The 72,089-nt window shown below is 44.0% G+C and overlaps 1 protein-coding gene across 3 annotated transcripts; it reads left to right on the top strand.

Moving 5' to 3' along the window:
* Positions 1-27,642: 27,642 nt before the first annotated feature.
* MRAS (muscle RAS oncogene homolog) lies at positions 27,643-71,755 on the top strand. 3 transcript variants are annotated; one of them, XM_083574773.1, is made up of 6 exons: positions 27,643-27,800; positions 54,786-54,996; positions 60,342-60,495; positions 61,660-61,759; positions 63,020-63,099; positions 71,430-71,755. In XM_083574773.1, exons 2-6 carry the CDS (start codon positions 54,804-54,806, stop codon positions 71,527-71,529), a joined length of 627 nt encoding a protein of 208 aa, XP_083430899.1. In that variant the 5' UTR covers positions 27,643-27,800; positions 54,786-54,803; the 3' UTR covers positions 71,530-71,755. The 3 variants fall into 3 exon arrangements, with proteins under 3 accessions (XP_083430899.1, XP_083430901.1, XP_083430900.1); XM_083574774.1 differs by lacking the exon at positions 27,643-27,800 and adding an exon at positions 43,118-43,140; XM_083574775.1 differs by lacking the exon at positions 54,786-54,996 and having other exon boundaries at positions 27,683-27,800.
* The last annotated feature ends 334 nt before the right edge of the window (positions 71,756-72,089 follow it).

Below are 72,089 nucleotides of genomic sequence, written 5' to 3'. Positions count from 1 at the left end.
GGGATTAAGGTCACATTAGAAACACCAGATATTAAATATTTAGGAAAGGGGAGGGGAGAGAAAGTACATGACTTTGCATATATCATTGCAGAAACTAAATGCTGAATATTTCTAGTCTGCTGGGCCATAGCAATAAAGACTTCATTTCTTTATATTACGTAATACACTTCTTGTCAAGATTCTGCCCTGCCCAGTCCTAAACCCAGGGGTCTCTTCAGTGGAGGAGCATGGGGAGCACATATCCACCCTTCTAGTCACCCTGACAAGCCAATGGGTCCAGATAACCCTGCATCAGATCTGGAAATTTCATCAGCTGCTGCCAAGTTTCCTGGCTGGCTCTCAGACCCAGCCACCCTCATCTCCCCTTGGAACACAGGGGCAGAGAAAATGGGGAACTAAACAGGACCTTCAGAGCCATTGCTGAAATGCCTGGCTAGCTACAGGTGAGACTACTTAGGAGGAGAAGGTGTGGCCCAGCCTCAGGGAAAGTCTCAAAGGCCAGAAATTTGCCTGTGCTTGTACCACACTGGTTCTCTGTTGTGTACTGTTAACTGCCCAAGAGATCAGGTAAGCTAAGCATCACTCATTCATTCAGAAATCAGGGGGAAAAGGTTTATGGCTCCCAAAGGACCTTCTTTTCAACACCCTCAACTCAGCCCATTTACCTTCAAATTAATTTATTTTCCAATAACCCAAGTCATTTGTAAAGCACAAGACTTTTCCTACCTCTTAATTTCTGCCTAGGAGCCTGTAAAAAGCCAGTATCGGTATCTGCATTTGTCTCAGCAGTCCCTTTGTCATTTTTATAGATCCTCTCCCCTACCCCTCTCTTTTTATATAATGAATGCCAAAATAAATTGAGAGTGTCTGTGATGCATGCAGTAACAAATACAATAGAAGAGGCTCGGGCAGTTTCCATTTCACATCGCTGTACATTCAGTCTTGCATATTATGCACATTAGAAATGCTCCAAACAAGGAAGACGAATGAACACATGATAAACTCCAGGCCATATTGGAGTCTGACTAAGGACGCATTTGTGCATGTGTAACATTAAGCATATTGGTTATTAATTCAGTCTGCCACTCGTTTTAATTTGGGTTCATATGTAAAAGACATCACACAGTTGCTTGATAGTTTAATGTCCGGACTTGGGGAAGCATTCAGGCTGTGGCAATCACACTGGAGAATGGTAAGATACTCAAGGAACCATTTTATCTTGGCTAAATATATCAGTCTAAAATGACACACAACTTATTTATACAGTATTGTTTTTATGTTTATCTTGTACTGATTTTATGCTAGTTGTTTTGCTTTTGTGCTTTTTTTTAAAAAAACAATGTTTTGATGGTATTTTACATTCTGCTGATTTATACATTTTGTAAAAACTGGTCAGAGGACCCCTTTGATGGGTGGTGTAAAAACATTACAAACAAATAGATAAATGTGGTGATACCATGTGTGGCAGCAACACTGTATTTATGACATTCCACTAAATTGTAACAACCACCCACTCACTCCACTCACACCTCAGAGGTATGAATAATAAATTAAATTAAGTATCTATATACTAGCACTGAAACGTGTGACAATTTGTATTTTTAATGATCTACTGAATTAGTCAGATCCAGTTTATACCAGAAGCAATGCATGATATCAGGGGACCATCGTACACTGATTTATTTTATTTTATTTGGCTTGATACACTTTTGGACATCTAGTAGATATTGGCTTGCTAATCTTGGGTGGTTGTTCTTCAGACCAATAGTGACTCTGACCCTCTCTAGGAGGGTCGATTGCCTTGAATGAGAGCCAGTCTTCCCTAGAATTCTGCTAAGCACTGAGACTTGAAAACCAGAATCTGGCAAGTGGTACACAAATAAGGAAGCCATGAGGAAAATGCAAGTCCACCTTAGAAGTTATATCTTCTAGACAGCAGGATCCAAGGATCACCCAACCAAGACTGTCGCAGTGTGAGGCAAGATGGTGCCCCTTCATTCCTCCTCTAGAAGACAACTGGACTATCTTACTTCAGCATAGTTATGGCACCACACTTGAGATAGCATGCTATTTTCAGAGAGATCAAACAGGCCATGTGACACACACATCTCTCTCCTCCAACAGAGGGGAATGAATGGGGGCGGTCCTCAGGAGAAAGGAGTGGGGGCCTCCACCATTGTCCCCTATCACCTTCTGCCTGAGGCAGTTGCCTCACTCTGAAGCAAGCTGGAGCAAGATGGTTCTGCCAGGAACATGAACCATGAAATTATGGTCATGGAGAAAATATCAGAAAATTGTAAAGTACCTATGGTTTACCCAGAAAATCTGAAATGAATTCAGGAAGCATGCACATAGAAAACATGTGAGACTCTGAACGTGACTTTAGCCATTTTGTCTATGTTTCAGTTTAGGATTCTTCTTGCAGGCAGACTCAATTAAAAAATACCCAGTGTGGTCCACTTTGAAGCATTAGTTGACGCCTCAACTTCACGTTCCCTCAGCCTAGTTATGAAGAAGCAGGAAACTTGCTCAATCAGCTCACAAGGCAGACTTCATTCAAGCTTCAAACCCTTTACTCCCAATTAGTTCTAGTCTCACTCCACTTGAGGCAAGTAGAATCAGCAGGACTCCTTTGCAACGTTCATTAAATTGCCCGCCTGGTTTTGTGAAGTTCAGGTTCCCCATTAAATATCTACCTGTTACCTGCCTCTTTTTATTTCTCAAATAATCATTGGCACTAATAGCGGGCAGGAGATGTATTTTGAAGCTGGTAAAGGAAAATATGAACACAAGATACAAAATATGTTTCCCATTACAGCAAGGTAATATAAAATATATAGGGCACAAGGTCTTACAAGTCCTAGAACAGGACCACAGTATTGTTGCACCCCAACCCAATCACCGAGTGGTGCAAGATTCCAGGGGTTCCAGGCACTTACCCAGGGTCCTTTGGGGAAGGAGGCACAATGGAGGCTGTGGTGTCTTCGTGATACACCATTTATTTACACATTTCATATATACAACCAAAAGGGTCTTGTTTCTCCCATAGCCATAGCCTTGGATTCAAACAGACATCAAACATTGCTCTCTGACCCTCTCTCCAGTTTGCTGCTTTTTCCTTCTATGTCACATCACTGCTCTAAAACTATCTACTCTAAACTGTGAGAAGTGAGGTTACAAGGCCTTCTCGGTAGTGGCACCCGCCCTGTGGAACACCCTCCCATCAGATGTCAAGGAAATAAACAACTATCTGACTTTTAGAAGACATCTGAAGGCAGCCCTGTTTAGTATTATGTATGAAGGGATGCATTAAACAGTCTCTCCAGCATTGTAGATTTTTGAGGGAATATTTCCTGAGAACTTCCACGGATGCCATAGTGGGCCCACTGGAGCCTGCAGGCACCACACTAATATCCTCTGTGATGCAATATCTATGCACAAAAACCTTGGCCTGTGCTCAATCTGTATAGATGTCTAAACTAGCCATAGATCACAAGACTCCAGCCATCTCATCCCAACCCAAAGAAAACCAATCCTCTAAGAAATGCTGCAGCCCTGGTGTTCTCATAGCTCGGAGAACTGGGGTGCAGTCATATACTGTAACAGTATTTTAAATGTTGGGAAGTGGGGAGAGGATTCCGGCCCTCTTGGCAATTTTATCAATATACGTATGACTGCTAGCACCTCATTTTTTACCTGACTGAGATTGAAGAGGACAAAGCTTACAGCCAGGGACTGGACTTAAGTTGATGGGGCAGTGCCCATCAGTGATTGGGGCAGTGCCCATCCATCAGCTTCCAATGATTAAATCCATCAGAGCTTTGTGCAGGGCTGCACAGACTACTCCAAGCTAATGCCTCCACCAGCCGCAGCCACTGTGAAAAAGGCCTACATGCCTGTGTTTACATAGAGCTCCTCCACATGGCAGAAGATCCTACTGGCTCACGATTTCTATCCATACACACAACATGCATGAAGGGGCTCTATGCATGTACAGTGGTACCTCGGGTTACATACGCTTCAGGTTACATACACTTCAGGTTACAGACTCCGCTAACCCAGAAATAGTGCTTCAGGTTAAGAACTTTGCTTCAGGATGAGAACAGAAATTGTGCTCCAGCGGCACGGCGGCAGTGGGAGGCCCCATTAGCTAAAGTGGTGCTTCAGGTTAAGAACAGTTTCAGGTTAAGAACAAACCTGCAGAACGAATTAAGGACGTAACCAGAGGTACCACTGTATATCATGATGTGCCTCAGGCCATTTCCTGGCCATTGGACATGCAGGTGGCAGAAGGCATGGCCAACGGTCCATCAGGCAAGGCTGTATTCTCATTGCATCTTCATTTATGTGAAAGAGCATTCGTCTGGACCCCTCTCTGTGTTGGGCTGTGGTCCCTGGTCACCTGTCTCTGTGTTTCCCTCTCAATCCTCTTTACGCATACTGTTTACTGTAGCCTTGCATGGAAGGCAGCTCATATGTGCTGGAGAGCTGGGGAGGGGAGATCCTTTTCTGCCTCATGTTCCAAGGAATAATGTTGTCAAAGGCAGAATATCATTTCAGCTGCAGGCTGGAGGGATGTGAAGCAGCACAAAGGACACTTATCAAATCTCCCGGGGTTCGTTCAACATGTCAGCACAAATGCTCTTGTCAGTCCTCTGGCTTGTGATGCAGATAACCAGAACTGGCAGCCATCAGTGCAAACTGCTCACTTAAAGGGAAAGGAAGAGCTGTCACTGCTCATTTATTTATCCAGTGGCGTAGCGTGGGTTGTCAGCACCCGGGGCAAGGCAAGTAATTTGCGCCCCCTAACCCGTGGATTTGCGCCCCCTAACCTGTGGATTTGCGCCCCCTAACCCGTGGATTTGCCCTAACCCCAGATGTTGCGCCCGGTGCGGCCGGCCCCCCCTGCACCCCCCACGCTACGCCACTGTATTTATCTGCTGTGCTTTGGAGCCATAATACCATAGGATTATTATTAAATCATCGGAGGCAGCCTTAGGACGGAACGAGAGGTGCATGACCTAAACAGTCAGGGAACCCTCTCACCTCCAGCCACTTATGGCAAGAGAGTATCATGGGGGTTGTGCGATCAGAGGCCTTGTGGGAAGGTGGGTGACATAAATGCCATTCACTTTCTAGTATAATCAGTGTGAATGCTGGGTAGAGCAAAGGCACTTCCAAACTGCTGCTATTTTGGGGTGGGCAGTGGTGCAAAGTAAGTGGACTAGAGGGACTAGGCTAGTCTGTGCACAACCCAAAGAGTTGGCGCTGACCTTTAAAGCCTTAAACGGCCTCAGCCCAGTGTACCTGAAGCAGCGTCTCCACCCCCATCATTCTACCCTGACACTGAGGTCCAGCTCCGAGGGCCTTCTGGCAGTTCCCTCACTGCGAGAAGCAAAGTTACCAGGCAGAGGGCCTTCTCGGTAGTGGCACCTGCCTTGTGGAACGCCCTCCTATCAGATGTCAAGAAAATAAACAACTATCTGACTTTTAGAAGGCATTTGAAGGCAGCCCTGTTTAGGGAAGTTTTTAATGTTTGATGGTTTCTTGTGTTTTTAATATCCTGTTGGAAGCTGCCCGGAGTGGCTGGGAGGCCCAGGTGGGCGGGGGATAAGTAATAAATTATTATTATTACTGTTGTTGTTGTTGGCTCCTAAATGTTCCCCCGGCACCTACTTCCCAAAGCCTGAGAAGCTTCTGCCCAGCTTAGGGAGGCATGAGGCTCTGATTGGTCCAAGATCCGTTCTGCTATCCGGCTTTTGGAAGGAGGCAGAAGGGCTCCAGCATCCTGTCAGAGCCTTGGTGTCTCCTTCACAAAGCCCAGGACATGTCTGTCTGGCTTAGGGATGTATGATGCTCACACGTGCAATGTCAGGGTATGAGGACAGCGTGCACACAATGTCCCGTCCTGCCCCCCAGTTGCTTTCTGGCCCTAACTGTTCCCTACAACAACAACAACAACAACAACAACAACAACAACAACAACAACAACAACAAAAGTCCTGCACACCATTGGGAGTGGGGTTCAGTTACATACTGGCAAATTCAAGCTTCACAATTAAAGTCAATTTGGGGCTCCTGTTCAACAAACTAAAATCCACCATCACCACCTCCCGCCCAAAATTGCACTTTCTGCAATAAGAAAAGTGATGGGGGAAATGTGCTGGAAAAGGTGGGATAGTATAAGCTCCCCCCACAAACACATTTGTATTTGCTTTTATTTGCTTTTGTTTTATTATGTGTTTTGTATTCTCATTTTGTATTTTTATGTTATGAATTGCCCTGTGATCAGCGGATCAAGGGCAGTATGAAAATGTAATAAATAAATGAAGAGAATAATAATAATATGGATGCTCAATAAATAAATCCTCAATAAATAGGTCATCTGGAAGCACTTGTTCTTTCATAGTTTTCTTTCCTGGTAAAGGTATACAAAATGACAGAACTGGGACAAGGTAGTTATGTACATATTCTGATGGTTTCACACATATTTAAGTAAACAATTTGATTATGAAATGGAAACTTTGCCCTTCTCTTAAATGTATGCTGAGTATCTTATAAAATAAAACAAATATTGTATCTAAATTGAGAATTAAAAAGGATATAAACAAGGTGCATTTGATGGGCTGATACTCTTCTTCAAATGCAGAAGCATCATGTTTTAAGCGGAAACAAACTGTTTCTGAGCACATTGTGTTTTTAATGTTTAAATAATAATAATTAGCCATTACAGTTCACTGTTAAAGAAAGGGCACATTCACACAGTGAAGAAGAAGGGCAGACTAACTTTCGCTAGATGACTCTTACATAATTTTATTTCACAAAATTTATACACCAGTTGATTACAAAAAACCCAAAAACAAAACCTTAAAGCGGTTTACAAAAAGATAAAACAATAACATTTTGAAGAATTCACAACCCTACTTTAAAACATACAAAGGTTAAAATACTAAAACGGATTAAAATTACCCAAAATAACTTCTGGGTAAAAGGTAAAGGTAAAGGGACCCCTGACCATTAGGTCCAGTTGTGACCGACTCTGGGGTTGCGGAGCTCATCTCGCTTTTTTGGCTGAGGGAGCCGGTGTACAGCTTCCGGGTCATGTGGCCAGCATGACTAAGCCACTTCTGGTGAACCAGAGCAGCACACAGAAACGCCGTTTACCTTCCCGCTGGAGCAGTACCTATTTATCTACTTGCACTTTGACATGCTTTTGAACTGCTAGGTTGGCAGGAGCAGGCACTGAGCAACAGGAGCTCACCCCGTCGCGGGGATTCAAACCTCTGACCTTCTGATCTGCAAGTCCTAGGCTCTGTGGTTTAACCCACAGTGCCACCCACATCCCAACAACTTCTGGGTAAGTTTGTCTAAACAAGAATGTTTTTAGCAGGTGCTGAAAAGAGTGAAGTGAAGGCATCTGATTGATCTCAGTAGGCAGGGAGTTCCAAAGTGATCTTATCAGTTTGGAATGGGTATTATATGGCACCTGTAGTAGCACCAGTTCTGCCGATTGAAGCAGTCAAGTGTGCATATATGGGTTGAGGCGATCTCTCAGGCAAGCTGGTCCCAAGTTGTTAAGGCCTTTATATGCTAATAGTAACACCTTGAACTTGTCACGGTAGCAAATCAGCAACCAGTGCAGATCTCTGACCGCAGGTGTTATATTCTCACAAAGCTGTCAGAATCAGTCCGTGCAGTGATTTGCAGATGCTGATGAATGAGATGACGCCTTTGCTTCTGTTTCAAACCACAGGCTGCTATGGAAGTCTTTCCCAATCGTTGGCATGTAATTCCTAAGATCTTCCACTTGGTGTCCTCATTTACTCTCTTTAGAAATGGGGGAATGGGGAATTCTTTTTTTATATCAATTTAGTTTAAGGAAAGCTGCGTTCGAGCAGCTGGATGCCACAAGTTTGCTTAGGGTGGCCAGACGCAACAGTGTTTTCTGCCCAGTTTGTGAATCTAGAACACGATCCAAGAAAGTTAAGCACTTCCAGGTCTGATTGATTTCAATGGGAAAGCTTAAAATATGCTTGCAGCTCCCTTGCTGAAATCACTGGGACTTCAAAGCTAGAATCCTATACACACTTGCCTGGGGGTAGGGATGGGTGGATTTTGGTTTCACTCAGTTTCTGATTTTTCCAGCATTCATTTCTTCACAGTTCCACATCATTTTGCAATTACTTTAAAAAATATCCTCGTAAAAATTTAAAAGCAAATAAACAAACCAGTTTTAACAAGGAGGAATAACAGAGTACAACACAGAAGCTAACACCAAAAATCTAACACAGCACAGCCTTTCCAAACTCCCCTCCCCTTGTTTTAAAATGCCACTTCCCTCCTTCAGAATCACCCCCTCCTCGTTCTACTCCAACCTGTTTAAAACAGCCAAGTTTCCCCCTCTTACTGTTTCCCCATCCCTCCTTTACTTTGCCCTTGTTTAAAGCCACACATTTCCTCTGTTAGGATATGGTTCTGTTTCCACCTTAAAAGGGTACAGGCATGACTGTTGTGTGTCACATGCCTGTTACTTCCAGCACAGGCTTGCTGGGAACTTCCGTTTGTATATAGCTTTTGTGCTATTGCTTTTTGCTTGGACACGAAGGGAAGCAGACATGTTTTTCCTTTGTTCCTCAACTATGCTGAATAAATGCTGTAAATATGCTTACACGTGACTCTGTCCGCCACTTCTGTTGTGAGAAGATTTATTCACTCTGCTGATAGAGCGTGCTGAGTCTCTAAACGTATCTGAGGCTCGTGTCGCTGTTTGATGCTGTTCCAAGGGAGAACGGTGATCGCCCGACTGCCGGCCGGTGGCTGGAGCCAGCTGGTGGCCTGCCTGATGCCCCCCGTCTCCCCAGCAGTATCCCAACATCCTCAATGTACCTCCACTCAGCTTTACTTAAACTTCTGCTGTTGTTTGAAACAGCCACTTTTTTCCTTTCAGTGTCTCTAGCTTCTTGCCGTGCTCAAACATCTCACGCTTCCATTCTTCATGGGAAAACCTCAAATTTTCCATAGTACCTTCGCACAATGGATTTCACTCTTGGTACCACGTGTTGTCCTCAACATAAAACTTCAAATTCAATGTAGTTATTTAGAACTGATACCTTATTAACAAGCTAACACCCAAGCGTGCACAACAGCCAGCAACTGGACTTAACCTTCTCTGACGGAACAAGCTAACAAGCTTACGAGCCTATCCATCTTAAAAAAATACAGTGACATGGAATTAGGGACAGCATGAAAATCAGGGTAGTCTATGGGTAAGGGGGCACTGAGAAAAGTAAAGAGGAGGGAAATTGGGGGAGAAAATGAAGGTGAACACAGGAGTCAAAGGATGGTTGCACAAAAGGAGGGAGTACAGTGCTACCTCTGGTTGTGAACGGGATCCATTCCGGAGGCCCGTTGACAACATGAAAAGAGCGCAACCCGCAGCGGTGTGTCTGCGCATGCGCAGGTTGCAATTTGCCGCTTCTGCACATGCGTGAGCGGCGAAACCCGGAAGTAACCCTTTTCGGTACTTCCGGGTCACCGCTGGACATAACCTGAAAGAACGTAACATGAAGCGGACGTAATATGAGGTATGACTGTAGTAAGTAAAGGTAAAGGTACCCCTGCCCGTACGGGCCAGTCTTGCCAGACTCTGGGGTTGTGCGCTCATCTCACTCTATAGGACGGGAGCCAGCGTTGTCCGCAGACACTTCCGGGTCACGTGGCCAGTGTGACAAGCTGCATCTGGCGAGCCAGCGCAGCACACGGAACGCCGTTTACCTTCCCGCTGGTAAGCGGTCCCTATTTATCTACTTGCACCCGGGGGTGCTTTCGAACTGCTAGGTTGGCAGGCACTGGGACCGAACGATGGGAGCTCACCCCGCCGCGGGGATTCGAACCGCCGACCATGCGATCGGCAAGTCCTAGGCGCTGAGGTTTTACCCACAGCGCCACCCACGTCCCAATGACTGTAGTAAGAATGGGCAAAAGGGATGAAGATGAGAGCAGGGGCATGGAAGGGTGACTTCATAGCCGGGCAAAAGGTTATAAGGATACTTGGTAGTTGCAATGTGAAGGAGGAGGAAGATGCAAGAGGTTACCATGGGGTGGTTTGTGTTCTTGAGAGGGGGTCCACAAAATAAGGGGGAAGACATGGTCATCAGGGGGGAGGTGAAAATGGGCGCAAAGTGGGGCTGCAGAACAGATGAGAGGCTTCGGAAATGGAGTTGGGAAGGTGAAAAATGAGGCCAGTAGTTGCATGGGGTTGGAAGGAGATGCTCTAGGGAGTTATTATAGGGGAAATGGCAGCAGAGTTGGCGAAAGGAGTCAGCAGCGGTGCAGCCCCTTGTTGTTGTTTAGTCGTTTAGTTGCGTCCGACTCTTCGTGACCCCACAGACCAGAGCACGCCAGGCACTCCTGTCTTCCACTGCCTCCCGCAGTTTGGTCAAACGCATGCTGGTAGCCCCTAGTCTAATATAAAAACAGAAGAGCTTTCCCTAAAGATCAGCGTTAAAAAAAATTAAGTTTAACCTATGTATTCAGAAGTAGGAGCTTACTCCCTGGAAACGGCGCATAAGATTGCAGTCATGCTGATCCTAATCAAGTGGGGATTGTACAGTATTTTGCTGCTTTTTGGGTTTGGGTATTTTAAGGACTGAAAAGATGCTTGGCTTTTTAAAGACTCGCTAGGCTATGGAGACTGTCATGGCGAGATCCTGAGTTTCATAACTTGCCACTTGATTCCTGTCTTCTTTTTCACAGCCATCCTAACTAGGGAGTATTGCCCTAACTGAACACAGTGGGTCTGAGAAAACAGCCATAGGTTTCTGCCGCATAGCCCTTAGCTTGGACCGGGCTGTTCCTTTGTAGTAGGGCATGCAAGATAAGCACAAAGTTTTTGAAACTATTTTTCAGCGGCTTATAATTCAGCTCATTTACATAAAAGCAGTTTTGTAGCATCAGCTTATTTTTAAAATGTGGTTTACTTTTTATTGAGGAGCTTCTTGCCTCTTTCCGATACATGCTTTCCATAGCTAAAGTTAAGATCCAATTGCCATTTGATTTTCCATGTGCACATTTTTGAAGCATCCAGCCTCAGAATGAAGCATTCATGACAAAATAGGTTGTGTGTCCGTGCTTGTTGCCTTGCCATGTGTTTGCATCAAGACAATATAAGTTCTTCAGCAAGCTCACTGGAGCTAATTGGATTAGAGTTCCGTTACGTTGATCCCATGAAGACATTTGTCCCTGGAGGCCCTTTATGTTAAAAACAAATTATCAGTGGGGCCTTTTTGTAATTAAATTAATGCTTCAACTCACTTCCTCCGTCTTGACACTGAAAGACGGCAGACATGGCTAGATAAACACAGCCGCCTGTCAACACAGCATATACTATTTGCTTTAGGAGCAGAAATCTGGAAGCCGAGGCCTACATAACTCAGTGTCTCTCATTCTTGATTTAGACAAAAGGATGTGCTTGCTGCTTTCTGTTCCTGATCTGTGGGACCAATGCAACAATTAAGAGTTTGCTAATACAGAGGATGCTGTTTACCCATGGTGACGCTTCTGCCATTTCAGAGTGACCGTGGGCCTGTGCAATAGAACCTTTAGTTAGATTGCAGCCAAGTTTCATGAGCTCATGTGTATGACATTACACTATGTTAGCTAGTGTGATTTGTCCAATATATGTAATCCTTCCTTGCCAAAAAGTGGGGAGCATTGTGTGTGTCTGGCGAGCTGGTATGGGGTGCATATTTGCATCGTGCCAGGATCACACACTCCCAAGGCTAGTCCCATTCCCTATTGTGTGGGGGCAGGATCACAAGGGCTGAGGCCCTGCTGAACTTAATTGATACTGTGTGGGATTTCCCCCAATCCCCCACTGTCAGGGACTGGACTGAAGAGGAGGGCTGGGAATTGCCCCCTCCTCTCCCCCTCTGCTTCCTTCAGAGGGGGAGGGGAGGGGAAGACTCCCACCCCCACCCCCCAGTAGCTGCAAGAGGAGGAAGAGACAGGATTGAATTACAACAGGATGCTGAACTGCCAAGTTATGAGGGAGGAGGAGGAGGAGGAGAACTGAGAGCAGACACATCCTTGGAGAGTCTGGGAACTCCCTCTCCACAGACTCACCAGTCACTTTGAATTCAAGAGCAAAGAGCACAACAACATTTGACTCCTGAGATCTCCTGTAGGGACACAGGGTGTTGCTGGGGAATGAAAGGGAGGGGATCAGAGTGAGCAAGGTCACCATGGCGTCCAGAACTAGATTTGTTGCCTTGCTCCACAATTGCTGAATAAAACCATAAATATGAACTTCCTTGTTTCTTCTTTGATCCTGGAGGCTACCGGGGGAGGAGAGAATCCCTCAAGTCAGACACCCACATTCAAACTGCAACACCATTGATTCAACATGTGCATGCTGCAACATGCCTGCAACCTGTATGATTTCTGCACGTGTTTGTCAGGTATTGGGTCTGGCTTTCATGTTCCCTTCCTCTCCCCTTCTAACAAAGCATTATATTACTATAGCAACACTGAGTATATATAGATGTTACAGTCAGTGTTAAGATGGTGTCAATGTGCCACTTCACTTTACTGCTTACTGTGTTGTGTGCACAGACAATCTGTCAGTGCAAAAGCAGTCACATCTTCAAAGCGTAACTTCTTCCAGAAGAATGGGGTTGGAGATATGTAAACGTGGCACAGCGCTGGGCTTTGTATTTAATCTGGAAATCAAGAAAGAGTCATACATCTAAATAATGTATGGCTAATATAATTATTTTGAAAGCTCTGCAAGAGGGGATGTCAGACTCCTGATGGGTTCACATCAGGGTTTCCTTTCATTATTCGGCTCTCGTTCAATATTGCCCCTTCACTATGGATTGCATTGATTTTGTAATCAAGAAAAGTAGTCATGTGGTGATTTTTCTTCCTGGAAAAGAGGGGGAACTAACAAGGGTGCCACTCTAGGAGAAACTGTTTGGAGAAATTATCTGTAATCAGATGCTTGAGGATGGAAATTAACCTTAAGCTAATTTGTTTCCCGCTAGAAGGATCAAAATATTATATTTCCTTCTGCACAATGATCCAAATAGAAACGTTGAGAATTTGGGCACAGTACATAGGAAAAAACCAAGTTTACAGTGGTACCTCAGGTTACATACACTTCAGGTTACAGACTCCGCTAACCCAGAAATAGTGCCTCAGGTTAAGAACTTTGCTTCAGGATGAGAACAAAAATCGTGCTTCAGCGGCACGGCAGCAGCAGGAGGCCCCATTAGCTAAAGTGGTGCTTCAGGTTAAGAACAGTTTCAGGTTAAGAACGGACCTCCAGAACGAATTAAGTACTTAACCCGAGGTACTACTGTATACTGAAATTTCTCAGAAAAAGCAACACAAACCACTACTTATTAGGGGTCGTTCACTCTTCCCCTTGTTCCATGCCTGAAAAGCATGGGTCCAAGCAGTTTGGCCTCTGCCCTGCCATTTCCCCCCTGAAAACATATTTTCCTAAAAACGTTCCATAAAGAAGACCCCACCATTCAATAAGTATCTTGCATAACTCTAGCTTTAAAACCTGCTGGTCTTTATTGTGGGAGTTTATAGAAATAGTGGACATTCGCAGGGAGTCACTGAGGGAGTGGGGGGGGGCACAGTTTTGGAGGAGTAAGGCAAATGCCACTAGAAAAACGACAAGTTAACTTGGCTGCTCTGGGACTGCAATCTTTTTTTGGTCTTCTGATCTGGACATTTACCTGCAAAGTTTGGGAAACTGTAACCTTAGCAGAGTTTGCAAGTTCTTGGTTGCTGGACAATGCACAAACTTCTTCCTGACAGGAAGCATTCCAGACAGGGATGTACCATGGGGCAGCTGCTGCGGCAATGGCCCTGGGTGTTTCTGGGGGGTGCTGAGAGGGTGGTATGAGGAGGATGCAACAGACAGGTGCCCTTCAAATCAGCCTATGAAGACACACACACACACACACACACCCGGTTCCAGATGACTTGTTTATTGAGCATCCATCCCAATTTGTTTGCACAAACTTTGTGGGAAGGTTAGATGATGCCACACCAAGCAATTGTTATGCCATACTTTCCAGAACATTTCCTCATCACTTTCCTTATTGTAAAAAGCGTGATTTTGCCGTTCAAACTGAAACAGGTTTGTTGCATAAGAGCATCATATCACCTTTAACTAAGCATCCTGAATTTGCCTGCATGTTACTGAATATCACCTGAAAATAGCAACAGTTTGGAAGCACTCATAAAGTGGTCAGTCATATGGGAGAGGTGAAGCACTGTGGGGAGCTATCTGCTCTTGCACTAGTCATGGAAATGGTCACATGACATAGCTGTCAACGTTTCCCTTTTTTAAAGGGAAATTCCCTTATTCCGAATAGGATTCCTTGCAAGAAAAGGGAAAAGTTGACAGCCATGTCACATGATCCTTCAGTAATCCAGGCATACCAGTCTCCAATTAAACTTCTAAAACCAACAATTTGAGAATCCTAAAAGCAATTCCCTACTCTCAAACTAATAATTTCAAGGTTGCCAAGCCAGAACGTTCAGCCACTGGATGCCTGGGAAAACAGGAATGTTTTTAATTCTCTCCTGATGTCAATAGGCAGGGAGTTCCATAGTGTAGCTGCTGCTACGCCAAAATATTGATTTATTACATCATTCCAGTTATACAGGGTCACACACATTAGCTGCTGTTGAAAGCAGGGGAACACTGGCTACTTTGCTTTTAGCACCCAGTCCTGTGACTCCTATTTGTAGACTTCATACCTGGTTGTTGCAGCATGCAGAATCTCCTTGCAACAAGTTTCTCCCAGCAACTTCTTCCTCCTACCAGCTTCATTGCCTCTTGATACTGTACTATGCTCCTTCCGTTCCTTCACCTGACTCAGTCAGTGTCTGCATCTTGTGATCAGCCACCTTGGCATCAGCAAAGAAACATTTTCCTTCCATCCATCTAACTAGCTTGTGTAAAGGAGCTGCCTCACCATGCAAAGCAGAACTTGCGAGCCTCCTGTCTTAACTTTGCACTTGATAGTCCACTGCCCCCCCTCCAAAAAAACCCAACACCTGATTTCTGGGCGCTTTCACTCCAGCGGGCAAGCATTCTGCAACAAAAGGCAAACACGATGACAATTTATTTAGCCAACGTGGCTTTTGACTCCCAGCACTCTCCATATTCCAGAGAAGATGAGCCAAGCTAATGTGACAAGGTCAGTGCTTTCACTTGAACTGTGAGGATCAAAACATTAGTCTTTTGGAAAGCTGCAGAAAATGTCAGAAAGGAGAAGAAAATCACTGCACCCTTTTCCTGACATTTCCATGCCAGATACAAACTCCATTTGTTTCTTCTACTTGCTAGTGAATATAATGGCTGGGGACTATAATCATTGGAATGAATTATTATATGCCTATGTTGTGTGTGCATCATCACTATGTATGTTTTGTGGCATGTATTTATTTATTTATTTGTTACATTTAGGGAAGTTTTTAATGTCTGATGCTGTATTGTTTTTAATATTCAGTTGGAAGCCGCCCAGAGTGGCTGGGGAAACCCAGCCAGATGGGCAGGGTATAAATAATTAATTATTATTAATTATTATTATATTATATCTCACCTTTCCTCTAAGGAACTCAAGGGGGTATCCATGGTCCTCCCTCTCCCTATTTTATCCTCACAACAACCCTGTGAGGTAGGATATGCTGAGGAACAGCAACTGACCCAAGGTTACCCAGTGAGCTTCATGGCTGAGTAGAGACTAGAACCCTGGTCTCCTAGGTCTTAATCCAACACTACACTACTGTGTGTGATGGATGGGAGATACTCAGGATGTAGAGAATCCTGGGAGAATTCAGTAGGCTTATGTCTGTCCACCCCATTCAGTCCTCCATCTTGCCTCAAGTTGAAGTAGCTGTTGAAACCATCCAGAATGTGTAGGGCAACCTTCTCAGACCTGATGCATCAACCTCGTGTTTTGGATTTCACCTCCCATTATCCATGGCTATTGGTCATGGTTAGGGTTCCAGCCATTACTGGAAGGCACCAGGCTGGAGAGGATTTGAGCAGAAACTCTACTACATCAAACCAGTTGGGGGATGGGGATAAGTAGTGTCAAGTTATGTCTGCCTTCGCTTTTGACTGAGTTGTAAATTTTGAGCAGGTGTTGCTCATTTTTAACTAAACCAGCTATTCTCACTTGACTGTACCTTTGCATATTGGTATTAGAAAGCTAATTTCGGTCACTGGAGCATAAACTGGGGAGATGGCTTGCCAAGAGTAACCCACAGATGCATCTTGACAGGTCCTTTGCCTGCTGGGGAGGAAATGGACAGGCCTCTCCTCCCTGCACTTGCCTGCACTCAGCCAATGGGCATTTTCAGCCTGTGGATCTTCCAAGTTCTGTCTTGTGTCACAACTTGCCAGAAGCTAGAATGGGGGAGGTCATCTGGTCTGCCTTCTCTCCTGCGATTCTACAACTCACTCAGCCTCATTCAATCTGGCAGAGCTTCATAATGGCCTTGTTCCAGCTACAGAGAAGCTGTCAAGCGGCCTCCCCACTCTCTTGAGCAGATATGGGAGATTCAGGCCCATTGCATTCCAACTCTTCAACCATCCACAACAGTCAAGGAGAGATTCATATGCTGTTAAGGCCAAAAGCGGGGGCCGCCGAGGTCGGTTATCTTGGTTACTCTTATTCCACATGCTGTGAAATGAAAGTCAGTCTCTTCCACTGTATGCTAGTGGAACTACTAATATCGGAATAATTGTTTCAAAGATGGGTGGGTCCTACCATAGACAACCCGATCACAACTGGGCTAGCCATTTGCATACAGAAAACTAAAATTCAAAAGCAAGTGGTTAGAAGTGGCCCAATCTGTACTATGAAATTCTAAAACAGGTTGTCATTTCCAATAATCGACCTCTCCTTTCCTTTCTTACTAGGTGGGTGATGGAGAGGGAAAGCCTCATAAGGGCAGCATTTGCTCCAGTATTCAAGATCACTGAACAATGGGGATCATAACCAAGTCCCAATACACAGAGCCAAAACCTACAAACCAACATAGCTTTAGTCAGGTGGCTAGTCGAAGTATCTAATGAAAAAGAAACAGCATGATCCATGGGCGAAGACCTTCGGAACACACTCAGCTTCACAATATGTTTTATAGGCATCAGAGGGCCTATTTATTCATTTAGTTAACAAAACTTGTATACTGCTTAATTGTAAATTAAGTCTCTAAGCCAGGGGTAGGCAACCTAAGGCCTGGGGGCCGGATGTGGCCCAATCACCTTCTCAATCCGGCCCGCGGATGGTCCAGGAATCAGCGTGTCTTTACATGAGTAGAATGTGTCCTTTTATTTAAAATGCATCTCTGGGTTATTTGTGGGACATAGGAATTCGTTCACTTTTTCCCCAAAAAAATATAATCCAGCCCACCACACGGTCTGAGGGACGGTGGACCGGCCCCCTGTTGAAAAAGGTTGCTGACCCCTGCTCTAAGCAGTTTACAAATAATACAAAACGTACATTAGAATATGGGCCCAAGACCCCTTCCCACCCACCACCAAATCTTCAGTCTACATACCAGGGCGGCATGTGAATCGGCTTGCAATCTGGAATCCCATGAAAACTGGTTATTCTGAGAATGAACAAATCACAGAGGTATTATATTTACAATACAGTCATACCTCGGGTTGAATGTGCTTCAGGTTGAGTCCTTTCGGGTTGCGCTCTGCGGCAACCCGTAAGTAATGGAGCACGTTACTTCCAGGTTTCGCCACTCGCACAGATGCTCAAAATGACGTCACGCACATGCGCGGAAGCAGCAAAACGCGACCCGCGCACGCGCAGACACACCATCACGTCTTACGTTCCATTCAGGATGCGAACGGGGCTCCGGAACGGATCCCGTTTGCATCCCGAGGTACCACTGTATAAACAATACATTATGTTACCATGAAAGATGTTTTCCCCACAGGATTCTCTTCTCTTCCCTGTGCTATGTAGCATCTACACGAAGCCGCTGGCAGAGATCATATGGGGCATTCTGTCTGAGATGTCATCAGTATTTGGGTGGCACCCACCTTTTTCTCTTATTTCATCAGATACAGGGGAAGCTGCTGTTGTCCGGAATCAGTGTTTGTGCACAGTGATAGATGGGGGTGAACAAACTGAGATTCAATCTAGACAAGACGGTGGTTCATCCACCCAAATGAATGGTGTTCCACTCCTTCTGGATGGGCTTGTGCTACTGGATCAAGTTCACAGTCTGAAGGTGCTTATTCAGCCAGGCGTTGTTGTCATAGAATTGCAGAGTTGGAAGGGACCACGGGGGATCATTTAGTCCAATCCCATGCAGTGCAGGGATCTTTTGCTCCACGTGGGGCTGGAACCCACAACCCTGAGACTAAGAGTCTCATGCTCTACAAACTGAGCCATCTGCAGAGCTGCCGCTCAAGTGGCCTCCATGACTTGAAGCACCTTTTTAATCAGCTTTGGCTGATATGCCAGCTGCAGCAGTACGTAGATGGAGATTAGTGGTGTCATGAAAATCGCTTGGCACGCCCATGAAATCATTTACCCCCTCTGAAAAATATGGAGGGAAATTGTTGTTGCTTTGGGGGAATGTGACAAAAAGAAATCCCCAAAGTTTTCCAGAGGTTGTGGCTTACTTTATTTCTAAATTATGTGCCTGAAGGGGAAAGTTTTTGTCAACGCTGTTGTTTTTACTTTGTAAAAAGTGTTGCAGCAAACTTGCCTTTCCAGTGCCAGATATAGAGACCTTCTGTTTTTACTGTATTTGTACATCCACATTATTAACTGTTTTATTTATTCCTCTGCTGGAAAAAGCCACAAATGTTTGCATTGCTTTCTGCTGCAATTTATATTATATTTTAATATTGAAATCTATTCTTTCTTCTACTTCTTTGTGATCAGCCCAGAGAACATATGTCATTGGGCAGTGTGGCAGATATAGTTAGCAATTTTTTTTTAAAAAAAATATTTATTAAAGTTTTAAAGGTTACAAAAAGAAAAAATAGAAAACACCATATTAAACAAAAACAAGACAACACTTCACAATAAGGAAAAAGAGGGGGGGAGAAAAAAAACAGAAAAAAACAATTAAAAAAACACAACGAACCTTCCCATAACTTATCTTTCATTTGCTTGTTTCCTTGACCTCCTCACACCTCCCTTTTTTGTATTCTAGTTCGGTTAGCTATTTCAGCAAGTCCTTTCCATCTTTTCCAGTTTTTGTCCTATAATTTATCTTAATACAATGTAACTTTACTTTCCCTCCTTTCACCAATTAACAGTCTATTTTTTCTTAATCCTTTATAACATTTCTGCTAAAACCACATAACTCATTCCAACATCCTTCTAACATTCCTTAATTTTACAATGTTTCTGTAAATAAACTTTAAATTTCTTCCACCGACTCTTCTCCCTGGTCTCGGATTCTGCCAGTCATTTCCGCCAGTTCCATGTAGTCCATCACCTTCATCTGCCATTCTTCCCGGGTGGGTAGATCTTGTGTCTTCCAGTATTTTGCAATAAGTATTCTTGCTGCTGTTGTGGCATACATAAAGAAAGTTCTATCCTTCTTTGGCACCAATTGGCTGACCATACCCAGGAGAAAGGCCTCTGGTTTCTTCAGAAAGGTATATTTAAGTACCTTTTTCATTTCATTATAGATATAGTTAGCAAATAAGCAAACACCTAAAACCCTATTCAGATTCACCAGTAAGATTTCGCTTAGTCAAAAAGGGAACTCAGAGGCTGCCTTCTACCAAGTCAGACTATTGGCCTATTGGCCTCAGTATTGTCTCCACTGACTGGCAGCATAGGGGTTCAAATACTTTCCCCCCAGCCCTCCTTGAACATGCTGGGGATTGTACCTTGGGCTTTCTGTATGCAAAGCAATTGCACCACCACTGAACTACAACCCTTGTCCATAAATTATCCCCCAAATCATGGATCCAACTGAGGCTGTGCTTTTGCTCCCATGCTGTGTTTGTCAATTCCTAAAACTAGAAGCTAATGGTTTGCAAAAAAAACAACAGAAAAACCCTTAACTTTAGAGGCAGCCAATTTCTATAGCTAGCAAAAACAAATTAAACATGGTTTTTGTATGGCATTATTCACTGAGATATTGTTCAAATGTGTCTTGCATCATCTTACAAGATTCTTTCTCAGCCCATGGGGTTTGCTGAACAGAGTGCAAGCAAACTGCATGGAAATTTCATCAGTGGGCTACATTAGATATTATCGCTTTTGTTCTCTCTGGATGATTAATTCCCACATCTCCTTTGTCTTGCTACTCACATCGCAGACTAATATGATTCCCCCACCACGATATAGCACGTGTCAATCTAACTAGGGCTTTCAGAGCTTAATGGCAGAAGACTGAAGCAAATCAAATGTATTATCGCTATTAAGAACCTCTTGGGATGCATCTCATATGTTTTTAAACCATCACATATTTGGCTGGCTAGAAGCTGAAGCCACCCACCCACCAGGTACATGTAAGGTCAAAAACAGAACGGGTTTATATATTGCTATCTGACAATCTTCACCTCTTCCACAGTAGCCCAGTGCAGAACAAGCTGAACACCAGTCTAGGGAATCACCCACTAACAGTGCCTCAGTCTCCTGGATTGAGCTTCAGTTTATTGGTTCTCTGCCAGTCCACTGCCAAGACCAGACACTGGTCTGGCACATCCACTGCCACAGATGCAAAGGAGAAATGGAGCTGTATTTTACCTTTATATTGTTGTACTCCAAATCCCCAGATAACCCATCTCAGTGGTTTCATGTAGATGTTAAACAGCATGGGGGACAAAACTGATTTATATGGCACCCCACCTTGGGGGATCTACAGGACCAAACAGCATCACCCAAGCAACACCCCCCTCCTCAGAGATGGCCATACAAGTAGGACAGCTGCTCCAGAAGATTACTATGCTCAATGGTATTTTAAGTTTGTTTTGCATGCATTCAAGTTCTAATGGAATGGTCACGTTCTGTTATTTGTGTGTTTCATTGTCATTTAACTCCGGCCTCTATACTTGTTGTCCCTTACACCCGTGCATTCTGAGAAATGCATCTTCATGCACTGACTCTAGACCTCGAAGGCTTTTGCCACAATAAATTTGTCCGTGTTTATGCTGCCACAAGACAGCTGGTTCTCCTCTTCTACAAGGAGCCTATCTAGGTGACCGACAGACTCTGTATGGACCTAAGAAGAACCTGCTGGATCAGGCCAGTGGCCCATCTAGTCCAGAATACTGTTCTCACAGCAGCCAACCAGATGCCTGTGGGAAACCAGCAAGCAGGATCCGAGCACAAGAGCACTCTCTCCTCTTGTGGTCCACAGCAGCTGGTGTTGAGAAGCATTACTGCTTCTAACAATGGAGGCAGAACACAGCCATCATGTCTAGTATGCAAGAAACTCATGCTCAGGTGCCTAACAGAGTGCTGCATCTTTCGAAGATGAAATCTGTGTCTTCCCAATGGCCCCTTCATCATCAATGTGTTTCAGGTAGAAGAAAATGAGCCTGTTTGTCTATCATCCACCATTTCACTTGAAAACACATTTCTGTGCTTCGAACTCCCCTATTTCCACACCAAGGGCTGCTGATGCTCCTGCCCATCCCATAATCTACATTATAGGCATGTGCTGCCCACAATGTTCCAACGTTGCTTGAACTCTATTTTATTCTTCATACCGCTGCTCCTTGTACGAGGCATTTTCTGTTACATCTGACGGCCACTAGGTGTCGCTGACTTCTTCTCTGCCGGCTTTCACGACTCTCGATGGCAACACAAAAGGAGCGTTCGTGCTCGCCTTAATATTTCTATTCCACGTATGACACTGCGTAGGCCACGGTCAAATGCCACATCTGGTTGTTCAGCAACGTGCCAGGCTCAATCGCAAAGGCAAAAAGCAGGTTCGCTGTTCGTTTCCCCCTGGGACTGTTTGCGGAGGCATTTTTTCTAAAATGAATCACGACATCCCCTTTTCACATGGGCATCGCTCTGTGTGTGTGACTGCTAACGTGATGCAGAGAAAAGAAAAACAGAAGTATTTGTGCAAAGCCATCCAAAGACAAGCACTGTGTAAAAATCGTGACTGTAACGCAGAGCTAAAGGTAAAGGGACCCCTGACCATTAGGTCCAGTCGCGGACGATTCTGGGGTTGCAGCGCTCATCTCGCTTTATTGGCCGAGGGAGCCGGCGTACAGCTTCCGGGTCATGTGGCCAGCATGACTAAGCCGTTTCTGGCGAACCAGAGCAGCGCACGGAAACGCCGTTTACCTTCCCGCCAGAGCGGTACCTATTTATCTACTTGCACTTTGACGTGCTTTCGAACTGCTAGGTTGGCAGGAGCAGGGACCAAGCAATGGGACCAACCCTGTCGCGGGGATTCAAACTGCCAACCTTCTGATCGGCAAGCCCTAGGCTCTGTGGTTTAACCCACAGCTCCACCCGCGTCCCCTAATGCAGAGTTACATCGGCGTTAATAATCCTAAGCCAACCACCAGATCTGGGCAGACCTGATCCCTCCCCATGCAAGTACAGAGGGGCATGTGTAGAAGAAGTGATGCGGGGGTCAGCAGAAGCTCCCATTCCTCCCCCAGCACAATCATGGGCTGAAATACTGCACACATCAAAGTGAATAGGAAGAACAGGACACCAAGTGAACCCTGTGTTGACTCATCCAGAAATGCTCCCAGACGGATTATACGCAAAGCTGAAAGAAATCCAATCAATGGGGCAGGACATTTAGAAAAGTCTGAATATGAAGCAAGAAACTGGAAGAAGTCAGCTTCCACTTCTGTTAACGGCCAGTGTGACGTAACGGTTAGAGGGTCAGACTTGGAGTAGGAAACCCCGGGTTCAAATTCCCACTTAGCTGTTAAGTTCACTTGGGCCAGTCACAATCTGTTAGCCTAACCTACCTCCTCACAGGGTTATTGCAAGGACAAACATGGGATGTTGCATTATTCCACCAGTAACAAAGAATTCCCACTTCTGACATGGCTAGACTAAATTTTTCCAAAATAGGGATTGTCACAGACATGGGCAAATCCACTTCCAAGCTAGGGAGGAGGTGGGGTTGCGCGCTTCACGCCCCTCCCCACACTCGCGGGGGCTGGCTCCAGCCCCACGCAATAGCAGGGAATCCTCGGCTGGTCGCTGTCAAGGGGCCTGGTAGGAATTTTTCCAACTGGCAAATTGGCCCCAGCCATTTGGTTTTCGCCTACCTTGTAGCAAACCGTCACAACTCCACGGTATGGGCGGTAGGCATTGGTGGGGGTACAGTGTATTGTTATGCAGATGAAGGGGGAGAGGGAGCGCCATCACCTTCTCCCAAATAAAGGGTAGTCCAGTAAGGGATTCCGGGGGGCGTGGCCTTGTCCTAAGCCTATGGAGGTGTGGGCCCACGGCACGCCCCCACGCGGTGACCTAGGGGGAGGTCCTAGTTGACGTGCCTCAGTAGGACTCCTCCCACTGGTGGTTAACCCTCACCGGCCAGGCCGGTTAGTTGTAGGTCCAATGCCTAAGCCAATACCGCTCAATTCTTGTAATCAATAAAGTTGTGGCCTAATTTGACCCATTAACTCGAATTCTTGTGTCCTGTGTCTTTATTTCTATGGGGGGAGGCGAGAACTTGCCACACAGCCAGCTGCCTGTCGCACATCATGATAAATGAGATATTATTTTGCACCAAAGTTCGGATACGTTTTCTTGATCCTAGTCCTTCTATTCTTCTTACCATTTTTAATGTACCATATTTTTCGCTCTATAAGACGCACCAGACCACAAGGCGCACCTAGTTTTTGGAGGAGGAAAACAAGAAAAAAAATATTCTGAATCTCAGAAGCCAGAACAACAAAAGGGATCGCTGCGCAGTGAAAGCAACAATCCCTCTTGCTGTTCTGGCTTCTGTGATAGCTGTGCAGCCTGCATTCGCTCCATAAAAGTAGTCTGTTTGCACTACTGCCGTCTGGCAGGAGATATAGAAACATCAAGTCAAGGACAAATAGACTGAAAAACAGTTTCTACCCGAGAGCTGTGGCCCTTTTGAATGCTGTAACTCGATAGTGTGACTTGGGAGATTGATGGGTGTGGGTGTGGGTGTGGCTGGAATGTGGTTTGTGGGTTGTTGTTGTTGTTTTGCTTTTGTTGTTTTTAAGGGATGGCATCCAATTTCGTTGCACTTGTGCAATGTTGCACGTGTGTAATGACAATAAAGAATCTATCTATCTATCTATAAGACACACACACATTTCCCCTTACTTTTTAGGAGGGAAAAAGTGATTCTTATAGAGCAAAAAATACGGTAATCAATTATGAACTGAATGAGTGAGTGAATGTTTAAATGGATGTTAGCCATCAATAGCTTTCAGCAGTTTAGCTATCTCAAATAAACAGGACTTTGCCTCTGAGAAGATGAGCTACTTTCCTTGCAAGTTACGAATCAGCAAGGCATGGATTGGCGTCAATCAAGGCAGTAGTCTTACAAAAGCATCCTGATAGGGCCAGAGAGCCCTGTAATCATGATGCCAACTTGTCTCGTCAGAGTAAGCAGAGAAAGAGGCTCGGAGCAAATGTGTGGGGGTTTTTTGCTATCCCTGCCAAACGTGTGCATGGATGAGAACTCTTGAACAGATAGAACTAATAAATGATTGAAAACTGGTACCATTGCCTGGGTCCCCTTCCAAACCCAGGCTACATTCATGACATGCTGAGAAGGACAGTGTTTTTGGTTTTTGTATGTGAAAGCACCTTTGCTATGGCTGCAAGTTGGTGTATAAGTCAACAATGGATACACGCATTGGAGCCCTGAAGGCATATTTACACTGCAAATGCACATCATATTGTACCATCGTAACTGCCATGGTTTCCCTCAAACAATTCCAAGATTGTGTTCCTTAATGATGGTGTTGAGAATTCTCTGTCACCATCCCTCCTGCACACCCGCAGAGAACTACAAGTTCCCAGATATTCCCTGCTGTGCAGATATGCCAAGTGGCAGGAAAGTGAGTTGGCGCAACGTCTAGTCATCCTGATGCCAAAGGCACAAGTTACGCAGCCAAGGAAAAGCATCCCATTGGGAGGTTCCCATGTTGTGGTCCACAACATGTTTTGGAAAGTTAATTTTGGATAGAACAAGCACAGGATTTTTGCATTTAAATGAGTACAGCTCTGTTAGCACATGACATCTCACGTTCCAAAGACTAACTTGACCCAACAATCTCTCCCTCCCCCCTCCATGCAAACAAGTCTCACTGCAGCCAACTAAAGACAACCAACCATGCTCTGCCCCCCCCGCCAAGGAAATATAATGAATGAATAGAAAGAGAATCTACCTAAGTGACACTGACACAAAACCTCACACATACACTATGTAAAAGAATGCAAGTTTGCCACCCAACTCTCTTCTCTCCCAACCTTATACTGTATACAACATAAATGCCTCACATAGGACATAACTGATTTGTAGGAAAGATACTATGACTTGAAAATAGACAATGCATGTGCTTTTGAAACCCCCAAAAACTTAAATAAAAATTTTATGTGTGAGTGTGTGACTGCATTAACACTCCAACAGATCTCACCTCTCCATTAAGTTCCTGGGGTGCCCCACAAACCATAGCTTTGGTTTCAGCCCACAAAGAAAGTCAGCTTTGAGCTCCCAGCATCAGCAAAACTCAGCCACATACGCTAACCCTCCTGGCTATGGCTCTCCTTCCTAGGGTGGTAAGGCATCCATCCAGGTGAGGTAGGAAAAGGCCCACCCCACTCCTCCTGGGAGCATCTCCTGTTAATCTCTATAACAACAAGGCCATACCTCCAGTTACAGAGATAAGGATATTTAACTGGCCATCAATTTGACAAAGAAACTAGCTTAACCAGTTCAGCAGTTCCTCGATCCTATGACAATATTTTCTCATTTAAAGCTGGATTTACTTTTTCCATGGAAAATCTGGTGTTTTTCTAAAAAAAACTAAAAAAAAACCAGTAACTAGACATCGTAAATCCAGATGAAGGATGCAATCCTAACCCTGGTTTCAACTAGCCAACAAGGAGGACATGAGCACAACTGGCTTCTCCATCTTGTGACCCCCCCCCCCAACAACTGATAATGGTTCTGGAGATACTACATAGCCATCATAAGTAGAAGCCACTCATGAGCTGGCCTCTGTAATAGATCTAGTAGTATTAATGCTTTGCGGGGGGGTCGCTGAGGCTGAGAATTCCTGGCCTAGTTAGGCCACCTAATGATAATGTGGCAGAAACGGTTTTTTAAACCAGGTACCTTCTCAGTTTATTGTTTCAGCTGCTGTCAGCCAGGGCCGGATTTAGGTTTGGAGAGGTAATAAGGTAATGGGGCCCTTTGGATGTCCAGCTGTCCTTTGTCAACAACAAATTGTCACTTTTTTGTGTTGAATATATGCTATATGGTAATTTACGGACTTAATAGGTATCTAAAGCTATTTGCACATAACAAAATATGTACATCATAGGAGCCTACACAACACAAAACACTGTTGCCGTATATAAGTTTTATTTGTTTTTTATCTTATATTTTGGAAATGTACATCCAGGTGTTTTTTTCCTCTAATTTTTTTGGGGGGAGCCCCAAGATAGTGGGGCCCTAAGCTATAGCTTGTTTAGCTTATACATAAATCCAGCACTGCTTTCAGCACATAGCAGTATCTATGGCTTTCTTGTTTTTTAGTGCAAGGGCTATGTCCCCTCTCCACTCTCAGAGGCAGAGGCAGAATACTTCTGAATACCAGGTGCTGGGCCCTGCCAAGTGTCTTGGGCTTTCCAGCGGCATCTGGCCGGCCAGGTGTGAGAACAGGATGCTGCACTGACTAGGTGGGACCCGACACGGCTCTTCTGGAGTCCTGACGCGCAATGCTAGCCCGCAACAACGATGCACTAAAGGCTAGAAGCGTAAGTGGGCGGAATGGATCTTTTTCTCCCATTAAGGAAAAAAAAAAGATGGAGCGAAGGGTGGCCAGGATCAAATAGCAGCGCGTACACAGGGCAGGGATCTGGAATGCGCAGAGTTGGGAGCGGCGCGTGCCGTTCTTTGGCACCGATGACGGCTAGGGAAGCGCTAGCTTGGCTTTATTTGCGGAATAAAACCGCCGCCCCTCCCTTCTCAACCGTTGCTGGACGATCCCTCCAGCAAGCCCACGTGCAAACGGCCAGGGATCCCAAAGGATTGAAGGAGCAGCGCGTCTAATGCCCCCTTAAGGTGCCGCCGCTGCCCCCCAAACGCCTGCACCTTGTAAGTCCACCTTAAAAGCCAATTCATGGAGGGAACTGGGGAAGGACCGAACCATTTTCCTGAAGGAGGTGGGTCCGCTCTTGCTGACCCCGATGCCAAAAAGACTGTCTCCGTCTCTGTCAGTCTTAAACAAACCCGTTCAGGAAAATAAAGCCTGCCAATCGCTTTCATCCCTCCCCGCCGCCTTCCCGCGCGCGTTTGAGCCGATTCTATTTGTAATCGTCCCGGTCGGCCTTTAAAGAACCCCACAGGGAGGTCGCTGTAGCTTTAAGAGGGTAGAGCTGGGCTGATTGGTCGCAAACGGGGAGGGGGCAGGAGAAGGCGTGACTGACGGGGAGGGGGCGGTTTCATGACCATCTTCTCCTCGGAGTGCTTTTCCAAAGGGATGGATTTACTTTGAAGAGAAAGAAGCGCCAACTGGAGCCAGAGAGCGGCTTGTCCTGGGACGGGCGAGGCTTGGGCCAAGCCGGGTGCTGACGGTGAGTGACTTCTGGGCTGCATAAAGCGCAATCTTTTTTGTTTTGTTTTCGCCCACCGAGAGGCGATGCATGTGAATCTTGAGCAGAGTTCTGCTATCAAAGCTTGCGATTGTCAAACGCTGCAGATCTCTGTAACTTGCAGATCTCTCATTTCCAGAAATGTAGATCTCTCTTCGTATTAACTAGCCTGGCCAGAGTTATAATTCTACCCCTTCGAAGAGGTGCCAGTGAAGAACTTTGCCTGTGTAGTTCGCCTCTTTCCTGCAAACTATTTTCTGCTCTTTAAATGACTAAATATAGTTCTGTTCGGATGACCTAATTTGTTGGGCGATATAGGGAGAAGCCTCTTTTTTGGTAACTGTTTAGCAGTACAGTACAGTTATTTGTGAGCAATAATAATTTATGCAGCATACTTAGGAATGCCCGCCCCCCCCCCCCCGCGTCGGTTCTGTGTTTACTCAGAAGCATGTCCCATTGTACTAAGTGCGGTTTGTTTCCAAGCTAAATTTATACAGAACTGCAGCCTCAGTTGATCATAGTATATTTCACATGCCTGACCTTTATGCTTGGACTCTTCTCTGGCTGCTTTTGGAGATTCCTTTCAAGAATATACTTTTTTTTAAAAGGAAAAATGCATACACCTCTCTTTTCTAAAAGATCATTGGCTCAAAAAACCTAAAGCCTCAGAACTGAAGCTGTTGGCCTGAAAGGTACATAATAAAGAGCTGGAAACAAAAACAAAAAGCTGCTTCACAGCAGGGGAAGATGAAGGAAATGAATGAATAGCAAGCTTATACCACAGTAGCATGCACATTTACTCAGAAATAAGTCTCACTTTGTTCAATGGGACTTGCTCCCAAGTAAGTGGTTCTAGGGTTGCAGCCTCAACGAAGCTTTTTTTGTGTACACAAAGAACAACTAGCATACAGAATCTAATGTCCTGACTGAAAATCTGGTCTCTAGCTAGGTATGAAACAGATTTCATGCAGAAAAACCCAGTCAGTAGTTAAGCCAATTCATATAAGTAACAGATTGATTCTGTGTTGTGTAGTGTTGGGTTTGTCCAGAATCTGGCACTGTGGACTTGGCTAAGTGAAATATGAATAGTTGGAAAGTGGATTACCCCATCTCTGCCCAATTTCTTGTAGGAGTTTACAGCCGAAGCCTCTGTTCTTCTGCTCTTAAAGCAAGCCCCTGTCAGTCTTATTCTCAGGAAAGTATGCATAGGATTGCAGCCTTAAGAAAGAAACTGATACTGGTCATTATTAATAGTTCAGAGGGTGTATCTGTGCTTGACAATGTCAAAACAAGAAAAGAATAGTTTTTCAGTGCATCAGATGGAATGGACTCTCATCCTCAGAAGCTTTTGTCACAGTAAACTTTTCAGCCTTTTTAAGGAGCTACTTTTTTTGTGTCATGCACAAAGTAATAGACTAATATGGTTATCCCTCTGAGGGTCAAAATGTGAAATGGATGAGGTAAAATAACCTTGTGATGAACTGCTTCTCTCAAAAAGTTGCATGTGACTTGACTCTTTGGCATGTAGCCATGTGACAGCATTGCCACACATCCAGCTTGCAACATTTAGAGCTTCTTTACACGTGATTTTCCTGCACAAATATGACTTGTACGTGGGGGGCGGGGGGGAATTAGCACAATGTGTTATGCCTATTCTATGCATTTGCGTCTCCTGCAGTGGCGTGCATGGAAACCATCACCCCTTTGTCACGACAACGCTTCAGCCACATTGCAAGTGGAGCTGCAAACTTGAGCCTGTAAGAGGGGAAACTGTATGACTACATACGCCACATCATGGGCATAGCCAGGATTTTTTTTGGGGGGGGCAGAACCGAGTTATCTGCGAGAGAATTTTTTATTTATTTACATGATTTAGGGGGGCAGCTGCCCTCCCTGCACCCCCATGGACCACATGCCATGTTTCTGCACGGATTCACTGCTTCCATATTCTCAGTTGGATCAGTTCAGAATGCAAATTATTGCTAGCCTATTTTGTCACAGGACTAAAAGGCACTTTTGAAACTCGTATTTGTGCCTTGCGTGAATGTCTCTGATGCATGGTGGAATATAGAAGAGATATAGAAGGTTTGCAAGCATGTTTCCTTTTGTGCAGACAGGGGAGGAGGGCTGGTGAAAAGACGAGAGAGGAGATGGATGGGAGGAACTATAGCCACCTCATTAAACTAGCAGACAGTTCTTGGACCAGTCACTATCCTTAGTTCCACAGTAGCCACTGGTACCCTCCAGGTGTGAGCTCCACTCCCATCAGCTAGCATGGCCAATAGTTGGGAATGATAGAAGTTGCTATCAGCAACATCTGGAGGGCACCATGTTGCTTACCCTTGTTTTAGATTAATCTTTCTCACGCGACTGTTGTAAAGTGAAGGAATGGATTTGGAAGAATGGCATAGTATAAGTAAATGAACTTTTAAACCAAGGCTTATTCATAATTTTAAATGCATTGCCTGTTTGTGGCTGGGTTTTTGTGTTGTTGTTTTTTGTCTAGGAGTCTACATCACTTTCACAAGAAAGTAAAAGTATTATTTTGTGGTGGGGAGAGTTTTCTCTGCAGTGATGTGGAATGCCCTTCACTAAGTGGAGCAACTTGAGCCAACACTGATTTAGTCCAAGGTTTTAAGACATATTTGTTTGCTCTGAGTATTCAGTCCGGATTCTTTAACCTACTCTGCGATTGGCAGATTTTAGCTGCCTTAATTTGCTGTAGCTACATTTAGTCACTCTGTTGTATGGTTGCCTTATTTGTTAACTTAGTATCCATTGAGAGGAATGTGGGTATAAGTATTTTCAATAAATAAAACACAAAGACTTTAACACACTGGAGGATCAGAAGATACATATATCAAGTTGTTTGTATGCCACGTTTCCACAGTTTATCCATGTTCAGGGTGGCTTACAACATGAGAATAATAATAATAACTGCAACATAACAAAAGCAGTCATAATCAGTAAACCAAACATCAAAAATACGCAGCCAAACTGAATAATTTCCACATAACTCACAACAAGATCTAAAATAAAGATACAAAAAACCAACAAGAGTGCAACAGCCTCTGTTTTTGTCATTGGAGTCACTCAGGGCTCTGCCATCCCAGGCCAGGTGGGAAAAGGCCTGCAAGGCAAGGAGCAGGTCTTCCAGGACTCACAGCCAAGATGCCTCACACATGCACACAGAATATCAAGTCTTGGTGAAGAGTCGATTGATACAACTAAATAGATGGTTCATTTTCCCCAAAGACAAGAGATGTATGAAGGAATCCATTGTGAATGCAGTGTGTGACAATCAAGTCAAGCGTGCTGTAGTGAATAGAGTGCTTGACTGCGTTCAACTGCTGATTCAGCCACTAAGCCATACAGTATTTCACTAACCTGGGTCCTCCCAATGTTTTGGACTACAACTCCCATCATCCTTAATCATTGGCCATGCTTCCTGGGACTGATGGGAGTTGTAGTCCAAAATACCTGGTGGTCGCGAAAGGCTGCACTAAACTCCTTGGACAGCCTTGGCCCATTTACTGTGTCCTAGCCTAACAACTCACTGGGTTGCTGGATGAATGAGGATAACCTTCCATGGGCTGCCCTGATCTCCCTAAAAGTTAAATAGGACCATATGCCTCACTTGAGTCTTTCTGTTCCAAGCTTCCTGTGTTCCTATTACTCCCGCCCCCCACACACACCCCTTTATCATTGGAACATTCTTGCATGATAGGTTATTCTTAAGCAAGACCTCCTAGTGAGATTCATGACTTATATAGCTATTAGCTTTCTTGTTTTCACAGGCATTTATGCCTTCGTAGTATTGTATGGTGTGTGCTTTTATGTTTTCCTTTTTGGCAGCTTGCATTCTGCATGTTGCCACCTTTTATTGTTCATTGTGCTATGCCAAAAGCTGTAATCAAGTTTGTAATCTTCTAAGATCTATTGCACTGCCCCACCAAACCAGTTGGACAAAATGTTTCAGATTAAGATATGAGCCCACTTGCCAAATGAGGTCTCCTGATCTCCTCCCGCAGGGGTGGGGACCCTGTGAACCTCCAGATCTTGTTGGATGCTTACAAACTATGGATCTTCTTCCCTGAAGTTAGGACAACTCTTTGCTCTAAATATTTCCATCCTGCCTTTCTGTGAATTCTTCCCATCTGTTTGGAGGTGGTGTAAGACCCTCCTCATCCATTTAGCTCTGGATTTTTTAATTTTTTAAAAAACTGTTTTCTATAGTTCTTTAAGAAATTATGTAGTGATGTTGTATTTTCAGTTTTAATTCAGTTTTTTAAAGACCTCTGAATTGCTGTGAAAGTGGTATAGAAGTATTTTAATTTTTAAAAATGCATTAATGAAACATATTTCCCTATTAGGAATCAGTCCCTTGATAATAATAATTAAAAAAAATGGATGTGTAGTGTTAGGGGGACTCTGCCAGCATCAAAAAGAAGCATTTATACCCTAAATATATTCAATACAACATGAAAGGTCCTGACCCTGAAACTGAATCTTCCCATAACATTTGCTGGAAATCGATGGACATTTTAAATGGCTGCAAAAATCCATTTGTGTGGGGCTGGGTTTTAGGATGGATGCAATTAAGAGAAATTAGCAAGGGAAAAGTTAACTGGCAAAGAAGTCCAATTTGCCCACGGCAGTGAAATACTTCTGGCTGCCAGAACTCTCAGTATGGAATAAGGTGTGCTCTACAACTGCAGCTTCTGCTTGGGACTAATGAGTCAGGCAACTAATGAATAGTTACCATGGGTACACGCACAAAAAGTTGCCACCCCCTATTATAGGGGGTCATATTCATCAGCCCGGAGTTGAGACCGGGGAGGTGCCAGACCATTGTAATGGAGTGGATGAGGACCTATAAGCTGAAGCTGAATCTCAACAAGATGGAGATGCTGTGGCTAGGTGCTTCTCTGGTCTGGGAATTAGGTAGCCCAGCTCTAAACATGGTTGCGCGCGCGCACACACACACCCCACACACACACCCATATGTAGTTCAGGAGCACTTTAGATTCTGCTTTGACCCTGGGTGCCCAGTGGTTTGCCAGCTATGGCCATTCTTGGACAGAGCCTGGCTATAGTAATCCACACTCTGCCTGCTGAAGGGGTGGCCTGCCAACTATTCTTAAATTTTGGAAAATACAGATAGGAGCTTATGAAATATATACTTTGTGGGTGTTCTAAATACTGAAGGTAGAATTCAACTTCACACTGTTCCAATCGTTCATGCCTGCAGAAGCATTCCAGCTTGCCAGACGGAACAATGCCCCCCCTCCTCCAATGTGCTCTTCTGGGCTTCTCCCAACCGCTGCCCCCAGGGCCAATTGCAGGGGGGAGGAAAGCCCCATGATGCAAGTAGAGGTCATTGCACAGGGCTTTTGCTGATGGGGCTGGTTAGGTGAATCTTGCCCTCATATTCTTTAGATATTACTAATTTGCCTGTCTCCTAGCTTTGGGTATTTTATTTTTCAATTCTGCTAAAGCACACAAGAGTTGTCGGTTTTGCTATGTCTAGACAAAGAGGGTTGTGTCTTCAGCTTTGGATTGGTGTGACTTTTGCTGGTGGAGCTGCATTTATTATAACCATAAAAATGGAGAGGAACAGAAGGAAGTTCACTCCCTCAGATCTGGGTTCCGACCTACTGACTCATACTCTTAACAGCAAGGTCAGAGGTTATCATGCAGCCTATAGAAAGAAGATGGGAGTCTTGTATTACTAGGTTCACAAAGCAACCCTATGCTTGCTTAGTTGGAACAAAGCTCTATAGCTATGGACTGGGTTTCTTGACTATGTGATTTGATCACCCCTGCCTGATCAAGGTAGGCCCTACCCCATCAAGACAAGCTTCGTCCCTCAATTCTGCTTACGCTCCAAGTCCTCCTCTGCCTGCTAGCCTATGTCCCTTTCCCCAAAGAGGGATAACTCTGCACAGTTTTCCTCTCATTGCAAGTAGCAGGCATAAGGGAGGGCTGTATTTGGGATTACAGGACAGGGAGAGGGGGGCAAAGGGTTAAAGCCCCCTACCCCAGTGCCATGCATCCCAATCTGCTCTGTGTGCAGGCTATAAACTATAAAAAGGCAAGCTACATGTAGTTTGACCTTAAGTAATAATGACTCTGATTGAACTTCCGTGTAATCTGTTTCAGAGTGAGATCTTGTCATTCTTATCATATCAAGAATAGCTTTGGTGACCACACACACACTCACGACTTTATTTGTCCAGGAAGGATGTGAAACCCAATTTCTGTTTACTAGCAGACTTGCGGGCTGATTTCACTTACTCACAGTTTTACAGAGGAAGTGAACATTGCATAAAATAAAACGCCTTTCCCCTTTTTTCCTTACGAGAGAGAGACAGAGAGAGATTCTTAAACTGGGTGGAACATCCCAAGAAAGTGAAAGGGGATGGATGAACAACTGATCCGCAATCTGAAACAGCAAAGGGGTTTTGCTTTTTGCTTTTTCTGCCTTTATCGGCCTGAGAAATGTTAACAGTGTGAGGGTGGGGCTGCCAAAGAGACACCAGAGAGACATGAAAAAAATCAAACCTGATGGGTTCCGTCTGCCCAAGCAGCTGGATTCCAGCCCCGGCCATACGCAGGCTTGTGCTTTTAATTGGCAGCGGTGCATCGTGATGTAAGTGGAGAGCATGGAGATGATGAATCACGCTCGTAACTGGCACAGAGCCTCGCGTGTGCTTCCTAGCAGAAGATGCAGCAACAGGAGGCTAGGACTGCATGGAGCAAGAACTGCGCTGTGTGTGCCTCGGAAACTTCGTGCTATTCCGTGTGGAACAAATAAGTCATTATTGGGTGTGTTGATGGCTGAATGGGGGGGGGGTAGGTGGGGAATGAGGTGCTCAGCCATGTGATCACCCCCTACCTGAGTTCTTGCAAATAGAATTGAGGCAGGCAAGTATGTGTGTGTGTGCATAATTATTTTCCATCTATATATGTTATGCAAGAAGAAGAATTCAGTTAAAAGCATCCATCACGCACCATATATCAAAGGGGATATCTATTAATAATACGATCAACTCATTATTCTGAGTTCTCTGGTGTTGTAGTTAAAATATGGAACTCACTTCCACAGGAGGCAGTGATGACCTCCAGTTTGGATGGTTTTATAAAAAAAAAAAAAAAGACGAGACAAAATCATGGAGGATAAGTCTGTCAATGGCTGCTAGCCATTCTGGAGACTGTGCTCTGCTTCCACGGCTGGAGGTGAAATCCTTCTGAACACCAGTTGCTGGAAATCATGCTATTGTTCTCAGGTGCTGCTTGCTGTTTTCCATTTGGGGCATCTGTGAAAACAGGAAGGGACTACTGCATCTTTAGGGACGCGGATGGCACTGTGGGTTAAACCACAGAGCCTAGGGCTTGCCGATCAGAAGGTCGGTGGTTTGAATCCCCACGACAGGGTGAGTTCCCATTACTCGGTCCCTGCTCCTGCCAACCTAGCAGTTTGAAAGCACATTAAAGTGCAAGTAGATAAATAGGTTCTGCTCTGGCGGGAAGGTAAATGGTGTTTCCGTGTGCAGCTCTGGTTCGCCAGAAGTGGCTTAGTCATGCTGGCCACATGACCCGGAAGCTCTACGCCGGATTCCTCGGCCAATAAAGCGAGATGAGCGCCGCAACCCCAGAGTCGGTCACGACTGGACCTAATGGTCAGGGGTCCCTTTACCTTTACCTTACTGCATCTTAAAATACCATACCATAGTACCAAATACAATAAAGCCCTTCTCCTTATTTATAATTGTTTCATTTTTCAAAATTCAAATTCTGTCTGTACTTGAGGAGTTCACTGCTGGATCAGACCCAAATCCCAAACTGATCCAGCACCATCCTGTTTGTCTTTCACTTATATGGCAACATATAGAAAGCAGTTTCTTAGACTCTAGAGTCTTCCTCTGAGTTGGTCATAGGCTGGATGGACCATAGGTATATTGCAAGGCTAGAAGGAACCCAAGATGTCATCTGGCCAACTCTCCATCCCAAGGCAGGAGTTTCCACATACCAGCCAGACACATACTTCCCACAGTCCAGTATAACAAATCCAGCTTTCCAACATTTCAGACACAAGTATTTCCCATCCCTGTTATCTGAGATCCCTGCAGCAACACTGATAGTAATATGTCATGCCAGCAAAGTGCAGGATCTGCTCCACAATGGTGTTCAGTGGGGCTTACACAGGTTTGCAGACTGGAGGCGCTTGAGAAGGGTAGATGATTCTGTGTAAAAATGGCAAGCTGCCTCCGCGTGAATGCCCTTTCAGTTACTTAAAACAGTCATTTGTGACATTTCGGTGTGACACAACTCTGTGGAAATCTAAATGTGAAAAAAGGAAAAGAAAAAAAAGAACAGCTGAGTTTTCCTTGTGCAGAGTTTTGGAATCCAATGTATTTGTACTTGATTTCTGAAGATTGGTATGAGCTGTGGAAATAATAAGAGAAGAAGGGTAAGTGAAAGTGTTTTTCTAATCTGTGTTATAATAACACGTGTGTGTGTGTGTGTGTGTGTGTGTGTGTGTGTAAGGCAAATCTGATAAGTAATTCACTTTCAAGGCTACAAGGGGATCATATTATCCACAAGCTTGAGAAGGAACTTGAAAGGTTAAGGAAACATCACTCAGAACTATTGCTTTAAAGATCAAAGAGGCCAGACTCCTGTGAAATGCTGAGAAAGTAAAGAACACGAGGGACTGAGTCCCAATTTGAAACAGAACTTGTGCAAAAGCAGGAGATAAGAGAGCGGGCAAAAGCGGGATGGGTTTTGGGACAGCATTTGTTGCGGCAGTTTAGACTTGGTGTGGAAATCTGGCAGGCAATGGGAGAGGAGGGGGGAAAGATCAATCATGCAAAATATGTTCTGTGTTTTTCTTCCGAAGTATCTGCAACGGACTCTTGCAGAAAGACCATCATATCCAGGACCATATTTCAAGAGGTAAAAATGCGGACACAAAAAGTTGTTGAGCTTTTTTAGGGCAATCACTGCCAGAGCCCGGGTTGCCAGAGCCTGAACCCAAACCACCCATGCACACACAAACAAAAAAAATGGAAAACCCAAAGTCCAGGGCATTTGCTTTAAAATGTAAAATTTCCTCCAAATATGCATGTAGGACCCCCAAAAGAGGACATGTCCAGGAATTCCCAGATGTATGGCAACCCTACTTGGAGTCTTACCTATTTGTGACCCATCTATGCTGCCTGTTTTGTGGAAGGCAGCATAACAGTTGAGGCCTTCTAAGCTGGACACATTGCGTTCCTAAATATGACTGGCAGAGTTGCTACCTCTGATATTACCAGCAGCTACTGGCCATGATAGCTATGTTTTACCTGCACTGTCAGAGGTATAATGTCTCTGAATACCAGTTGCTGGGAATCTCAGGTGGGCAACGTGCTGTTGTGCAGATTGCAGGCTTCTCACAGACATCTCATCAGCCACTGTGAGAACAGGATGCTGGACTTGATGGACCACTTGCCTGTTCCAGCAAGCTCTGCTTTTCCCTATTCAGCTCCTTAGAATCATTGAGTTGGAAGGGACCTCGGTGGTCATCTAGTCCAAATCTGCCCCTCACACAGTGCAGGATCTGCATTGCAGGATGGAATCAGAGCTTCCCTAGCAGATGGTTGTCTGCCTTTGCTTTAGTACTCCAGTAACGTGGAGCCTGCCACTCACTGAGCAGTCTGCCCCACTCTCTAACAGTTTTTACCATTAGAAATTTTCTCCTGATGTTTAGATGAAGTCTGTTTTCCTATTATTATTATTATTATTATTATTATTATTATTATTATTATTATATTGAATTTATATTCCGCTTATACCCAGAGGTCTCAGGACAGTTCACAGAAAAGATCAACAATAAAACCTACAATATATATAATCAAAATAAAAACAACAACCCAATAACATCCCCCCCAAAAAACCCACATTTTAAAAAGGAATAGGATGTCAACCAGATCAACCAAAGGCCTGGTTAAAAAGGAATGTTTTTGCCTGGCGCCTGAAGGTGCCACATGAACTTCTCTGGAGACAGCATTCCACAGACAGGGAGCCACTACAGAGAAGGCCCGTTCTTGTGTTGCCACCCTCCGGACCTCTCAAGGAGGAGGCACGTGAATGAGGGCCTCAGAAGATGATCTCAGGGTCCAAGTAAGTTCATATGGAAAGAGGCGGTCCTTGAGGTACTGTGGTCCTGAGCCATTTAAGACTTTATAGGTCAAAACCAGTACTTGAATTCGGCCCAGAAACTAATTGGTAGCCAGTGCAGTCCTGCTTTCTACAACATGGGTAGGCAAAATAAGGCCCGGGGCCTGGATCCGGCCCAATCGCCTTCTAAATCCGGCCCGCAGACGGTCGGGGAATCAGTGTGTTTTTACATGAGTAGAATATGTCCTTTTATTTAAAATCCATCTCTGGGTTATTTGTGGGGCATAGGAATTTGTTCATTATTATTTTTTCAAAATATAGTCCTGCCCCCCACAAGGTCTGAGGGACAGACCTTGCTGAAAAAGGTTGCTGACCCCTGCTCTACAACATCTTAAGTCTGTTCCATCTTCTCCATTACAGCAGATCAGATATTTGAAGACTGTTGTCACATCTCCTGGCTAAGCACACCCAACTCTTTCAACCATTCCTCATTCAACTGTTTCCAGAACACTGGCCTGGCCTTCCTCTGGACATGCTCCCGTGTCCGTAAGGATGTGGCTCCCAAATTTGAGCAAGGTGCTCTGTATGCAGCAACATGCAGCATGAATCTGCAACCTCCTTTCCTTTTCCTGCCTTGGGATGCCCACAGAGTTCAGCTGCAGCTGAACTATTCAACATTCCCTGATATCCAGGCTTGAAACCCTGAGAGGTCTGGGTTTGTTTTTTTTAAAAAAAAAATCCTAATAGTTGCGGTGTAACTCAATACAACATTGTAATACAATTTCTCCCTGCCCTCCCCATCAAACTGTGGCAGGATGGGGGTGGGATTTGCTGCAAATTCTTCACAGATGGCATACTTATGTGGGAGTCTGCATTTCAAATATGTTCATGTTCCAGGCTGTTTTAAAAAAAGACATAGAGAAAAGTGGAGATTTTTTTTTCTCTGTGGAAAATAGATCTGACTTTAAAATGCCTCTTCTCTTCCCCTCACCCCCACCCCCATTCCAATTAAAACAACCATCCCCTTTCATTTCTTGCAATACTTAGCTCTAATCTATACTATAGCTATTCCGAAAGGCTGTGTTATAATGTCACTGCCAGATTCAGCTCAGAAATGGTACCTGGTGGAAGACCAGTTCAAAAACCTTTTCGTGCTTCTTTCAAGAGGTCCAAGTGCACCCATGGATGCTAGAATGGGGAGGGGCGCTGAAAGTGCTGCTAAGTTAGTCACTAGATGGACTCGGAAGTTTCTTCTTGCTGTTCTTGTTTAGGAGATACAATAATGTTCTTGTCTGTCTTCCCAAGTCGAGCATCCTCTAAGCCTTACATGACAGGAGGAAGGAACTTTGACTTGGTGTGCATTGTCTCCTCCCAGTAATGAAAATGCATTATTATTATTATTATTCATTAAATTTGTGTACTGCCCTTCATCCGCGGATCTCAGGGCGGTTCACAACATAAAACTGCAATATAAAACCCACAAAATACATAGGAAAAATAAAAGCAACAGCAAATCAATAATTCCCCTCCCTCACAACATATTTAAACGGGCATTGGATGCCAATCATCCAAAGGTCTGGTTGAAGAGCAACATTTTTTCCTTGTGCCTAAAGGTCTATAATCTATAGGTGAACCTCCCTGAGGAGACCGTTCCACAAATGGAGAGCCACTGCCACCCTCTGGACTTCATGTGGAGGAGGCACACAAAGAAGGGCCTCCGAGGATGATCTCAGGGCCTGAGTAGGTTCATATGGGGAGAGGTGGTCCTTGAGGTATTGCGGTCCTGAGCCATTTAAGCTCAGGTCAAAACCAGCACTTTGAATTGGGCCCGGAAACTAACTGGCAGCCATTGCAATTGGGCCAGGATTGATGTAATATGCTCAAACTGTCTTGACCCAGTGAGCAACCTGGCTGCCGAATTCTGTCCTAGTTGAAGTTTCTGAACCATCTTCAGAGGCAGCCCTACATATAACACATTTCAGTAATCTACCCTAGAATATTAGAAGAGCCCTACTGGATCAAGCCAGCATCCTGTTCTCACAGTGTCCAGCCAGTTGTCTTCCCAAACTCATCCTTCCAAACTCAGTGCTTTCTTTTTGTTGATGTTCATCACCTTGCGTGTGAGTGTGTCTTTGCTGCCTGTGGTAGCTGTTTAGTTCTAGCATTCATGTCACTTTTATCAAGCTAGGAGTACCAGCACCTTCTCTTTTTTTCAGCCAACCTTCCAACTCATACCTTTCACCAGAACTTCCCAGAGTAGGCTACAGAATAAGAAAACAATGCAGTAGAACACAACTCATAAACAGTCAAAAGCAGTTTCTGGAAAGGAGGAGAGTGCTATTGCCCTCATTTCCCATCTGTGGTCTTCCCAGAGACATCTGGGCTGCATAGACCTTTCCCTCTGATCCCCCAGGAAACCACTTATGTGCTATTGGCCACACAACTCTTCTGTGAAATGTGCACTCTTGAGAGACTGTTCCATGAATGTCTATATAGTATATAATTTTAGGTGCTGTTGTCTACTGTCAATAAGCCAAACTTATTAATGAGCAGCATATTGCATAGAAGGCAGCATGGCAGACCCCAGACATTGGCCGTTTTCCAAGCTACCTGAAAGAATGGTGCAAATAGGCAACAAAGCAGCAGTAATCCTGTTCAAATTTATATTCTCCACAGGAAAAATAGGGTGGGGGCTGGTGGAGAAGCAATTTACATTAATCATCATCCTAGAATTATTCTACTGAAGGTCTTTACAGCTTATGCTATTCTGGCTGTGAATTTAACTTGGCACTGTGTTGTCTGAAGTATAAACTAAGGTTGCAGAAAGGTGCCACAAGAATACCAAGTGAGGAGTATTTTATTACACTCTTATTTTCCCTGAGAGGCCCCCCACATTCCCTCTCCCCAAATCATGCTCTGTGTTGTGTTGTAAAAAGAGGGAGGCAACTCTTTTATGCCAGTCAGCGGAGCCCATGAAGGAAGATGTGGTTTCTTACTCACTTTTTTCCCCATCTAGCAAAACTGTTTTTAATTAAGCATTTGGGATTTGAATTATTAAATAACAGAGCAGTTTCTGTCTGCTTTTGTTCCCTAGCTAATGCGCCTGCCAGACCATTATTGACCTATTTTTTAAGAGATTGGATAATGAAAGCAAAATGGGGATGTTTTACAAACATGTGGCAGAGCAACCCTATCCCATTCCATATTTTAAAAAACTGCATGTGCCGGTTGTTTTGGTCAGACCTCCCCACTCCATCTCAATTTCAGCAGGGATATAAATTGCACACTACTCAAGGGACAGCTCTGGTTGCTAAAATATTTTGCCGTGACTATCAACAAGCTATTGTCCCAAATTTCCGAGGAATATTTAAACCCCCATTTTCTTTAGGAATTCGCTAGGATGTTACTTTAGAACGTTCAGATGTTCACTTCTTATGTGGGTTAAGGTCCCCATGAGATATTACTGCATCACAAAACTTAATGTGGGAATAATGCCTTTAAATGGTTGAGATGGAGTTGAACGCTAGAACCTGTGTGATAGCTGCAACCATCAGCATTCAATTTTTTGGGCTTTCCTCCAGATCAAAAGCAAGCTAAATCTTCTATAGTGCATGGCTTTGAGAAAAATTTGCCTCTGTTTTTCCAAGTTCTTATGGCTTTGCCAAACACTTGCCACTCACAGTGTGGTTGTGTTCACTTGGGTTCTCTTTGTTTTGTGGGTCATTTCCCTCATATTGATGAGTCCATATTTGTAAGATGTATACACAGTGCATACCGCTTCCTAGTTCCTGTGTGCCAAATGTGTCTTTTACATGCCAGCAAAATAACAGCTTAACTTCCAATCCAATAAAGATGAAAGGAATTAAATGAACTAATAAGATTGAATTAAATAAAACTGAGCTGTTTTTAATTGGGTTACTACACTTAGAGCCCAACATTCCTCCAAGGAGCTTAGGGTGATATATATACCATCATCATCCATGGTTCTTCCTCCAGCACCCATCCATTTAATCCATACAACAACCTGTGAGGTAGGATAAACTGGGATAGCATCTGGCCCAGTGTCACCTTATGACAGAGTGGGGACCTGAACCCTGGTGTCCCAAGTCTCTTTGCTGTAATCGCTACACTGCCCTGTCATTACACCTCTTGTAACTATCATGTTACAAGAAGGGTTGAAAAGTACTTGCACAAGCAATTCCCCTTTTCACACTTTTGTCTTCAAAATATATACGTAAATGGTGTATCTTCTATTACAGGGAAATGCAGTTTCCTCCTTAGTCACTAAAGGTCCATGTTGTGTTATGGAATGCCTTTTACTGTACCTTGGGTTTAAGTTAGGGATGGGCATAGATGTCAATTTCCATTTCTCCCGGTTTTTCCAACCTTAAGTTCAGTTCTCCATGTTTCCAAATCAGTTTGTGATTTTTCAAAAGTCCTTATGAAAATTCATCAGCATTTTGTTGAGAATTCGTTCCTGACATACACATTTTTGTATGCAGTTTTGCCTAATGTACGCAATTTTACAAAACAATTCCCACTAATACAATGCATTTCCGTATATTCTTTCCACCAATATATGTGTGTTTATGCATGCTCTACCCTTCTACACACAGTTTTGTACACATTACTTGCCTGGAGAAGTGCATTTCAAACTTTGGAGAAGGGATGTCCGTTTCAGTTTGCTTATTGTGTTGGAAAATTCAACTTTTTGAATTTCTCCTCCACCCCTAGTAACTTTGGATCCTTTTCTTTTCCTTCACTTGTTTACTATATAATTTTCACAATCAGCCTGCAGGGACTGGAGTCCTTCCACAAATATAAAATTGTGTTTTTATTTCCATTGGTTAAAATAAATGTGTAGATAATGTTGTTCACTTGGTTTGACAGTGAATACTTGGAGGTACAAAAACTGCTGAATGTGACTAGTGGCTAAATGAAAACATGTTGTGGTAGGCCAAGAGCAATTCCTTTCTTAATCATCCCCCAAGGAGGTTTTGTATAATTTCATGTGTTTGTTTTAAAGGAACTCTGTTTTAAAAGCAGTGGCACGCGTCTCTGTTTCCTTTTGTGCTTTTTTTTTCAGCAGAGAGGATTTTCTATCCAGGAGCTTGTCAAGAAAATGTCAAGAGTGGGCCTTCTTGGGTTGGTGGTCAAGGTAAAATACATTATACTGTCGAGATCCATTAAGGCCGGGAGAAAATAAACCTCTGGAGGCAGATCTTAGCTGTGTTCTTGAAGTTTAGAAGTCTGTTGAAGCACAAAAAATTGAATATATGCAGTTTTAGAGTGGGAGGAGAAGTGGATGTCCTTTATACACCTTCATGTGTGCACAATTGTTGAAACAGTTCCACATGCTGGTCCTAAAGGAACCAAAGATTAGGACCTTTTGATGTGAAGAGTATTGTTTTGGTTGGCCCAAAACATTTGGCTGCCCCATTCCAAGTTTAGAAGCTGACTGGACTAGGAGTTGAGTTTGTTTTCCACACTGGTAGGATTAGCAAGTAGCACACCTGAGGATAGTAGGTTTGCTTAGGAGTTGGGTATGCTGCTTTAGACCAAATCAGACCACTGGTCCATCTAACTCAGTACCGTCCATACTGACTGGCAACAACTCCCCAGCATTTCAGATAGGGGACATTCCCAGCCCAGATGTAGGGGACTGAACCTGGGATTTTTCTGTGTACAAGGCAGGTGCTCTGGCTGTCAGCCTGGCTGTCAAGGTGGTGACCTGGCTGTCATCCTTCCCCATCCAGCTTTGGAGAGATGTAGGGCAGTCTGTGTGACAAGCAAAGAATCAACGCCTTGCTGCTGCCCCTCGTCTCTCTGCCAAATGGTGGCCCAGTCCTCTTTTAGCCCCAGAAGCTGCTGATGCTTGTCTGCTCAGGAACACACACACACACATTTTTGCAGCCCCAGATCGACAGCAAAACAGAAAGCAAAGGTTTATTGAGCTCTTGTGGGTCACAAGTTGCAGAGGCCTGCCTTTAGTACAGCAGCCTCTGCTTTCCCTTTAAATGATGGTTCTTAAGGTTCTGAGGGCATGTAAGCGGCTTGAAGCCACTTTTCTTTTGTGAACCAACCCCTCTTGCCAATTGGCAGAGGGACCTTGCATTCATAACAATAACAACTTACTGTTACAAAGTATATCCACTGGCAGTGTGCATGAACTTGTGATGCAAATAAGTTTTTCCTCTATAAGGAATCTTCCGTGCTCATCCTCAACATGCTGCTTTGAGTCTAGATCCTTTCTACCACTGTGGTGGCTGCGGATACATGACACTTATCTGAAAACCCACTACATACCGAATTTTTCCGTGTATAAGATTTTTTTACCAAAAAAAATAGGTTTAAAATTTTGGAGTCCCCAAAAATAGGGGGCGTCTTATACATGGGGGCGTCTTATACACGGGAAAATATGGTAATTAGGTTATCCATGCCTTTTTTGTCCCTGCACATCCCCCAGGTGAACGAAGAAGGAGGAAAGTAATTGTGATCTTGAGGCAGGATTCAGCTCATGAGTCCCATCAGTGGAAGCCCTCCATGGTGCAATTTCACCTTTCGCCCTCCATGCCCATCTGAAATGGACTATGTGGGGGTCAGTAAAACTACCAGAGTTGGGGATCTGGCGAGCTAGCATGCATGCCCAGACAGAACAATCAACAGCATGATGTTGAATTTCTCCCTTGGTATTTGCACCCACCCACAACATGGGTGTGGGGGTGCACCCCCCGTTGCTGGAAGCACATCCACCCCTTCGGACACAATGGATTGTAATGTAGAATCAACCTGCATTGATATTTTATTTCTGGACTGAAACTAATTTGTGAAAAAGCTCTTTTTGGGGTACGTAAAGTATGCAGTAGGCCTAGATTGTATGTGTGCACGAAGCAACAAAATCAAGATGGCAGTGTACACTGAATGTTGAATATAATGTTGTGTGTGTGTAGCCCTGTGCTCCAACACCTACTGATAGAACAACAAGCAATCTGTAGTTCTGTTATCTTGTGTTTACAGGTGGCTTTTGTTTTACGAAATGCAGCTGCTTAGATTGCAATTTCACGGGAAGGTGGCAATGGTGGCGGTGAAACACGTTCACCCCCAGCCATTTTCCTGCCCTCAAATTGTCAGCTCCAGCTGCTTTTCTTCCACCTCCATTTTCTTGGAGATGGAGAACTCTTGCCTTTCACCCGTGTGGCACTAGAGCATGTACCAACAAGCTTCCAACAGGATTTGTGATCCTAGACTGGCCTTTTCTGCGTAGTTCCAAAACTATATTATGTGCAGACAAGTCCATATAGGCCTTTCTGACAACTTGGTGATTTGCTGTTTTTGTTTGCTTGTAGTCGACTAAAGCTAAAATGGATTGAAACTTCCTTTGCAACAAGTGTGAGATGCCCTTAAGAGTCTGAGAACAGATGGAAACAGGGAGTCTTGAGCTTAAATAAGAATTACTGCTCTCAGAGCTGAAGGCACCTTTCTCAGCTACAGTTTATGTAAGTGATCAAGCCTGGAGCTGTTGCTAGGCTTTGAAACCTTCCAAGCAGAGTACAGAATTTCAGAGCTTTAGGTGTATGTGCATAAGGAGCTTTGTGGTGTTGGAAATGATTGCGCCTTGTCCCAAAGTAGTGTCTAAACGTGCTCACCTACTATGTTAAAATCCATAATGCAGATCCCCTGCCAAACCACAAAGGGCTAATGAAAGTGTTAATAGATGCATATTTGAGAGCCTGAGTTCAGCTACCAGTCTAGCCATGGGATCCTGGAGCCATTCCTGTAGAATGAAAGGGTAGCTTGGAGGAGGTGGGGAGGGAGTTTACATTTCTGAATCACCTTCCCTGCTTCACATCAAAAACTTCCTGCAATGCAGTAAAGCTAGCACACCAGGGAAAGGCCTGTACTCAGCAATAATAAATAAAATAAAATAAATTCAAAAATACATTTTCCCTTCGCGGGTACAGCCTGGGGTGGGGGGATGAGTTCAGCAAAGTGGAATAGACGTTGTCTGTGCATGGCACTAATTGGCTGGTGTCTGTGACGTCATTAAGAAATTTCCCCATCCTGGAAGAAGTTTGCATGGGGAAGGGAAGTTGTGTTATTCGGGGAATACATGACAAGTTAATTGATAATCCTTTGTGTGGCATTAAAAATATATATGAAATAACAGATGCCTGAATTATATGGGAGAAGCGCTTAGCCGCTGCTCAGTTTGCTGCTTTGCATGCCTGTCATTTTGGTTGTGACACCAGGTCTTGCTGCACGAGCTCTTTTTAAAATATTGCAGCTTTACGCCCTCCTTCCATAAAGTTCAATAGACATACTACACATATCAAGTCTTCTTTTTTGTGCAACATCCAAAAGAAATATCCAAAATAGTGACAGTTGTAACAGTGATCAAAGGCAATTAAGACGTTTCCCCTTGATTTCCTGGTGTTTTGAGGAAGTTTGATCTGGAACAGCCAAGGGTGGTGAACAGGAGGGATTACTAATTCATTTACTAGAAAGCTGTGATTTCCAAGAGGGAACTTGCCCATTTCCAGGGATTGTGCTAAAAGGAAGGGCAGGGGTATTTTGGAATTCCAAGCAATTTCCTCCTTGTGTGAATTAGCTTTCTTTCTGTTATGTCTACATAGGCAGGCATATGGACTTCTCGAGTATCTGATTTCTTTCTCCTGCCTAGTTAATTCAAATCCACTGTGTCGGTGATTACTACTGAAATGAGAATCGCTTCCTTTGCATTAAGTACTTTCATTGAAGGCGGTATTTTTTATTGTTTAAAAAAGGAACAATAATAATGTTCTCCAGGAGCAAAATGGAGAATAATATTTTTTTTAAAAAAAATAATAATAATAAAGGAAGAAAGAATAGGGCACAGTGCAGCCAAAGTTAAGCCCTTTTGTGTGTCATTTGTTTCTGCTGGGGGAGGTCTAAGTGCAAATTTCACCCTCTCATTGTGAAGTAAGGAGATTTAAAAAGTGCTTAATGAGAAAAGCAATGTGCTGCAATGCCCTGGGTTCTGGACCTGCATGCAGGGAACAGTGGGGCCCTCAGGGAAGGAGTTTGGGGCAGAGGTTTAGGGCCACACTCAACAGGTGGGCCCTGAAATAAGGCAGGGCTGGCTTTTAAAAGTTTCCATTTAAAAGCGGGGGCAGTGTGAAGAGAATATAAACACCTATTGGCAATTACCCATTTATTCATGTGTACATGCGACTGCGGGACGCAGGTGGCACTGTGGTCTAAACCACTGAGGCTAGGGCTTGCCAGTCAGAAGGTCGGCGGTTCGAATCCCCGCAACGGGGTGAGCTCCTGTTGCTCGGTCCCAGCTCCTGCCAACCTAGCTGTTCGAAAGCATGTTAAAGTGCAAGTAGATAAATAGGTACCGCTCAGGCGGGAAGGTAAACGATGTTTCCGTGCACTGCTCTGGTTTCGCCAAAAGCGGCTTAGTCTGCTGACAAACATCGGCTCCCTCAGCCAGTAAAGCGAGATGAGTGCCGCAACCCCAGAGTCGTTTGCGACTGGACTTAACTGTCAGGGGTCCTTTACCTTTACCTTTTTACATGCGACTGCACACATCACCACAAAACTGGAAGTGGCATGAAAAAGAGCAAAGAAGAGCATGAAAATGGCGTCTAGCCATCCCACAAGCTTTTGCAAGTGCCTCACACTGTCCTCACACTGCAGGTCTCCTGGGAAATCTACAGACACACTTTAGTTTTGCTAATTAACCTATAAGCAGGAGGGGTGTGTGAAATTGCACTCTCCACTCAGCCCTTTAGCTGCCTGTCTTCTTGGAAAGTTTGCAGCGCCGTGACACTCTGATTCTGCCTACCACAGTAATTTACGGTGACGTGGGTTTTATCGCTGAAGCTATAATTTTGTGTTTCCCGAAATAACTGTTAAATGTTCATCAAGGAGCAAAGGCCTTTGGCTGTTCCTTTGTGCAATTCCAGGACTGTGTTTCTTCTTAAACGCACTCCACATAGATGGCGAAGCAAGCAAGTGCTGCTCTTTCAGCAGAGATGGAAAGGGCATCAGGTGAGGAGCTCTGGTTCCCTTATGTGAGATTTGGGGGGTAGCAGGGAGAGAACAGCTGGCAGCCGTAAAATGAGGTTAAGAATTGCCAGCATCATATGAATCAGCCTTGAAGGGTCATTCACTCTGCACAGGAAAATGTACAGAAGTGTTCTCATTTCAGCCACCAAGTTGACTTGTGAGAATTTTAGAAATGGCGGCAGTGAGAGAGTTAGGGCAGGAGTCATTGCCCTTGTTTCGAAAGTGGAAGGATAAACACATGCTCATTAGAGTTCTCCCCCCACACCCTTTCCCTCATATGCACCCATGGCTTTGGGGAAAACAAAAGAACAGATTTAGGGAGAGGAGGGGGGGGAGTTTGGGCGCACAAGTGTAAATTCTTGCACTAATGGAATGGAGGACTTGGCACTGCTTTGGATATAAGCCATAGGTTTTTTTAAAAAATAAACCAGCCAAATTTGAATAGTCATTCAAGCCATAGTTAGGGACGAACAGACCATGTCAGTTTTACACATGTTCACATGTCCATTCTGTCCCCATTTTTGCAGTAATTTGTGATTACTTTTTTTAAAAAGTGAAAACTTACAGTTAAATATATATTCCTCACAATCTTAAAAACATATTTTTTTCTCTCAATGTACACAATTTGAAATAGATGTAATCCTAAAATATGTGTTTTAATGCACTTTGCCACCGCTTTGAGCCAAGATCTGCATCTCAAAATTCAGAGGAATCCAAAGGATTGTTGTGTTCCACCAATGTATTAGTCTAAGACATTTGAATTTGGTTGGTTCATTTAAATGCAGTCCTGAACAAAGTTTTCCACTGTACTTAGCAATGGTTTTCAAACCTTTTGTCCTCCAGGTACATTTTCCACATAGATCTGTCCACCGTGGGTACCTTTATGTACTTACCTTGAAACCGCTATGGATTACACAGCAAGTTCTGGGGTGCATCTAGCCATAGATTCTAGGACACATACTTAGTTAACAAATGGGTGTCATTGTCCATTCTTATTCTGAAAGGCAACTCTAAAGTGCCCGTTTTCTTATTTCCCATTTATCACTGATACCATCCCTGTAGTTCCACTGATTGCTTGATCCTAGACATGTGTTGAGCTGCTGGCAATAACTATAGAAGTAGATAGAGACTGTACCTTTAGGTCTAATGACCAGCTTTCTCATTCACTCCAGCATTCATCCCTGGTTCTGAAACCCTTCATTAATAAGGCTGAAACACCCAGGGAAGCAAAAACCAATATTGATAGTCCATCACTTGGCCTCCCCTTTGCCCACCAGTCTGCTGCAGATGCACATTGCAAGGGCAGATTGACAGTGAGAGACAGAGCAAGCTCCGTCTTTCGAGGAAGCTTGCCCCTCTCCATTATTTATTGTTATTTATTTGTTAAATGTATAGTTTAGCCTGACTTTTGTTTTATGATCCCAGGGAGAGTTTCAATGCAATTTTAAAAAAAAATCCATTCTAAACAATTAAGAATTTTTTTAAAAAAAATAAATCCACTAACATTCATTCATAAAAACTAGTGGTGTGCCAAAAAATTGTCCTTTTTAAATAATAATAATAATAACAAAACAATTTCCTATCTATTAATGAGAAAAGAGATTTAATCTGAAAATTCTCAAAGGGTGGAGAGAAAATGCCAGTGACATTCTCATGGATGGGATGCAGAGCTGTGTTGAGCTGACCCTACTTTCAAGGGAGGTCTGTGAGCGTTGTTTTGTTCTGCAAATTATCTCTCCAGGGGTCTGTACTCTGCAGCATTCTTAAGTGCTCACCTTCCCTGAAGACCTCAGCTGGATGGTACACCTGACAGCTTTTTGTTGGTTGCTTTAAAATGAAGTTGTTGGGTTTTTTACTTTTAAAGAAATGCACGTAGAACATTTTTGGGGGTACGTAAAATGCAAAAGGAAAGACTTCCGTTAAACAGTATTAGTGAGTGCACCAATCTTAGGCGTTTGGTAGCCATCCTCCTTGGCTTTCCACACTTCCATTAAAGCTCAGGAGAAGATGCCACAAAGTAACTCCTCCCATGGTGATTTTTGAGATCCAGAAGGCTGCTGAAGTACAAAAAAAAAAAATCTCAAGTGGAGAGCAAGTGCACCCTAATCTTTGGCCACCGTGCAACAAGACATAATAAAAAAAACTCATACCCAGTGAATTCTATAGTGCCATTAGAACAAGACCAAAAAACAGAAGCCACTTTTGAACTGAAATAAATCTTTTGATAAACTGGAGGGCAGGTTTCAGCCCAGCAACTAATAAAAATCCTCCTTACAGCTCCCAGGTGCAGCTAATGTCCCATAAATGCCCAGGCAAACAGGCAGGTCTTTTCTTGGTGCCAATATGCTGTAAGCTCTGGCACCAGAACTGCTTCCAGCAGAACAATCCACAATGGGGCACCACCACAGAGAAGACCCTACCCTGTGTCACCACCAAGCGAATCTCCCTCAATGGTGCAATAACAAGAAAGGCCTCCCTCTGCCATACCAGCTATAAGGGGTAGGCTGTTATGGGGAGAGACACCTGTTCAGCCATCTGGGCTTCAAGTCATGACTGACCCCCACCAGTTTTACTTCCATCTCTGAGTTCTCATGATCTCCTCTGGAGCTTCCTGCTCCTGTATAAGCCCCCAACCTGAGCTGGAGCAACAAGATTTCCTAGGGCTCCAAGCAAAGTTGCCTTGAGCTAGGGAAACAGGCAATGGTTGGTATGCGAGAACCAACCAGAATACGCTGGAGACTACAGAATTGCGGACTAGACGAATGTAGGTCTGATTTAGGAAGGAGTCCAGCCCCAGGGACCCTGGCAATTCCGAAACAGGGGCAGGAAGATGATGGCTTCTCCTGATTGGTTTATTTTTTTTTTTTATTAAATATTTATTGGCATTTTCAAGAAACACACAACAAACAAAAACAAGAAATACACAAAACAAAACAGAAGAAAAAAAACACAAAAATACATAATATTCAAAACTAAACAAAGAAAAAAAATAGAAAAACCACATAAAGTTTCTGATACTTATTATTCTTAACCTTATTTCTCAGACCTCCTCACACCTCCCCTTCTTGTATTCCAATTTAAATTGTCAGTTCAGCAAGTCCTTAACTTATTTCTTTACCTTAACTTCAACATTTGTTCTAACATACTATTGTTTTACTTTACTTCTTTTTTCCATTTCCTCAATTTATTTCTAACAGCCTTATTTTCAATTAATTTAAAAAGAAAAAACCAATTTTACCTTATTAAAATCACTCATCAATACTTATACCTCATTAATTATTCTTAAGCCTTTTTCCTAAAGTCCACCAAAATTTCCCTTCCACGATTTACCCAATTTCCTTACCACTAGCAAAATATAAAAAGCAAATTATCCTTATGTACCCTTTGGATTCCCAACCTCCACCCACCCTTCTCCCGGTTCCAGTCCCCAACCAATATCCATCAGTCTTTATGTTATTTATTTAGCCTGGAGATCTCACGTCCGAGGCCCTTATATCTCTCTCAGTTCCTTTCTGCCGGTCTCTTTGATAGTCTTTTATATTAAGCCCCAAGTCTCGAAGGGGCTCCGGCCCAACAGAATCCATGTTACTTCCAGCCGGTCCTCCATCCTTAAAAGCAAAGCCTATGGGGTGCTCCAACTTTTGTTTCAAATTTCTTTCAGATCCAGATGTCCCCAAAGCTCCAGCTTTCACCTTCAACAAATTTGTAATCCTCAGGTCTTCAGATCTCCTCCAAAGGGGATCTCTCCATTTTCCAAAGTCCCATTCAGACCAGGCTTTCCACATCCAATTTTTATTGTCCTTTTTTGTCATCATGTCAGGCCTCATATTGTAACTCTCCTTTGACTCCTGCAAATCTCCTGCTCCTCCTTCATTTTCTTCAAAAACAACATATTGCTCCATCATATCTACGCTTTCAGTTTCATTTATTTGTTCAGTTGAATAGGCTTCCTGTTTCAAGTCCTTATCAGGCTCAAAACTGTTGTTTACTGTCCAGTGTAGTAATGATACCTCTGTAGACAAAGCATTGTATTCATCTTGCAAGTTTCCCAAGAGAACGAGTGCTCTGTCCAATTCTGCTTGGATTTTACATACTCCAGCCATTTTTGTGGTGTAGTGTCCCTATTACCCCTCTAGGGGGATTTTAGTTCCTTAATGTTCCTTTCGGCTCAAAACCAAAAGTCCAGTTATTTTGTATCAGCCCTCCTTATTTTCAACAAGATGTACCAAATAAACCAGCAAAAACAGCAGAAACAATGTTCTCTTTTTCCAGCTGACAGCTCACTTGACAGCTGTCAAAATCCTCAATACAACAGGCTTTCTCATAGGACGTTCCCGGGTCTCGGGGGGGTGAAATTTCAGCTCCCAAAGTTCTTTTTATCCTCCAGTAAATCTTCTTATAGTGTCAAAACCGTGAAGTCAGGGTCTTTCATTAAAAAGAAACAAGAAACAGATTCTCTCGACCTTAGCTGCCCAGTCCTTTGCTTTAAATTGTTTACAAAGAGGGGGGGGTGGACTTCCTTTTTAGCCCCTTCCCGCTCGTTCCAAATCCAAAGTTAAAAATTTTTAAGATTCCAATCTCCGTATTACTCACGGGTTTATATTTTAGAGTCCAATCGGTCTTGGAAGAAGTTGGCGCTCTCTGTCAATGGCTTGCGGCTTCACTCCGTAGGCGAGGGAGTACTCTCAGCACCACGCCCCACCCTGCCTCCGTTCCGAAGCCTTTAAAAAGGCTCCGTCGCGGATTGGGGGGGCGCAAATGGTGCCCGCCGAGTCTCTGTGTTCACAGGCATCCGCGCCTGTGATTTTAAGGGTCTCCGCTTCGCCGCAGAGGCCAGACCCAGACGCTACGGAGCCGATTCCCTCCGGAGCTCGGAGGGAATCCGCCATTAAACAATGGCGCCAACCCGGAAGTCCGTCTTCTCCTGATTGGTTTAACCCCAATGTTCAGAGGCTTAGTACGTCTGGGGACATGTGTCATGAACAAACAAGGTTGCTCCAAATGGCTCACTGGTGATCATTTATCATTTCCATCTCCTGTGCAGTTGGGCTGGGACAGAGAGCAGGTTGGGAGATACAGGTTCGCAATGATTGGGTGCACTGGGTGATCCCTAAGGAAAGCCATGCGCAGGCCCACCACTGTTGCATTGTTCAGGGATTTGGTGCCTAGTCTGTAACACTGGACGTTTCTCTCTCTTTTTATTATCAGCTTCATGGCCACAATTAAACAGCAATAGCGTCCTGTAGCTGTTGCTAAATCTGAAAGCTACAGATTTTGAGAGAACCATCTGGAAGAGAGAAGGAGGAACACCGAGCCGAGGCAGCTCCAGCTGCTGTTGTTGTATCTAAGTGCCCCCCCCCCTTTGCAGGTTTCATAACAGGATTAGGCAATTTCAACGTCACACAGGTTACCATGGATACTGTAAATCATTGTCATGAGCAGTTTCTCAGCCGAGGAGTTTATACATACTCAGAACGGCTTCCCCCGCCCCCCAGATAACTTTTTATTTCTTTTTTTTTGGCAAGATGAGATGTTTTGGTTCTGAGCTTCATGCTCTCTTCTAAAAGGCATGGACTATGTATTGACTTTGACCAGAAGGGAAGAGAAGAATTGAGGTCTCCCGCCATCTTTTGTCTCCTGTCTCCCCCACTTACAGACCTTGAATCAGGCTTGTCTTGCAAATGAAGCCAAGCTAATCCAAACCTGGGTTAGACGCTAAAAATTTAGGGGTAGTGCTAAATCCTGGATGTGGTAATGGGTGGAGGCAAGTAAGCTGAGATCCAAGTCAGAGAAGACAGAGATCTTTGTGGGAGGTTCATCCTGCCCCGAGTGAGTGGGGTTCCAGCTGTTCTGAAGGAGATTGTGGGGTTATACTTCCCTTATAAGGATCAGGTTTGTAGTTTGCAGATGACAATGAGACACATGTGGTCTCTTTAGAATGGAGAACTCTCTTAGCAGCTTAGGATGGGGTACCAACTATGACCTTTCCTGGCTTCAGTTGTGTGTCCAAGTGTTGGTACCTCCAAGTTGGATTACAACAGTACATGATGCTGCATTGAAAAGGATCTGGAAACATCAGTTAGCCTAGAATGGAAGTGGCTAACCTGGTGTCTTCCAGATGTCCTTGGACTACAACTCCAATCAGGTGAAGTCAACATGTCCAGTGGCCAGGGATTATGGGAGTTGTGGTCAAAGAACTTCTGGAGAGAACCACATGGGCTACTCCTGGCCTAGAATGAGGCTGTGAGATCACTAACTGGGACTGGATGATACAATACAACCCTATTAACACAAGTGCTTTATCAGGCAGGTTACTACGACATGTACCTACTCAGACCTGAAGATCATCTTGCCAGAGTCTTAAGACATAACAGGGGAGGAGGCAGCAGAGATGTAAATGAGGCTTTGTAGGATGATAGTTGGGAGTGAGTTGCACCATTGGCTTTTGGGAAGGAGAAACATGTCGTGGCCATTTTCTCATCTCTGACTTTTACGCCATCCTTAGGGAGACATATGGCTTCCTTGATTCCTTCATAGTACCTGCAGAGTCTCATCTGCATGACTGCTACCTCCTTCTGTGTTTCATATTAGGCTCTTATGAGAGCCAGGTCCATAGCTTTACTACCAGCTACCTTTTTTCAATACTCACCCCCAAATACTCACTTACCATCATCTTGACAAAGAGTTTTGGAGAACTCGAAAGCTTGCATGCTATTTTGTTGTGACACAAGAATTCTCTCTCTTTTCCAGTTCTAACCTATCGGTACCATGGCTACAAGTGCTGTTCCAAGTGAAAACCTTCCCACGTACAAGTTGGTGGTGGTCGGAGATGGGGGTGTGGGGAAGAGTGCCCTCACCATTCAGTTTTTCCAGAAGATCTTTGTGCCAGACTACGATCCAACTATTGAAGACTCTTACCTGAAGCATACGGAGATAGATGGGCAGTGGGCCATTCTAGATGGTGAGCCACCTATTTTGAATTGATGGGCTTTCATCTGATGCTGCTCAACTTTTGTGTGTGCATAAATTCCATATATCTTATTGATTGCATATGTTGTACAGTATCTCAGTACAGATAAATGAGATGCAAGAATCAAGTGGAGCTATTCCGATTTGCCCTTGGTATTTCTTCTCCAAATGAAAGTTATTTTAATGATAATGATTTAAATCACTGAAATTTTGGTTTGGGGGATCATGGCCAGAACACACAGGCGTTTGGGGCTTTAATGGAGTGTTTTGCCCAGGTATTCAAAAATATGTTTATCTTGCTAGGCAGCATTGCTGTTGTCATTGCTGTTTTTGCTTCAGATGACATGTGCACTTGAAAAGCACTCTTACAGGTCTGAAAAGAAATCCGACCCCCTCTTGAACTTTTACTTTTACTAGAGAACAATGTAAGAAAATAAAGGTAACCAAGGCAGGCGCTATTCATAAACTTGTGAATTATTATGCAAGGGATGTTTTTTGATAACCACTACCACTTTCTTTGCACGTAGCTATTTTCATCATTTCTCTCCTGGGGCTGCTTGTCCAGTTGCTCACGAACTCAGTGCATTTGTATACATGCAATGTTTATGCACACACGGCTGGAATCCAAGAATTAATCTTGCTACACTAAATTAATTCCACCTTTGTTTTGAGCAGTTTGGATCAAACAACTTGTTTTAGTCTCCTGTTTTCTCCCACCGCTGCTGCAACCACCCAACATCTTCTGTCTATTTGCTGCTAAATCTGATGCTTACAGAGTATTATTATTATTATTATTATTATTATTATTATTATTATTAATAATAATAATTTATTTTGCTAGAGGCCAGTCTGGTGCTGGTGCTCCAAATCTGAAGCCAAAGAAAAATGCTTTAACAAGGCAGGCGAACAGAAGTCTCCTGAGCATATTGACTCATAAGAACCTGAGCGCCAGCCCCCTGCAGGCAACCTGTTCATTGAGCCTCCATCCTTATTTGCTTGCACAAAGCTTAAACGGAAGTTAGGCTCCGGCCAGTCTTTATTGAGCATTCATTGTGATTTGTGTGCAAGGATGTTAGATGACAATGAGCATTCATCCTGACTTGCTTGCAAGGTGTTTTATATGTCTTCCCATTAATCCTTCATTTGTTCCACACTTTTCACTTTCCTAACTGCAAAAAGTTTTGGGGGTGTTTTTTTGTTTGTTTTAAAAGGGGGCTGCAGGGTAGGATTTGTTGCACCAGGGTGACAAATCCATTTTATCAACTTCAACTGTGCAAATCTAAAGTTGCAGCCTGTACTTGCATCCCTCCTTCAAACTACCGACCAAGTGTCAGCACCTTGGTACTGGTAGGTAAAAAAATGGGAAGGAAGAGGTGTGGTTTTTATTTTGTTTTAAAGGATGCTTGGGAGGTACCTTCGCAGTCTTTTGATTTCTGGCTGGCATTGTAAGCCTACTTGATTGGAAGCAAATTCCATCAAAATCCCTGAAACTTGAGCAAATCTGGTTAAGACAAGGCGCTATGCCCACAACACCATAGTCATCCGCGATATTTAGAATTGCAATCTTATGCATTTATGCTCTGGTACTAACTGCACAAGTATGTATGCTTCTGTTGGCTCAGAAGTGAATTCCACTTGGGTCAATTTAGCCTTCCCCTAAACAAGTACGTGTAAGCTGGTTGCCTAAATTCTTCCCATAAGTTCTGTCAGCGTTTCTTGCTGTGTTTGGCTTGGCCCACCTCCAGATGTGCTCTTGCTTCACACCAAGATCACGCTGGTTCGTCTGCCTCGCTTCTGCAAAGATCATAAAAACAGCTTGGGAATAATCTAACCAGAAGGTTAAAGGGCCAGCGATCATTCTAAAAGCATTCATGCTTGCATAGTCGCTGTCACTGAGGAGCTGGTGCCTGGGTTTCTTGTTTTGTTTTAAAATCTGACTTCTAAACAAGCTAAATGGTTAAGGTTTTTGCCTCTATTCTGCTGGCCCTTTTTGCACTAGGGTCAGTGAACAGGTTCCTAGTTGTTCCATCTCTTCTTAGCACTCCAAATCCATGCTTCATTAGAAGTGAAATTATTTCTTCCCTTACAGAGGAGAGGGATAGTTTTGAATCCTGATGTTTGCTTTTTTTGTATTAGAATCAATCCCTCCCCTCTCCCCAAAATTAGATCCCTTCTCTCTGTCTTTGAAGGGGAAAAAGCATTGGCTGTTTCACACCACCCTCACTGGTTGTAAATCTTCTAACGATTTCTCGTATCATGTGGTATGCCATCACATCATGGCAAATGCAGAATCAGAGCAACAGATCACAAATTAGCATAGCAGCGATTCAGAAGTGTTGTATGCTACTCTGATATTTTATGATACAGAAATTGCAAAGCCTTCCAAATTGGTTTTTTCTGTGTGAGTGTATTCCATAACATGTCTTAGACACAACAATAGTGCATTAGTGATGGATTTACACTGGACCATCCACACATCATTTTGCTCTATTATTTGTTCTAAGATGCTTCCCCAATGCTGTGTCGTTATTGCTGTCTTGAGGGACGAAAAGTAAACCAAGACATTTGTGGTACACAAAAAATTGTGGGATTTCAGTAGGATATTATGGGATATACACTAATTAGAAATGGAACAGTATTTCTACTTTGAAATTTTCTAGCCACAGAAAGTATTGAAAGCAAGAACATATATAACCACCCCAATACCATCACGAGCACAAATCATCATGAATGCACAATAAAAATCATATCTGAGGGGCTCTAAATAGATAGTGTAAGCATATAACTTACATATTGCTTTTTTAATTTTTAATGGTGGGGGGGGCTAATATCTAGGGGCCTGAATCTGCCTTTACGTTTCACCATGCAATGAATACAGTGGACCAGATTCAACTAAGTAGTTGTCCTGGCAGAAGCAAGCACAATGAGTTCTGCTAGTGCATCAGGACTTTTCCTGCTCTTCCCCTCATCCTCCCCAAATCCTATTGGGAGAATTGGGAAAACTCCCAGAACAGTATACAGTGGGAGGAGAAGGGAGGTCATTCTGTCTGGCAAGCACCTTAGCGCAACTTGTTGAACTGTATATCTAGTCAGCAGAGGGCTTAACTTTGAAAAACAGAGATGTAAACTTGCCTGGAGGCCACAGTCTTTGACCTGGAGCCTCTGTGCTCCCTAATCCCAAATATACAGAGGCTGGCTGTGGCTCTATAGTTTGTAGTGGGGGAAAATGTATTCTGTACATGCTCTGAGACATAAGAACCTCTTTAAGGTTACCAGATCTTTTTCAATGAATCTGGGGACACTTTTCAACTTCAATGGATTTTGTATGGGGAGTGGTTTGTAAATCCGGGGTCGGTCCCCAGGAAACAGGGATGTCTGGTAACCTTACTTTAGATATTAAGGAGAAAATGTGGTACACCCTTAAGTGTTGAGATTCCTCCATTGCAGGGGTTGGACTAGATGACCCTGACAGTCCCTTCCAGCTCTGCAGTAATATGATTCTAACTGTTCCATTTGAAGCTTCAGGGGGCGGGTCAAGTGCTTCCATGTCAAAATCTCCCTGCATATGAAAAGCATTTCAGGATAAAAGCTAAGCTTGGTGCCTTCTCTGGTGTGCTAGCTTTCCAAGTAACCCGCTAGCTTGACACGAGGCAGTTTCAAACAACTCCATTTGTATGCATTCAGAGATTGTCATTGTTCCATGCGAAGACTGTACCACGTGCCATCCCTCGGCACTTAAATCCACTCACAAGGTCTGCTGGAGAAACAAGGGCACGATATTAAAAGAAAGCAATTATAGCATAATTCCTTCTCTTTTTTTTCTTCCTGGGCTTTTGCTTTGCTTTTGCTTAATGGCTTTAGAACAGTCATTCAGGAGTAGCCTTTAGGTCATGCCTTTCTCCGTCTGGCAACAAAGAGTTATGGAAAATAACTTTTATAAGAAGGAAAGAATGTTCTCAGCCATCCCCCCCCCCAAAGGGTGCCTCAGAATTGGACCCACGCAGACTGCAAATATATGGAGCAGGGTTCGCCTTCCCTCCTCCTAGCCAAGGAGAGAAGCTAATGTTTCAGAAGGGGCAGGTTAAAGAATACAAAGACGTTATAATCGTAACAGCAACATTTATTTCACCAAGCGTACACCAAACATACAGTGGGACTGATGTTTTAAAAAGCAACAACAACCACAGGCCTGTTGGGTTCTCTAGACCAGTATCCTGTTTCTAACAGTGAGTAAGTAGCTAAATACTATAAGAACATGAAAGAGCCAAACCTCTGTTGGTTCCCAGGATGGAGGTAGGTAGAAGTGGCCTCTGCTCTGCTCTTCACTACAGGTGTTTGAGCATAGTTTATTTTTCAGAAATATACTAGTGCATCTGCCAAAAGTGTACCATGTGAAGCTGCCCTAGGCTTGGACTCTATGGATTATTCCATGGTCCAGGGACTCCTTTGCTGCCTATGTGTTTAACAAAATGCAGTTACACAACATACGATGTGACAGAATGCCCTGTCTAGCTTGGTCCTCAAATGCTGAGGTTTGAGTTTTAATATATACAGTCGTATTTTGGTGGTCGAACGCCCTGGAATTCAGACGTTTTGGCTTCCGAACGCGCAAACCCGGAAGTGATTATTCCAGTTTGCAAACGTTCTTTGGGAATCCGAATGTATGACGGGGCTTCTGCAGCTTCTGATTGGCTGCAGGAGCTTCATGCAGCCAATCAGAAGCTGCGATTTGGTTTTCGAATGTTTTGGAAGTAGAACGGACTTCCGGAACGGATTCCGTTCAACTTCCAAGGTACGGCTGTACATCCGTAATGCAAAGGGAGAAGAAGATTGTCAGAGGGGAATCTTAACTGTTGCAAGGCTCAAGCCCCCTTTCAGTCTAGTTCTTGGGTTACAATGGGGTGTTCATCATTGCTAAAACTAATAATCTGGGAGGCTTCAGCTGCCATCCTAAGCACATCTGCCACCCCTCTTTGCGTGTGACTTCACACATGCACTGAACACATGTAGAGGAGAGCTGGACCCTGCTGCCCTGGCTGCACCCTCCCAACATCCAAATGTTGAGCTGGTCATAGCCATAAGGAGCACCTACATGCATGCACCCTTAAACTCTTTTTACCTTTCTTGGTCAGTGTGCAGATGTAGGGAGGGCTGGAGATGGGGCAGGGTTAGCCATGCACAGCCCCACCTTCCTCCAACATAGACCTGGAACCGTGTAAAAAGGAGGCTTAGCTCTCAAGCAGATGTGTTTAGGGCAGGAGAGTCAGGATGGACATACAATTTGGGTGCAGGCCAACTGAGCATCTTCTACTTTCTCTTTTCCCTTGCCGTCCCTAGTTCTGGACACGGCAGGCCAAGAAGAATTCAGCGCAATGAGGGAGCAGTACATGAGGACAGGGGATGGGTTCCTCATAGTCTACTCAGTCACAGATAAAGCCAGCTTCGAGCATGTGGACAGGTTCCACCAGCTCATCCTCCGAGTCAAAGACAGGTGAGTGCATTTGAGCTGCAAGTACTCTGAACTCCCATGGATTCTTTTGAGGAGTAAAAATGTCGGAGCCCTCCCTCGAGAGACTTAACTTTTTTGTATGGCTCTCGACTGAGTGGACATTGAATTGATTTGCATCCTTACCTCCTACATTTTTTATGACTTTATATTTTTATGACCAATCCTTTAACCCATTAGTTATATTTAAAATATCTGCATGCTGCCAGAATATTTAAAATATATGCATGTTGCCCTATGGAGATTTTTTAATGAACAGCATTGGTGTTTCTGATGTGGCCATTCAAAACCAGATTCTCTCTAGCCCGGGTTTCTTGTAACAATAAGATGTCATGCCCAGTTATAAAATCTTTGAAAGTGACATCCTCAGTTTTATGCTGCCAGCCTGTGTGTAAAGTATGCTTGTTTACATGTTACATTGAACACAGGTACATTTGGGGGTGTGGCAGAGCTGCTGGAGGGAGCAAGGGAGAGAAATGTTCCCTTCAGTGAGTTTCCTTAAGTTGCCTTCAAATCCAAATTCCCCAGTCTCCCAGCAGGCACATGCCTCATCCCACATGGTTCAGGAGTGCCTACTCAAACTTCCAGATAAGGTTTTGGGGGGTTACAGGTGACTGCAAGTGCAGGGAGGAAGAATGGAAGCTATTTCCTCCTTGAATGTAAATTGCCGTCCCAGCATCCAGTCCACTGGCTTGTTGTCCTATTTTCTGTGGATTCGTTTTATGTGTACCACTTAGAAATTTGAATAGTTAAGCAGTATATAAACGTCATCAATAAATAACATTTATAACCGAGCAGTCAGTCCATACATTCAGCGCCTAGTTGCTGACAAAGACCAAGAAGAGAAATTAAGCAGTGTCCTTGCATGTGTGAACCAGGCCAAAGCTCAGATTTCTAGACTGGTTTTAGGTGTCCACTGCAAGTACATTTGCTATTAACATTTGCTATTTAATGCACAAGCAAAAGATAAGAAAAGCCTTGGTAGATCACCATGGCATTCATTCATGATTTGATCAAGCTCTGTTCTTCAATTAAGCAGCAAGTGCTTTGGTTTGTGGTTTCTGTCTTCTTCAGATACTAGAAATAGTGTGACACCCAAGAAGCAGCGAGTTTTTGTACTGGTGTTCTCTCTTTATTCACTTCTTCCAGGGAATCTTTTCCAATGATCCTGGTGGCCAACAAAGTAGACTTAATGCATTTGCGAAAAATCACACGGGAGCAAGGAAAGGAAATGGCAGCAAAGCACAATGTAAGTATTTTGGTTTCTTTCCATGATGTTTTCTTTGACCATTCAATGGCCTGTAAGAGCCTATGGCCTATTGGAAGTACATAGGATGCTAGGTCTGTTCTTCCATCAGCAAAAAATCCACTATATTTTGTATGACTAGGTTGACTGTTTGCATGCACATGTGCCCATTTGTACACCAAACCCACCAAGTATATGACTTTTCTGGAATATATGAATATATTTATGTCAGAAATTTCTATTGTGCCTTCACCAAAAATTTCCACAAGGTGGCTTTAAAAAAATAAGGTACAGTGGTACCTCGGGTTACAAACTCCTCAGGTTGCAAACACTTCGGGTTATAGACTCCGCTAACCCTAAAGTAGTACCTCAGGTTAAGAACTTTACCTCAGGATGAGAACAGAAATCGCATGCTGGCCCCATTAGCTAAAGTGGTACCTCAGGTTAAGAACGGTTTCAGATTAAGAACAGACCTCCAGAATGAATTAAGTTCATAACCAGAGGTACCACTGTACTATAAAGACATTGTATGTATTCTAAAAACATACTATCATTCCTTGGGCTACATCAGCAGCAAATTTCTATATTTCATATGAATGCTTTTGAATATCCCTTTTCCATGGTCTGCTGTTCTGCTATGTGCTACTGTATTTTATTTGATTATGTTGTGACCCACACTGGGATGTTACAGGATGAAGTGTGGTTTAAAAATGAAGTAGTAATAATAATATGGATCTCCTTGTAAGTACATATATAATTTGCAGACAGCCATTTCTTCTCCCCAGGAAACTCTGGGAACTGTAATTTTGAGAGGGGCGGCAAAGCTCTCTCCAAACTACCCATTCCCAAGTTTCTTTACATGAGACTATGTCAGTTAAACTGGTATAAAACTGATGCAAGGTTATAGTGCAACTATGCCACTAGAGAGCACCTTTATCAAGTCATTTTCTGCCATGGAATAGTGCACAAAATGTAGCAGCAGAAACCCTGGAACATGTAACCCACCCTCTTCTTGTCCTCATTATCAAGTATCAGTGTGACAAGTTCTATCTGTGAACAGCTCTTTAATCTTTCTGAGCTTCTAGTTATTCAAACTGTCTTCAGGCAGATTGGGGAAATAAAAATGAAACAAGCCACCTTCCTTCTTTGTTAAAATGGAGTCCCTACTGTGTAATCAAATGTTTTCTTTCTCGTGAATCATTACATAAAACCATTTCCCCAATAACATACATATTTAAGAGTTACTGGGCCTTTATTTTCCAGATTCCATATATAGAAACCAGTGCAAAGGATCCCCCATTGAATGTTGACAAAGCCTTCCATGATCTTGTTCGAGTAATCAGGTGAGCCATCAGCCTGTTGAGTTGGCCAAATACTGACACGGTTTGAAAGGGTTTAATGAATCTATCATCCACGTGCTAGAAGCAAGAGCTGGTTCATATCTCACTGCTAAATGCCAGTTTTAATATAATGCACAGTTTACATATATATTTCAGCACACAAATGACTATCTTGGTAGCACAATACTTATCCCAGATCAGTTGTGGAACCATTTGTTCTCTCTATCACAGATGGTCCACATGATCAGCTCAAATGGCCCATGTGAGCTTGGTCAGCCTTGAGTTCTGATGACATGATGTCATCTAAGCTCAACATGCCCCTTCCAGCTCAGGCCATTGTATCACCTGATCCTTGAATGCCTTCTGAGATGGTCTACTGCGGTGACTTTCAAACTTTCTTCTTTTTGAAAACTGGGGGGGAGGGGAGGAAATTACCTGCTAGGTAATTGGGGGGCAGGTCCTAAGATCCATGCTCAGTGTTCATTGGGTATCATCCAATCGTCTTAAGCCTCCAATCAAACTTACTGTGCTCCTGGAACATTCTTCTACAGCTGCACCCTGATCAGTAATGGTGGGCAAGGTGCCTTTCAAGGAAGAGGACTCTCTTATGCTGAAACCCTAGAGAAGTTTCAAATAAGCTCCAGGTTTTCTCAGAACCCTTCTTAGAACCACTAGCTCAGGGTAATTGTCCATTTCTAAGACGAGAGGTGCTTAGCTCCAATCTAGCCTGAAAGCTGTTGGACTGGGTGTGGGTGCTTAGCTGGGGGAACGAGAAACCAGCTAGGTAGTACAGCCCCAGAGAAGGTTCTCTGGAATAGAAGAGACTCCTCAGAACTGGAAATACCTGCTTTAAACCATTGAATCTCATGTGCAACAGTGGCCCAATGTAACATGAACCCATATTCTGCCACATGCAAAATTAGGAAAAGTCCAGTTGGCTTTTATGTAAACAAAAGTCTAAAATATGGGCTTAATGTGCCTCTCCTCTCAACTTTGCCACTTAGCTTGGAAGTTTCCATTACTCTTACTTGGATTACAGTGTCTGGTTTTCCTCTATATCTTATTTTGGCAAAAGTCCAAAAGCACTGGATGTCTTTGTCCATTTATTTAGCTGCCGAGTTGTTTTACTTGCCCATCGAGTGGAAAAAGCACTGCCAGTTCAAGTTGAGAACCCACTGTGGTGGAATGGATGAACCATCCATCTGTCCTGTCTAAACTGGGATTATATTTCCAGTTCGGCTGCAGATTTTCTTCAAGGGGGTTTGTTTGCTGAATTTCTACACAACCTGCCTACTAAAGCTGCAATATTATAATGCTTACCTGGGTATAAGCCCCACTGAACTGGCATGAGTATGAATCTGCTGAAAAATAACTCCACCTGGAAAATGTGCTTCCATGGAAATGGTCACTTTTACTAGATTTCATGTACAAGAGAGTTGGAAAACATGTTGTGTGATGCCTCTCCCCTCCCCCTGCCTCAGTTGAGCTGAGGATATAGGCCTGCAGAAATGCTGCCATTATCATGGCCATTTTTCCAAGCAGTGTAGAGAAAAGGAGAAATACGTGGCGCTTCCTTCTTCCTTGCAGTCATATCTTTTGCTGATTTATGCCTGTTTCTCAGGAAAGCAGGTGCCACTACCCACTCATCCTAGATCATCTCCTTTGGCAGCAGAAATAGGGAGTGGGTGGTGAGGAGAAGTCGCTTTGGGAGGACAGATGCAAGCTGGAATTGTGCCATGTTGTTTTCAAATCATTTTCCTCATTAGTAAAGCTGGCACTGAGAAGACTCCCTCAGAGCTGAGCTGGTGCAGCCCCCGTGGTTTAAATCTTGCGTCAAGGACAGGCGCACGCACGGCACTGTGGCAAATTGGGCAACATCTGGTTCTGCCCAAAGAATCTTCATCATAAGGATGGCGAAGCATCTGGTTGCTCTGGTTTTCCATTTGCTAATTGTCTTCTAGGGGTCGGCAAAATTTTCAGCAGGGGGCCAGTCCACTGTCCCTCAGACTTTGTGGGGGGCTGGACTATATTGGGGGGGGGAAATGAATGAATTACTATGCACACTAGGCAGGCCCCACAAATAACCCACAGATGCATTTTAAAAGGACACATTCCATGCAAGAGCACCAGGCAGGCCATACAGTATTGTAGTTGATAAAAATTAAAATTATTATTTTTTTCTTACCTGCACTGATGATCGTCATTGTTTGGATGGGGGGGGGGGTCCTCGCCTGGGTTTGGTGCTGCATTGCGGCCTGCTGAGTCTCCTGCTGCTGGCACCTCTTCCGCACTTTGGGGGTGGGATGGGGGCCCTCCCGCTAGCAGCGGAGGCCGAATTGCAGCAGCCGCAACAGCGGCGGAGTGAGCTCTGGACTGCGGGATGGTCTCCAGAGGCCTTCCCACAGTCCAGAGCTTTCCTGCCAGCAGCGGAGGCCAGATCACCACCGCACAGCCAGCGGGGAGAGCTCTGGACTGCCCACAGGAGCACCAGGGTGGTGGCTGGAAGCTGAGTGGCGCGCAAGGGCTGGCTCTGCAGAGGGGCTGCTTAAAATGGCGCCCAGCCAGCTCAACCCAGCTCCCTTCCTCCTCTAGGCAGGGTGGGAAAAAGCCAGGAGGAGGGAGGGAGGAGGCGCCACCGTGGTGTGTGTGAGGGAGGGGGAAAATGGCGCAGGGGGGGGAATGTCGCAGCCCAAACAGAATCCCCATGGACAGTCTGCAAGCCGGATCCTGAAGGCAATTGGGCCTGATCCGGTCCTCGGGCCTTAGTTCTAGGGCATCACTGCTGTTGGAGTTGATCTGGTGGAGAATGGATCTGTGATGCATTTTCATGAGGATCTTTTAAAAAAAATGGCAAACTGCTGAAGAAATTAAGATTGAATCTAAGACTGGAATAATGGTAAACCAAGAGAGACCGAAATGGACAGATTCATCCATTCCTAACTTGTGAGTGAGAATTCCATCAGTGCCAGATTTACATTCATATAGTAAACCTGAAGCAAGCATCACTTTTGATCCCCTTATACTGAAAGCCTTCCTGTTTTACCATTACACCTTTGTATTTTTACAGGTAGAATCCACACTACTTAACCCTTATACAATGATGGTACCTGCTTACCTTATTCCTTTGAATTCTGCTGCCACCATTAAATAAATTCTAAATACTCCCCTGTTCACATATCACTGCACACCCACACACAGTAGCTGGGTCTAGGCACAGGACTGAGGGCACTTCCAGAGGACCTGCTTATTGAGCGATCAGCTTGATTTGCTAGCAGGGAGATTAGGTGACATTGCGTCAAAGCAAGTATTAGCCCACAATTTCCACTCCGTTTTCCCGACACTTTCTTTATTGCCAGAAGTCTGACATTCTGGGGAAGCAGGCGTGTTGCACAAGACTTCTCAGTCAACTATAACTTTGCAACAGGAATTTCTGCTATGTGCTTGAATCCTACCCAAAATTAGTAACAGTCTGGAAGCACCCTAACAGACTGGGAGACTTAGAATCATACAATCCTAGAGCTGGAAGGGACCCCAAGAGTCATCTAGTCCAACCCCCTGCAATGCAGGAATCTCAACTAAAGCATCCATGACAGATGGCCATCCAACCTCTGCTAAAAAACCTCCAAGGAAGGAGAGTCCACCACCTCTCGTGGGAGTCTGTTCCACTGCTGAACAGCTCTTACCGTCAGAAAGTTTTTCCAAATGTTTAGTTGGAATCTCCTTTCTTGCAACTTGAAGCCATTGATTTGAGTCCTACCCTCCAGAATTTTAAATTTTAATTTAAAATTCAAACCATTTATTAAAACTTGTTTATAATGTCATATAACAGGCTTGTCTGCAAGTTAGATGTTTAACGATACTTTGAAATTATCTTCAAAATGAGAGTTAGTTCTAAAGAAATCTTAACTTTTTTTTTTTTAACTAATACCCCTTTTGTTCACAGGCTTTCCAGAGGGCTTTAACCTAAAAGTCTTCCTTCTGGTTAGGGTTCTCTTATCTACGCACACACACACACACACACCAAACTCACAAGACACGGTTACTAAAGAGGTGACTATGTGTCAGACAGTTTCTTTGCACACTGGCAACTCAAGATCATCTATACATTTTATTTCTCAGGCCTTGAGAGTAAACTGCAATTCTTTTCTTCTCATGCAGTTAACCAGATACAAGCCAAACCATTTTTATAGCAGCACAACATTAACTTGGGCATCATAAGGGCTGCGTATACACTATTCAAAGCACATGTCCTCCCCGCCTCGAAGAATTATTGTCATTGTGGTTTGTGAATGGTTGCTAGGAGTTGCAACTCAGTAAACTACAGGGCCCATAATTCGGGGGGGGGGGGCAGAATGTGCTTCAAATGAGCTTTAAAGGTATAGTGTGTATACAGCCAATATTTCTGCAAAAAAGGACTGGGAGCCTCCCAGCCCATATGTGAATGACGTTGTGCAGATTCATGGAATCAGAATGTGGGTGACCATTAATTCCATTCTGCACTGAAAATAAAATGCTATAAATATTATCTTCCTCATTTTCATTGTGACTCATAAGAAATTCTGCACATTCAATTGGAATTTCATAGGGATGATGTGGCACCTGTCACTAACATGCTCTACCGTGTCCTTAAAGACAGGTAGCTGATTTTATCCAGTGAGGGAAAAACACGTTGACAAAGAAGTAAGTTCCATTAGGTCCAATAGGACATGCTTCCTAATAAGTATGTTTTAAATAGAAAGATCGGTTGCAAACTTAGGTAATAAGGAGAGCTGCTGTTCTTTGTTTATTTCTTTGCTTTCTGTGAAGCAATGCTGATTTGTAAGCCTCTCTCTTTCTTTGAATATCCCTGAAGCTGGCAGTCTCCCTAGCTGCCCATCAGAGCAGTTTAAAAGGGCAACCTTTTCTTTTTAATGCTGTGTTTTGCAATGTCCTCAACTCTGAGCTGGCCGAAGTCACTTTGCACCCTATGTTGTGCATGACCCATTCCCCATTCATCCATGTAGCATTAGCTATAAAGTAAGATCCTTTCCCTCACCTGTCTTCCTATCCATTAATCTAGGGGTGGCGAACTCCTAAGAGACTGTGATCTACTCACAGAATTAAAAACTGGCAGTGATCTACCCCCTTTTGGAGGGTTCAGGGCAAAGATGATGAGCTTTTTTTAGGGAGAAAGGGGGACAGCCACTCACCAACAGATCGCTGGGGAAACAAACAGCCTCGCTGAGTAAACTCAGTCTTCAGTTCTGCAGAATTCTATTTTACGCTAAGGAAAGGGACCCAGCGATCAACCACGACCAACCAAAACCTCATGGGGATCTACCAGTAGACTGTGATCGACCTGTTGGGCATCCCTTCATTAATCCATCTCAAAATGGATTTCTGTGCTGCCTTCCCGTCTTCATTAACTGTAGGCCTTTAACTGGAATGGGACATCTGGTATTTGTATATGTCCATTATGCCACACTGACCCATTCAGCCAGGAAAGATAACCCAGCCTTGCCTTGCAGTTGTGTTCTCTAGGAAGCTCTGCTAGAATGGAGGCTTTATATGCCTGCCAGCCCCAGTTTTGCACAGAGGAGGCAGCATAGACTCTGCTTCTCCAGCATACAAGCTTTTCAGTCATTGCTAGACTCTTCCGGCTTTTCCTGGCTGGCAGAGAAGGGATGTGAGATAGAAGGAGGATTCAGTGGAGAGGAAAAGCTTGAGAAATGCTGCTGCTCTTGGTGTTACACCTAAACGACATGACACACACTTCAGAACCAGAGCCACAACCATGCCACACCATAGTGACATTTTGTTCTGCCCTTTCAACAAAATTCTATACAGAAAATACTTACGTTGGCACCTTTCTGCATTCACTGATTTGTACCAAGTCCTATGGGAGGAAATGGCAAAGGTCTACCTTGAGCTGGAAATGGAGGGGGCTATAGATCAGCGACAGAGGGCATCCTTGGAATGGGTGAAGCAAAGAAACCTGTAGCCCTCCAGAGGCTGTTGAACTTCCATCAACTCCAGCCCAATGTTCAAGGATGAGGAGAGCAACATTCAGTGGCCTGCAGGTTCCCCATCCTGGGGCCAAAGTCTCTTGTTCTTGAGACTAGGGCTGGGTAGAGGAGCCCATCTCTCAACTCACCACATTAGATGCTGTGGGCTTGCAGCCACTAGATGAAACTACCAGCTCCTTTATTTTAAGAACACACCTTTTCTATGACATGAATTTTCTCGGCTGTCAAAGTTCAAGACTAGAGACAGAAAATAGTTTTTGAGGGAAATGAAAGTAGTGTGAGCGAGTTCCTGTTCTCCTTGGTATCTTGCATGTTTCTTACACCTCTGCTCACAACAGGTTTTGAAAGAATAGCAGGAAGGGTGGTGCAACATAACTATGGCAACCCCATAACTCCTGACCCCAGCATAGCTGCAGCTTACCTGAATGGAGAGCTGCAGGCCACGAATGCCAGATTGGCTCTGTTGGTATGTCCATGCAGCCCCACCCAAACCACTGCTCTGCCCCACCCGAGTTCTGTTCAAGTAAGCTGTTGAGAGAGTAGCGCCTCTGTTGGACATCAGTCACTATTGCATACAGGTCATGTGCCTCTTTCTACCAACTTTAAAATAAAAATAAAAATCCAAAGCCACTTCAGAAGGTTGTGAGATCTAGTGGAGAAACAGTGAAGGGGAAGAAGGGATTGATCCACCATCCTCTTCTTTTTTTCACTCTAGGAAATCCATCTCTGTTCCTTGGGAGAAGGAGAGCGAAATAGCTGGGGTCAGAAGGTGGTGCTCAAATACAAAAGATTAAGCAGATGCTATGACAATTTTTCTTTTTCAAGAGACCAAGTGCACAGAGCAAGCCATGCCCACTTTTTACACCGAGCGAATTTAGCCACAGCAAGGTCCCCAGTTCAGTCAGGCTCTAATTAGTAGAGTACTTAGCATAATGATTAAAATCTGCTCTCCCTTCAGGGCACAACTCTGTACCAGCTGTTAGGGAGGGAAGTCTGCTTCGCTCCAAGGGCCTCGGAATGCTGGAGACAGAGGAAAGAATTCAGCATTGCACTCTTATGATCATTCCATCAGCTCAAGTATTTCTGCTTGCCAGATGGAAAGATCTCCCCCGCTGCGCAGTTCTGGGGGTTCTCCTTGTGGAGGTGGAAAATAGATCTGACCCACGTGTGGGTAATTAACAAAAAGAATCGGCTGGGCATCTAGATTCAAAACAGAGGGCCCCAGAGCCCCCAGCATAGTTAAAAACACTATTAGAATTAACCCTCAACATAGTGTGGAATATAGGTCATCAAACCCTTTTGCATATCCCACTTAGTCTTCCTTAAAATGCTTGCCCCCTCTCTCTACCACTCTAGCAATGAACACACCATACCCTGTTAAGTAAGTTTAAAAACTTTACTTACTAAATCCGAGGGTCTGATTCAAGCATTGTTCCATGCTGCAGCAAGAAGAACATTGGTAGATTGCTCTTGGGTGCAAAATACACACTGTAGTTTCAAACATGTGGTCTCAACGTTGATTGATTACATGGCACAGAGAGAGAAGGAGAATAAAGGAAGAGAAGCAGCTTTACTTCCTCCTTCATGGAGGTAAGGGGGCATGACCTAGTAGTTGTGTCTAGGAAGAGGCTCCTCTATGTTAACTGCACTTACGCATAGTTATGTTTGACTGCAATTACCCACACTCCTGACCATTCAGAGTGGATTTGGAGGAGGAGGAAAGTGCTATTGGACTAGTGGGAGCCCTACTGTTTGCACACCCTGTTAATTGACTCCAGCCCAGAAAGCTCAAGACCTAACTCAATGTACACACACATACAGGTATGCGTAGCGAAACCCTGTCTACCGTTTTTTTTAAAGAGGGGGGAAAGCTTCTGCTGTGACCACACCATACATCTAAAGTGCATTCAAGGCACATTCTGCCCTTCAAACAAAGAATCCCTGGGAGCTGTAGTTTACATCTCACAGAACTACAGCACCCAGCATCTTTAGCAAACTACCATTCCCAGGATTCTTAGGCTGGGGAGTTGGAAGTATTCTTTAAATATATGATCTGTATGTACCCTTCTTCAAGAGAGATCAGGGAAGCAGGAGGGATGTGTGAGTTGCTTATCTTTCTCTACATCACCACTTCTTCTTCTTCTTATCATCATCATCATTAGGACCAATGAGTCTTTTTGATGAACTGTAAACTCAAAGAAACTTACAATTCACTGACCTAAACCCACACCCAATTGCTATGCCAATGGCGCAGATCCAAACACATGTTACTTTGTGTGAAAGAAATCCTTCTGTCCTGAAAGCCTGTTTCTTTTCTTTCCTGTCCAGGCAACAGGTCCCAGAGAAAAGTCAGAAGAAGAAGAGGAAGACCAAGTGGCGTGGGGACCGAGCACCCAGCTCCCACAAACTGCAGTGTGTGATTTTGTGACTGTCTCTCCTATCTTTTTCTCAATCCATTCCAACTTGAACCTAATTTGAAACTCAAAAGGAGGAAGCGGGGAGAAGAATCCAGCCTTGAAGCCCTGTGCCACCTAACTGCAACGTAATGTTTCGAGAACGGCAATCCTTGCACGGACGGACTCGACGGGGAGCAGAACCTCAAAGGCATTTTTGAAGCTCAGCCAAAAGGCTGCTTGACAAACGGCACAGGGTGGTTTTATTAAGAAAACGGAAGAAAAAAAAGCGCCCCCAAAGCAGGGGGCAAAGTACTAGGACTTGGGAGTATTTGTGAACATTCACCATCTCGGCAATCTTTTGTTTTGTAATGGAGACACAGTGTTCTCGGTTATACTTGCACACATTTCTGGGCACAGCCCGTTTCTATACAGTCATGAATGATTCCATTTTGTACAGTTGTTTGGGGTGGGGGGAGGTGACTGGCAGTCGGAACTTCCTTGCTCAGCAAGTGTGGAGTGAGGAAGAAACAGCAGTGTGTGTGTGTGTGTGTGTGTGTGTGTGTGTGTGTGTGTTCTTGCACTGTACACTCCC

The sequence above is a fragment of the Podarcis filfolensis genome (genome assembly GCF_964270895.1).
Source record: "Podarcis filfolensis genome assembly, chromosome: 1".
NCBI lineage: Eukaryota > Metazoa > Chordata > Lepidosauria > Squamata > Lacertidae > Podarcis > Podarcis filfolensis.
Note: the sequence above shows the minus strand (reverse complement) of the source record. Positions and strands in the feature narration are given on the sequence as shown.

Bases quoted from the DNA above. Each gene is read 5' to 3' on its own strand.
- MRAS (XM_083574773.1), top strand. From the start codon at position 54,804: ATGGCTACAAGTGCTGTTCCAAGTGAAAACCTTCCCACGTACAAGTTG. The intron at 54,997-60,341 runs GTGAGCCACCTA...TGCCGTCCCTAG, and splicing joins GCAGTGGGCCATTCTAGATG to TTCTGGACACGGCAGGCCAA. The intron at 60,496-61,659 runs GTGAGTGCATTT...CACTTCTTCCAG, and splicing joins ATCCTCCGAGTCAAAGACAG to GGAATCTTTTCCAATGATCC.